General features: G+C 38.8%; 1 long non-coding RNA gene and 1 pseudogene across 1 annotated transcript, besides 4 other annotated features; one reads left to right on the plus strand and one right to left on the minus strand.

Annotated features, from left to right (window-relative positions):
• Positions 7867-8154, plus strand: B3GNTL1P2 (B3GNTL1 pseudogene 2; annotated as a pseudogene).
• LOC105375082 (uncharacterized) lies at positions 16235-36322 on the minus strand. The gene is made up of 3 exons (XR_926865.4): positions 35973-36322; positions 34350-34416; positions 16235-16502 (listed from the first exon to the last, which is right to left on the minus strand). It is a non-coding gene; the product is annotated as an uncharacterized LOC105375082 (long non-coding RNA).
• Positions 52954-53003: an enhancer, noted in NCBI's record as "active region_24660". NCBI's record gives its function as "activates an Ori minimal core promoter by ATAC-STARR-seq in GM12878 lymphoblastoid cells {active_cell/tissue: GM12878}" and the evidence as "EXISTENCE:reporter gene assay evidence [ECO:0000049][PMID:35858748]".
• Positions 53014-53073: an enhancer, noted in NCBI's record as "active region_24661". NCBI's record gives its function as "activates an Ori minimal core promoter by ATAC-STARR-seq in GM12878 lymphoblastoid cells {active_cell/tissue: GM12878}" and the evidence as "EXISTENCE:reporter gene assay evidence [ECO:0000049][PMID:35858748]".
• Positions 53576-53625: an enhancer, noted in NCBI's record as "active region_24662". NCBI's record gives its function as "activates an Ori minimal core promoter by ATAC-STARR-seq in GM12878 lymphoblastoid cells {active_cell/tissue: GM12878}" and the evidence as "EXISTENCE:reporter gene assay evidence [ECO:0000049][PMID:35858748]".
• Positions 59325-59838: a transcriptional cis regulatory region, noted in NCBI's record as "candidate enhancer chr6.3292 targeted for multiplex CRISPR interference". NCBI's record gives its function as "positively regulates CD2AP gene expression with high confidence in K562 cells {active_cell/tissue: K562}" and the evidence as "EXISTENCE:mutant phenotype evidence [ECO:0000015][PMID:30612741]".

Consider the following 60948-nt stretch of genomic DNA (forward strand, 5'->3'; position numbering starts at 1 on the left):
TCTGCCCACCTGCCTTGAGTGATTGGCCTTTGAGAAATAAGAAAATCAAGCTTCAGAAAGACTAGTTACAATGTTCAGTGCCACCCAACAGGGCTGGGTAAGGAGATTTCACTACATAGGATCCTGGTTTCCATCTCAGGAGCTCTAGACAACTCTCCAAGACACTGTCACAAGCCATGAGGATCTAAATATGCATGACTGAGGGAGATGCTGACAATGGGGTTACTTTAGGAAATGCTGATAAAATACTATCTCCCAGAAAATTCACATTAAAAGAGTTGATAAAAACACATTGGGGGATATTTTTCTCTTTGAGTATCCACTCTCTCAGACCCAACTTCCCCTTTTATAATAGATATTTTATAATATCCCTTTCACTACCCTGAAATGAAATTCACAGATAATATAACCTCCTGTTTGTTTGTAAAATGCAGATATGCTGTAGACCCAGATCATTATAAACAGGTTTTTCACCTACGTGAATGTCCTCAGGAACATATGACAAGTTGGGGACAACTTGGGAAAGTTGCAGAGGACATGGGACAATTCTTCAAGCTGGAGTGTCTCACATATCCCAAGGCAAGGAACAACCCAGATCCTTGCCCACTCTGCCGGTAGTGCTCCCCTTCACTGTAACCCCACAAAGTCCCAAAACTCTCCCGAGGTGGCATTACATTTCACATCAAAGTTCTTTCCTTTTGAACATTAGCATATCTAATCTATAGCAGAAAGTTGGGCCACTTGCCTTTAACCATGTGTTGTGGGTGGAATGGCTGTCCTTGAAAGGCTGTCTACATCTCAACTCCTAGAAGTTGTGTATGTGAGCTTATTTGAAAATGTCTTTGCAGGAACACAGCATGCCACATAGTGTGTGATGAGCCAAATAAAAACTTGAATACACTGTGACCCCTTTACAAAATCACCCAGACAATGTAAGACAGCTTCCCCCTCTTTGATTCAGCTTTCAAAGTCTGAGTGTCTCCTTTACTGAAGCCAGAACCACGCAGGAGGCTGGAAAAGTAATGATGATGATGATGATGACAATGATGATAATGACCATGATTATACCGATAATGTTAAGAATCTCATTTGAAAAAACCTTTCACAGTTAGTTGGTACACAAGTCTCTGGCTTTTGGAATTGGCAGCTACAAAATTAAGTTACAAGAAATTAATCCAGAATTAGTCCCACTGAATGTATTCATCAATTTGACCACCAAAAGGTACTTGTCTAAATTTAAAAAAGAATTATTAAAAAAAAATTCACAATGTGAGAGGTAATTTTTTGTCTATATTTTTAAAAATATGATGAAACATATTAAGAACAATGCTATGTTTTAAATCATCTCTATAAAAATGAAAATTCCTATGTTTCTACTTTAAAAATTGATATTATGAAGAATTAAAAAGCATAATTTAGTTTGTATTGTCTGTCTTTCTGAGAACAATCTATTTTTAAGTCTGTGTGCTACTTGCTGAACAACTAACTGGGACATTTCACTTTTTTCACATTGGGGAAAAAAAGCTGGCTTTTATATTTTTAATATTTAATCTATGTTTTGATGCAGTTCACTTTGCTTTTATATACTATACTGCTAGGCACATTATTACTATTTTGTTCTCCTATTATATATTAGAAATGCTGCCTTCTTGAAACTCTTAGGAAATGTTAATGGCTAAAATAATGCAAATTTTTTTTAAAACATTCTAGCAGAGGTCTTTAAAAATGCATCATATTATTTCCTGCTCTCTTATACAAATATTCTGTATCTGTTTAATCCACTCTTATGAATGACTGTAATACAATGATACTCTCAAGGGTTGGTGGAGGAGGTATTGAAGTTTATTGATCACGAAGAGGATAAATATGATGACATTAATTTGTTCTCCAACATACCAGGCATAGTTCTATATCGCGACCTTTACACTGGCTCTCCTCTCTATTTGCGAACCTCTATTTGCGAGGCTCTTACATCAGCTGTCCACGTGACTCACTCCCTGATGTCCTTCAAACCTTTGCAGCCTGCCTCCTCCCCACTACCACACACACACACACAAACACACGTATGCACATACACACACACGTCCACTCACTAACACTCCAACTCCTCTTATTCTGCTCTACTCGACATTTTATTTTTATATCATATATCAAGTAAATTAGCATACTAATTTACTTACGCATTATTGTATATTGTGTGTTTACCTTACTTTCTGCCATAAGCTTCATGAGGGGAGGACATCTAGGTTGGCTGTGTCCACCAATGTATTCCCAGCACTTAGATCAGAGCCTGAAAAATAGGAAGAGCTTAAAAAATACTTGTTGGATTGAATGAATGAATGACAGCTTCCCTACAACATACAAGAGTAAGCTTTTCTGGTTAAATAGCAGGTATAAACTTTTACTTTAGGATCATAGAATTGGGTCTATATCATGTAAGTAATGAAGAACTAAAGAAGGTCATTAAACTTGATGAGGGCTATGAATTGTAAGGATTAATCTATAATCTATGGGCAGTATAGGGAATAAATTTGAAGGGGTCACAGAGGGGCCATTAGCTTTGATATTACCTGCAAATACCCCCAGATTAATCTTCCTTAAGCACAGATATAAGAAAGTGGTATTGATTTAAAATGTGAAGGAAAAGATGAGAGTAGAGAGTAGGAGAGATAAGAACCTTGGAAAATGCCTGCCTTTAAGGGGCTGGAGGACTAGGAGTTAGCAGAACAGTATTGAGAAAGAACTAAAATGTGGGATAAAAAACAAGTTCATGGATTCTAAGGGTGGAAAGTGTTTTCAAGAAAGAAGGGGTGGCCAACACATGGAATTCAAACTCTTCAGGAATGTGGAGGAGTGTTATTTACAGGTTGGTAGGAGACAGTGACAAAGCTGGAAAGAAGGTGATCTAACATCCTGGACTTTAAGGAAAGAATGATGATAGAATAACAAGATAGATGTCAGTGCAGCAATAATCTGGAAATAGCACTGAAGAATAACAAAAATAAGAACTTATTTTCTAGATTCAGAGGTTTAGGGAAAAAGAATAAAGAAGCAATCACTACTTGAGAGCATCGTAAGATAGAAGAAATCAGGTTTTAAATGATACAAAGAAATAGAAGGAAGAGGAGCAATAGAGACAGATCGGGTCAAAGTGTAAAGAAATTTCTTGACAATAGTATGACAGTGGCAGAGATTACAGTGCAAATGGGTGGTATTCCCTCAGTGAATTATCTTTTAGTCAAATCAACCTAACTTAACCTTACTGTATGACATTAGTTAATATATGCCAGCAGAGAACATTTAGTACACAAATTAATAGCATCTGTTTATCTTTCTATTATCAGGTTAACTAAATGTTACAAATCAACTTTGACCATTGCATTGTTTCCCAAATTTGAGTCATCTGCATGCCACCATCACAATTTTTATTGTAGTTAATGTTTTTGAATGGTTTCCCCAATAAGCGGACCCTGGAAAAGGATTTAGGTACAAGTAGTTTATTTGGGAAGTGATCCAAGGAAAGTCCAGAGAAAAGTGAGGCAATAAGATAGGGAAAAGAAGGAAGCAAACTCAGGACAGTTCAATGAACAAGTTATTGATGTGGGCAACTGGAGTTCATTCCTACTAGAAACTTTTGGGAAATAGAGTAGGCCACGCCTCAGGATCATCCCACCTGAGGAGAAAAAGAGTTGAGATATTTATCTGCCAACTTGATCTGTTATTAGTTGTGGGCTTTACCAACTATCTCCAGTCAAAAAGGCCTGCCACTCATGGCACTGATGAAAAACAATCTTTAAAGTACGCCAAGAAAAAAAGACCCCGTGAGTCTAGAATTCTATACTCAACCAAAAAGATCTTCTAAAAATTAAGAAGAAATAAAGACTTTCCCACATACAAAAGCTGAAAAAACTTATCACTAAAAAGAAAATACAAAAAATATTAATAGAATTGCTTCACACAAAAGAAAAATGACTCCAGATGAAAATCTGCATTGAAACAATGAAATGAGGAGCATCAGAAATGGTAAATATGTGAATAAATATACATTTTTTTCTCATTCTTAATCTCTTATAGACTGCTTAAAACAAAGTAATAATAATACACAGCTTATACTACATGTAGAAGTTAATTGTATATAACAATTATCTTATAAATGTATAATAATAATGCATAGTCTATAACCTATGTAGATAATATTTACTGTATATATTACAAATTATATAATAAGAATGTATATTATAAATTTTATAATCAAAATGTATAGCTTAAAATATATGTAGAGGTAAGTTATATGACAAAAATAGCACCAAAAGCATGACAGGGAAATGGAAGTATACTCTTACAAGATTCTTATGCTACACTTGAATAGTGTAATATTGTTTGAAGGTATACTGCCATTATCTAAAAATATTTATTGTCAATCTTAAACCATTAAGTAAAACAAGTAGACTTAATAAGCCAAAAGTGGAAATAAAATGGAATACTTAAAAAAGGATATTAAATTAATCCAACATAAAGTTAAAAAAAAGAGATAACTAAATGGAACAAAAAACAGATAGGACAAATAAAAAATTAATAGCCCTCTGATGAATATAAACCCCTCGGTATCAATAATCATATTAAATAAAATGGTCCAACTCAAAATAAGAAACAGAGAAAGTCAAGTTTAATTTTAAAAATCAAGATATAACTACACGCTGTCTACAAGGAGCATTAAATATAAAGACACAGGTGCCCAGCATGGTAGCTCATGCCTGTAATCTCAGCACTTTGGGAGGCTGAGGTGGGCAGATGACTTGAGTTCAGAGTTTGAGCCCAGCCTGGGCAACATGGTGAAACCCCATCTCTACAAAAAATACAAAAATTAGCCAGGCACGGTGGCAGGTGCCTGTAGTCCCAGCTACGGAGGAGGCTAAGGCAGGAGAATCACTTGAGCCTGGGAGGCAGAAGTTACGGTGAGCTGAGATCCCTCCATTGCACTCCAGCCTAGGCGACAGGAGTGAAACCCTGTCTCAAAAAAATAGAAATAAAAATAAAGACACAGGTTACAAGAAAATGGAAAAAGATATTTCATGTACACATTAATCAAAAGAAATCTAAATAAAGAAACTATATTAATATCGAAAAAAGGTTTCAGTGCAAAAAATATCACTAAGTATAAAGTTCATTTCATAAAAATGAAGTCTTCAGTTTATTGAGAAGACATAACAATCTTAAATATGTATGCACCTAGTAACACATAAAACAATAGAAGAAACAGTAAGGAGAAATAAATAAATTGATGATTATTGTTGGAGATTTCAGGATAGAAAGGATACCAGTAAAGATATGAAGACTTAAATAACACTATCAGCAAGATTGACCAACTGACTTTACATCCAAGAATGCAGAATACATATTCTTTCCACAAACACATGGAATGTTTACCAAGAGAGACTATATATGAGTCATAAAATAAATCTCCACAAATTTAAAAGGATTGAAATTATACAAAGTATGTTTGTATTCATCCATTCCTGCACTGCTATGAAGAAATGCCTGAGACTGGGTAATTTATAAAGAAAAGAGGTTTAATTGGCTCGCTGTTCCGCAGGCTGTACAGGAAGTATGGCAGCATCTGCTCAGCTTCAGTCAGTCATGGTGGAAGGCAAAGGGGAAGCCAGCACTTCACACAGCTGGAGCAGAAGAAAGGGTCACAGGGAGGAGATGCTACACACTTTTAAACAACCAGATCTCATGATCACTAACTCTTGCCAACACCAAAGAGGATGGTGTGAAACCATGAGAAACTGCCCCCATGATTCAGTCACCTCCCACCAGGCCCTACCTCCAACCCTGGGGATTACAATTCAACATGAAATTTGGGTGGGGACACAGATCCAAACCACATTATTGTTCTTTAACCATTATAAAATTAAGTTAGAAATTAATGACAGAATAATACCTTCAAATTTCTCAAATATTTCAAAATTAAACAACACACTTCTAAATAATCAAATAATGGACCAAAGAATAATTCACAGTGGATATTAGCATACATTTTTAAATGAATCTAAAAGAAAACACAACATATCAACAATTGTGAGATATACCTAAACTAATATCTAGAGAAAAAAATTTAGCATTAAAGGCCTATATTAGAAAAGAAGATCTCGAATTAATTATCCAAGCTTCCACTTAAGAGACAAGATAAAAAACAGCAAATAACCTCCCCTCAAAAAAGCAAAAAAAAGAAAATTATGAAGATAAGACTAAAATCAATTAAATAACAAACAGAACAATACAGAAAATCAATGAGACAAAAAGATAGCTCTTTGGGAACTTTAATAAAATTGATAAATTTTAAGTCTGAGTGATCAGGAATAAAACAGAAGACATAAATTATTAATATTAAGAAAGTGAGAGGGGGCCACGCACAGTGGCTCACGCCTGTAATCCCAGCACTTTGGGAGGCTGAGACGGGCAGATTGCTTGAGCTCAGGACTTTGGGACAAGCCTGGGCAACATGGTGAAACCTCATCTCTAAAAAAAAGGAAAACAACAACAACAACAACAAAAATTAGCCAGGGCATGGTGGCATGTGTCAGTAGTTCCAGCTCTTAAGGAGGCTAAGGTGGGAAGATCATTTGAGCCAGGGAGGCAAAGATGGCAGTGAGCACTCTAGCCTGGGCAACTGAGTGAGACCCTATCTCAAAAAAAGAGAAAGTGAGAGGGAACACAACTATAGATCCTATAGACTTTAAAAGGATAACAAAGGGAATCTTACATGCAACTTTTATGGCAATGAATTTCACAGCTTTGATTAAATGGGCAGATTCCTTGGAAGATACAAACTACCAAAGCTCGCTCAAGAGGAAATAGATAACCTAAATAGCTCTTTATTAAAGAAACTATAAATGTTTTCACCACAACGATGATGAGTATTTGAGGTAATGAATATGTTAATAGCTTGATTTAATTATTTCACATTATATTATTAAACCATAACATCACTTTGTACATCATAAATACATACAACTATGATTTGTCAATTTACAGAAAAAGAAATTGTATTTGCACTTAAAAACTTTTCTAAAAGAAATCTTCAGGTCTAAATGGCTTTATTTGTGAACTCTACCAAGTATTTAAGGAAGAAATTATACTAATTCTACACAAACTCTTTCAATAAATAAAAGGCAGGAAATGGCTGGGCACGGTGGCTCACGCCTGTAATCCCAGCACTTCAGGAGGTCAAGGTGGGCGGATCACAGGGTCAGGAGTTCAAGACCATCCTGGCTAACACGATGAAACCCCGTCTCTACTAAAAATACAAAAAATTAGCTGGGCGTGGTGGTGGGTGCCTGTAGTCCCAGCTACTCGGGAGGCTGAGGCAAGAGAACGGTGTGAACCCGGGAGGCAGAGCTTGCAGTGAGCCAAGATGGCGCCACTGCACTCCAGCCTGGGTGAGAGTGTGAGACTCCATCTCAAACAAACAAACAAAAAAAGGCAGGAAACACTTCTGAACTTATTCTATGTGGCCAGCAATTTTCTGATAACAAAATAAGATATAGATATTTTATATATACATACTGATATAAAATACAGATGTTTTTTATATATATATATATATATATATATATATATATATAAACTATGGACCAACATTTCTCATAAACAAGATGCAAAAATCCTTAACAAGTTTTACCATATCAAATCCAACAATACAAAAAAAGAATAATAATATCACCAAATGGAATTTATTCCAAGAATGTAAGGTTAGCTTAATATTGAAAAGCAATGAATGTGATTTATCACATTAACAGACTAATAAAGAAAAACTAGGTGGGGTGGCCAGAGGCCATGGGCTTGTAGGCCATGCCCAGACCACAGTTCCACATGTATAATATTCTTCCAGTCCACAATGCTGAACCATGATTGGATGAGTGTTTGAGGTCTGTTTTTCAACAGGACTTTGAAGGCACTATGGAGCTCTCTATTTTTGATGATGCCAGTAAGAACAAGTCTGGGACAACCACTGAAAAATGGAGAGTCAAGTTAGGTTCCAATATCCTTGTGATCACTGGAAGGTATGATTCTCCTTCTCCCTGAGGAATTCAGTATTCTAAAAAGGAAGCAATTGCACAGAGCTTGGGGTCTTAACTTGGCTTTTTGGATCTGGTCCTTTAAGTTACTGCAAAATTTTATTTTATTTTTTCCTTTTATTTATTTATCTTTATTTTATTTATTTAAGATAGAGTCTGGCTCTGTTGCCCAGTCTAGAGTGCAGTGGCATGATCTCAGCTCATTGCAACCTCCACTTCCCAGGATCAAGCCATCCTTCCACCTCAGCCTCTTAGGTAGCTGGAACTACAGGTGCACACCACTGCCCCTGGCTATTTTTTTTTTTAAGTTTTTGTAGAGACGAGCTTATGCCATGTTGCCCAGACTGGTCTCGAACTCCTAAGTGCAAGCAATCCACCCATCTTGGCCTCCCAAGGTGTTGGGATTACAGGCATGAGCCACTGCCTGTCCATTGGCAAAATTTTAGAATCAACTTATCAAGCCTGCTTGGATTTTTATTGGGACTGCATTGAATCTATAAATCCATTTGAGAATCTTAATATTTAAACTTCTAAACAATAAACATGGTATATCTCTCTGTGTATTTAGATCTTAAATTCCTCCCTGGAATGGTCTGCAGTTTTTAGGGAATAGGTCTTCAACATAAATTCAAACAAAATTCATTCATAAGTATTTCATAGATTTTGGTGTTATTGAAAAGTGGTATTAAAAATTAACTTCCCAATTTTAGTGTTACTTAAAAAAAGAAAAACTGCATAATCATGCCAAGAGATGCAGAAAAACATTTAATAAATTCAACACCATGACAAAAACTGTTGGCAAACTAGAAATAGAGCCTACCGCCAATATTTTACATAATGGTGAAAGTTTGAATGCTTCCCACCAAAGATCAAGAATAAGATAAGGATGTCCACTCTCACCACCTTTACTCAACATTATACTGAAGGTTCTAGACAGTGCTATCGAGCTAGAAAAGGCAATAAAAGTTATGAGATGAATCATAATGGAAAAGTTACTAATCTTTCTGAGCCTTAGTTTCCTCAGTATAAAATAGGATAACAACAGTACCTACCTCATAAAATTGTTGTGAGGATTAAGAGATGATAGTTGTGACAACAAGCCCATATTAACAACTGATAAATGTTACCTATTAGTGTTATTAATAACTCATGCTGATATATGCTACTTTGTATTAATTATTTCCAATAACATTAACTGAATTCTTACTACATTCCAGGCCTTGAACTAGATGCTGAAGGTGCAGGCATGAGCAAAATAGATGTGGTTACAGCATTTATTAAGATTGTAAGCTATCAAGCAAAAAGTACACAATTCAAAAATTAATTGCAAGGCAAAAATAGACACATGAGATTACATCTAACTAAAAACAAGAATTGTTTTCTTGCACAGGCAATGAAATATTCAACAGAGTGAAGAGACAATCTGCAGATTAAGAGGAAATATTTGCAACCCTAAATCTGATAAAGGGTTACTATCCAAAATATATAATGACTCAAACAAATCAATAATAAGAAAAGAAATAACCTGACTAAAAGAAGATATACAAATGGATCTTGGTCCCACTCTTGCCATGTGACACATCTGCTCCCCCTTTACATGACCTTCTGCTCCCCCTTTACATGACTTTCTCCCCCCTTTACATGGCACCTTCTCCCCATTTACATGGCCTTCTCCCCCTTTAAAGGGGCCTATTCCCCCTTTACATGGCCTTCTGCCATGAGTAAAAGCTGCATGGGTCTCACCAAAAGTTGAGCAGATGCTGGTCCCATGCTTGTACAGCCTGTGGAACCATAAGCCAAATAAACCTCTTTTCTTTATAAATTACCCAGCCTCAGGTATTTTCTTTATAGCAACACATAAAATTGGTACTAAGCAGTAGAGTATTGCTATAAAGATATCTGAAAATGTGGGAGTAGCTTTGGAACTGGGTAATGGGCATAGGTTGAAAGAGTTTGGAGGGTTCAGAAGAAAACGGGAAAGTTTGGAACTTCTCAGAGACTTGTTAAATAGTTGTGACCAAAATGCTGATAGAAATATGGACAGTGAAGCCCAGGCTGAGGACATCTCAGATGGAAATTAGGAACTTATTGGAGACTAAAGCGAAAGTCACCCTTGTTACGCCTTAGCGAAGAATTTGGCTGCATTGTAAATCCCTAGGGGTCTGTGGAAGGCTGAGCTTAAGAGTGATGACCTAAAGTATCTGGTGAAAGAAATTTCTAAACAGCAAAGTGTTCAAGAGTTGGCATGGCTGCATCTATGAGCAGATGTGGGAGTAAAAGAATGACTTAAAGTTGGAACTTATTATTAAAAAGGAAGCTTAGCGTAGAAGTTTGGAAAAATTGCAACCTGGCCATGTGGTAGAAAAGGAAAGATTTTCAGGAGAGGAATTCAAGAGCACTGTACGGCAACCACTCACTAGAGAGATTTGCATGACTAAACAGAAGCCAAATGCTAATAGTCAAGACAATGGGAAAAAGACATTTTAGAAATCTTCAAGGTAGCCCTTCCCAACACAGGCCCAGAGGCCTGAGGAAAGAATGGTTACAGAGTCCAGGCCTCAGGCTTGCTGCCCTGCTCAGCCTCAGAACATTGCTCCCTATATTCCAGCTGTTCCAGCTACAACAGTTCAAAGAGCCCAAGGTAAATCACGGGCTGCTGCTTAGGATCCTAAGGGCACAAGCTCTTAGTCTTGGCAGTCCATGTGGTATTAATCCTGCAGGTACACAGAATAAAACAGTGAAGGAGGCATGACAGCTTCTATCTAGATTTCAGATGATGTATGAGAAAGTCTGGGTGCTCTCTGTGGTGGGCAGAGAATCCTACCACAAGGAAGAATCCCCACAGAGAGACTGTACTAGGACAGTACTGGGGGAAACTGTAGAGTTGGAGCCCACACACAGAGTGCTCACTGGGGTGCTGCTTAGTGGAGTTGAGGGAATTGGGCCACAACCCCCTAGACCCCAGAATGGTAGAGCCACTGGCAGCATTCACCCTGAGGCTGGAAAAGTTGAAGGCATTGAACTTCAACAGTGAGAGCAGTCATGAGGGCTGCATCCTGCAAAGCCACAAGGCCTTGAGAGCCCCCTCCTTGCACCAGTGTGCCCAGGATATGGGATATGGAGTCAAGGATTATTCTAGAGCTTTAAGATTTAATGTCTGCTCTGCTGGGTTTCAGACTTGTGTGGGATCTGTTGCCCCTTTCTTTTGGCCAATTTCTTCCTTTTGGAATGGGAATATTTACTCATTGCCTGTGCCACCATTGTATCTTGAATGTAAATAACTTATATTGATTTTACAGGCTCATAGGTCAAAGAAACTTGCCTTGAGTCTCAGATGAAACTTTAGAATTTGGACTTTGGACTTTGGATGCTGGAATGAGTTAAGAATTTTGGAGACTATTGGGAAGGGAGAACTGTGTTTTGCAATGTGAAAAGGACATACGATTTTGGGGGGGCAGGGGCAAATGGTATAGTCTGGATGTTTGTTCCCTCCAAGTTTCATGTGAAATGTGATTTCCAGTGTTGGATGTGGGGCCTAGTGGGAGGTGTTTAGGTCATGGAAGCAGATCCCACTTGAATGCCTTGGTGCTGTGAGTGCAGTAATGAGTTCACACAAGATCTGGTTATTTAAAGGAGCCTGGCACCTCCTCTTCTCTGTCTTGCTCTTGCTCTCGCCATGTGACACGCCTGCTCCCTCTTCATCTCCTGCCATGAGTAAAATCTTCCTGGGCCTCACCAGAAGCCAAGTAGTTGCTGGTGCCATGAACCAACAGCCTGTAGAACCACAAACCAAATACACCCCTTTTCTTTATAAATTAAATAAAAAATAAGACATACTGATGGCCAACAGGTATATGGAAAACATGCTCAAAATTACTAATCATTAGGGAAATGAACATTAAAACCACAATGAGATATCACTTCATACCTGTTAGAATGACAATTATCAAAAAGGCAAAAGAAGCTGGGCATGGTGGCTCAGGCCTGTAATCATAGCACTTTGGGAGGCAGAGGTGGACAGATTACTTGAGCCCAGGAGTTCAAGACCAGCCTAGGTAACATGGTGAAACCCCATCTGTATGAAAAATAAAAAAATTATCCAAGCATGGTGGTGCACATCTGCAGTTCCAGCTACTCAGAAGGCTGATGTGGGAGGATTGATTGAGCTAGGGAGGTTAAGGCTGAAGCGAGCCATGATCATGCCACTACACTTCAGCCTGGGCAACAGAGGAAGACACTGTCTTTAAAAAAGAGACAGAAGATAATAAATGGTGTCAAGGATATGGAGAAAAGAGAATACTTGCACACTGTTGGTGGGAATGAAAATTGGTATAGGCATTATGGAAAACAGTATAGAGGTTCATCAAAAAATTAAAAATAGAACTACCATGTGATCCAGCAATCCCACTACTGGTTATATATAACAGGAAATGAAATCAGTATATCATGGAGATATCTGCATTTCCAAGTTCATTGCAGCAGTATTTTCAATAGCCAAGACAAGATATGGGATAAATTTAAATGCCATCAACGAATGAATGAAGAAAACGTGGTATACATATATATTAATACACACACACACACACACACACACACACACACGCACAGGAATGCTGGAGGACATTATGCTGAGTGAAATAAGCCAGCACAGAAACATAAATACTATACAATCTCACTTATAAGCGGAATCTAAAAAAGTTGAACTCATAAAAATAGGGAGTAGAATAGAGATTAAAAGGGATTGGGGCAGGGGATGGTGAAGGCTGGGGAGATGTTGGTCAGAGGGTACAAAATTTCAGTTACACAAGAGGAGTAAGTTCAAGAGATCTATTGTACAATGTGGTGACTATAGTTACTAACAATTTGTTGTATTCTCAACTGTTGCCAAGAGAGTACATTTTAAGTGTTCTCACCACAAAGACAAGATATGTGAGGTAATGTGTATGTAAATTAGCTTGAGTTTGCCATTCCATAATGTACACGTATATTTTCAAAAGTATACAACTAATACATATGATTTTAATTTGTCAATTTAAATAAAGTTTTTTAAGGAATTGATTACAACCAACTTTTATACAAATAATAAAATGAGAAATAAAAATAAGCAGAGATGGAAAAACCAGCAGTTTTTTAAGTCTGTTCCTGTACTGCTGAGATTTTCTGCATGTGTGAGAAATTCTGAGAGAGGGCCTTAAAGCTAACATTCCATGAACATTATGTGTATATACACAAAGTGTTGATATGTTACCATAAAGCTTCATAGACATTGCTACCCTCTAATATCCATTGTCTGATACCCATTGTCTCATTCTGTTCAGCTGCTATTATAAATAATCATGGACTGGGTGACTTATAAACAACAGAAATTTATTTCTTTTCTTTTTTTTTTTTTCAGACTGAGTCTCGCTGTCGCCCACGCTGGAGTGCAGTATTGGGATCTCGGCTCGCTGCAAGCTCCGCCTCCCAGGTTCACACCATTCTCCTGCCTCAGCCTCCCGAGTAGCTGGGATCACGGGTGCCTGCCACCACGCCCGGCTAATTTTTTATATTTTTAGTAGAGACGGGGTTTCACCGTGTTAGCCAGGATGGTCTTGACCTCCTGACCTCGTGATCCACCCGTCTCAGCCTCCCAAAGTGCTGAGATTACAGGCGTGAGCCACCGTGCCCGGACAGAAGTTTATTTCTTACAATACCATTCTACTCTCTATTTTTATAACAGGCCAGAATGTCCAAGATCAGTTTGCCAGCACAGGTGGGTTCTGGTGAGGGCCTGCTTCCTTCATAGACAGAAATGTTTCACTGAAACCTCACACTGCAGAAGGAACTATTACATAGCTAGCTCTCCAGGGTCTCTTTTATAAGAGCACTAATCCCATCCATGAGTGCTCCATCCTTATAACCTAACCACCTTCCAAATGCCCCACCTCCTATACAACCACTTGGGGGTTAGAATTCCAACACATGAATATAGACGGGAACAAACATTCAGACCATAACATCTGTTCCCCTGGCATTTTTGTTTGTTTGTTTGTTTTTTAGTAACAGAACGCTCATATTATTTGGAGCTAACTCTCTTTTGACTTATGTAGAAGAGTAACTAGTTTTTAACTTTTTAAAATTACAGCTATTTGAGGTCTCATTTGTGTACAGATAAACTGATACATACTGCAGTGCATGCTGTGATGATGCACACTCCAACATACCCCTTTAGGACTGATGAACTTACTTACTCCACCAGCTGCTGAGAGCATGGCCCACAGAGAGCCCTCAGCTTGCAGCTCTCTTACATACCTGCCTTCTGCTGAACAGAGTTGCCTCATGCCAGCTCATGCCCTATTTCTAAGATAGTCTACACCCAATCACTGATTGACAGGGAACAGTAACATCTGGTCCCCTTGTTCCAGCTTGGTACAACTCTGAAGGGCCACCTCCATTTCAGAGCTATTTTTGGGCTTAGTTCAGGCTTTTGTTGAAACTGCATTATAGTCCAACTTCTTCCGCTTAATCTTACTTCCTTTTTTTTTCCTTCCACTAGTGTTGATCCCCAAAAGCACTCCATAATAAACTTCCTGCACACTAATATCCTCCTCAGATCTCAGGGAAAGCAACCTGTAACATAGACAAAAAGACCTTTTCACCCACAAAAATTAATAGGTGGAACTAGGATTGAAAGGATGTCAAATGAACCAATTTCTTAAGCATTTTTGTTTAAAAAAAGTAATAAATTTCAGGCAGAAATTTTCCTACTGCAACTAACAAAACAACCATGTGTGCTGAACAAATATATACTTACTATATATTGGACACTGTAGTGGTTTTCAACCAAAGGTTGTACCACCCTGATGAAGACCTTTGGAAATTTGTAAGGGTATTTGAGGGGTGGGAACTGGTCACCATGACTGGCAGGTATTACTGGTGTTTAGTGTTGTGGTCCAGAGATGCTAAATATCCAGGAATGGCCAATAGAGTCCCAACAGTGAAGGACGTTTCTTCACTGAAGAGGATACAAAGAGGTGTAAGACATAGTCTCCTCTTTCTGCTCTTAGCTTATTTTCTAATCATGGGAAAAGAAAAAAATACTAAATATGATAAATATATCAAGCTCATGTAACAGCATCTACTGATAGCCAAATGGTTTGTGTAGACAGTAAATGCAAAAATGCTTCACAGAGTGAAATGATTGCAGTGAATAGGGCTTCAGGGGAAGAGCTGCAAGATTCTAAAAATTAACAGAAGAATGAATTTTTAGGACTTTTATTCTGAGAATTTTGTGTCTCCTTTTATCAAATTATATATAACTCTGCTAGTAATTGGTGAAGGCAAGATTTAAGCTCAGGGCTATCTAATTCCAAAGCCCATCCATGCCCTTTCTACTCCTCTCTGCTGCCTTTATTTATGATATTTTACTATCTAAAACTCCCACATTCACTTACCAGTAAACCTGCCTGCCTCCCCTTGCTAAATTGAAAAGTAATTGATCACTGGAGCAGACCCTATTCATTTATGTTGGCCATGCAGGGGATGGCAGAGGCTAGTTCTCCCTAGAACACATTGGCAGGAAATGTCCAGCAGTCAACCTGGACACTGACACTCGCCAAAAGCTGTCTCTGTAATCTCTGGAGCCCTTGATCTCATAGATATCATGGTGCTGGGAGGATGGTCACTTGGGAAGCAGGCATGTTCTTCCTCACAGCTAGAGATCAAAGTTACTGTGGTTCCTCTAGATTCCAGCTTCCCGCATTGTTATCCCCTTAAATTTAAGATAAATGGGTCAGACACAGTGGCTCATGTCTGTAATTCCTTTGCAACCAGACAGGTCCCTGATTCCCCTCACAGGATGTGCAACAGAAGTGTGGCTTGCCTGTTCAGTAGCCCTGCTGCTCAAACCTCTTGAAAGACGGGGAGCGTGCAGATTAGCAGGTATACAGGCCGGAAGAGCGCTTTGGGCTCCAGCCCGGCGGTACAGTCTAGAGGTGGTTTCCTGCAACCCCAGTGTTACAGAGCTCTTTCAGCTTTGCTCTCCACAGATGGCTTTAGTGTTAATCAGCTCAATGGACCCTCTGCCTTTTTGCAAGGGCAGAGGGCCAGCGTGACAGCTTTCCGTATCCCGGGCTTTTGTCCAGCCTCCCGGAAAAATCGGGTCACGCACGAACTCGAAGGATGAATGCGAAGTTTTATTGAGTGGTGGAGGTGGAGGTGGAGGTGACTTTCAGCAGGATAAATGGGGAGTCAGAAGCAGGGGATGGAGTGGGAAAATGATCCTCCCCTGGGGTCGGGCCGCCCAGCAAACAGAATCCTTTCGGACTGCCCCCAGCCTTATTCCTCTTGGCGTTCAGATGTTCCTCCTCTTCTCCCTTTCTCTGCCCCGTCATTCCTCCATCCATCTGCTGGTCTGCAGGCTTGCTGGTCAGTTTCTGGAGCCTGAGGTATATATGGATGCAGGTTAGGGGGCATGGTGGGTGAAAAGGCAACTTTTTGGGCACGAAACAGGAATGTCTGTTCTCATTTAGAACCGTGTGTATCCAAGCTTGAGGGTGGGGCCTTTGCCAGGGAACCACCCTCTTCTACCCAGTATTTCCCTGTCTCCTATCTGTATCACCATCACTTTGGGAGGTGGAAGCAGGAGGATTGCTTGAGGCTAAGAGTTCAAGACCAGCCAGGGCTATAAAGCGAGACCCCATCTCTACAAAAAAAAAATTTTTTTAATTAACTGGGCATGATGGCATGAGCCTGTAGTCCCAGCTACACTGCAGGCTTAGGCAGGAGGGTCGCTGAAGTCCAGGAATTCAACTCTACAGTGAGCCGTGATCACACCACTGTACTCCAGCCTGGGTAACAGTATGACACTGAGACCCTGTCTTTAAAAAAAAAAAAAAAAAAAAAAAAGAGTTGTTAGAAAAACCAGAAAAGACCAAAGATGTCTGCGAGTGGGAGTATAGCACCATCACTGCCGCATTTTTAGGTTGCTAATTTAATGCCAGAAAGGTTATTTCCTCTTAAGCTATGTTGCTTAAACTGAAGGTCCCATGACACCAGGAAAACAGTCATGATTTGGTCAAGCTCCTGGAGAAACAGGCATCTTTTGCCATGGATGTGGTTTGCTTGAATTGGAAGTTTTGGAGTAAATAAAATAAAGACAGACCTGCATATAAAAATAGCTATTAAGTATTACTAAACTGTACTAAATCTTTCAACCAAGATTTAAGGATAGAAACCAAAATTTGGCCTTTTCTTCATTCATTCTCACTAAATTTTTATGATCCCAAATTTTTTTGCCCCAGTTCTCTTTTCTCCTTACATTCCAAAGAGAAGCATTTAACCCTTTGTTCTCACTCACTTGACTCAATTCCTAGGGTTTTGTCTGTTCATCATTCAGCATTGTGGATTTTTTATTTGTTTGTTTTGTAGAGTAAAGACCTAGATTTTCTAGAGCAGTGGAGATTACCTGGACCTCAGTCTTTCCCCTCTTAGTCGGCAGTAGCTGTACTGAGATAAAGTGCCCCTTTTCATGAGCCTCTACCTTATCCCTTTCTTGTTTTTCCTTCACATGACAGTAGCTTAAGAGCCAGCAGACATCCGGTGCCCACCTATCCAGCAGCCTGAAACATATGAGCTTATCTTTCCTCTTAGTGAATTTCCCGGCAGTGTGCCACTTTGGAGAGAATCAAATGGCTTCTCTTGCCTTAGGTTTGCAGATGCCATTAAGGGTTTATTCATCATATAAATACTATGGTTTTCTTTTTTTTTTTTTTTTTTTTGAGACGGAGTCTCGCTCTGTCGCCCAGGCTGGAGTGCAGTGGCGGGATCTCGGCTCACTGCAAGCTCCGCCTCCCGGGTTCACGCCATTCTCCTGCCTCAGCCTCCCAAGTAGCTGGGACTACAGGCGCCCGCCACTACGCCCGGCTAATTTTTTGTATTTTTAGTAGAGACGGGGTTTCACCATTTTAGCCGGGATGGTCTCGATCTCCTGACCTCGTGATCCGCCCGCCTCGGCCTCCCAAAGTGCTGGGATTACAGGCGTGAGCCACCGCGCCCGGCCAATACTATGGTTTTCTTTGCTGATGAGATTAGTCCTAACAGCCTGCTTTCACATAGCAACAGAAATAGTTACTGTTTTAGAGAACTTGCCCCAGGAACAAATTCAAACTAACACCAAGACACAGCCTTTTGCAAGATTGTTGAAGTAAAATTTAACAAGATATATTTTTTAAGTAAGCTGTCAGGGGTTTCTCACCCTTTGCTGGCAGTAGAGAGAATGAACTCAGGGAATCTGCAGAAATATTGGGTAATACTTGTTTTGAATCTTAAATCTGCATACATACACAAGTATTACCCAATATTTCTGCAGATTCCCTGAGTTCATTCTCTCTACTGCCATCCACCCACATATGCTTCCAGATTACAGAATGTCTAGCCCTTTTAGTAGTTTCCACACAAATGTCATTCGTACACAAGCATTTCGTGAGTCCAATAACTGCAGCAGAGGCCCCATAGTGAACTGAAAAATTTTCTATTATTTCATAGGACATTCCTTAACAACCCCACCAACCATTCTCCCTACCTCTTCTGCCTGAGAACAATAGACATACTTTCTCCCTGTTATCTGCCCGTACTCCTTTATCCAGATCCTGAAAGCTCATCTTCTCAACAATTACGTATTCCTCCCTAGAAGGAAACTTGTACCAGCTGCCATTATCTTAGCCCCCTGCCAACCGATCACCAACTTTGAAAAGAGGGGAGTAGAGCCTGAGAAAGGGCAGCAGAAGAGACAGGACCAACCATGGAAGGGCTGGAAGAGAGCGATATAGAATCATCTGAAAATGGGAATCTGCAGAGAGGACAGGCAATGATGGGGCAGCTCAGTAGGAGATGGCTGTATTAACCAGGGCTCTTAGGTCACAAGAGACAGGCACCTAATCCAAACCAGTTTAAGGGTGGAAAGGAAATGTATTGGCTCTGTTATCTGGGAAGGATATTGGGGAAACTCGCAGGACTGAAAGGTAAGCTGTAGGAACCACGCCTCAGGGCCTACAGAGAGGGACTTCTTGACACTAGGATTTGTTCTGTCTCCCTCCATCACCCATTTCTGTTTGTTTCTTCTTGGTTTCATTCCACACATGGGCTGTTTCATATGGTGGAGAACATGGCTTAGGGATGTCCTAGCCATGAGCCCATACACAAAAAGGACTTCTTTTACATGTGGCCATACACAAATTTCAAGTAAGACTGATTGCTCTGCTTATGTCATATCACCATTGCTGCATATGAAGAGAGGGAAGTCCCACCGGAATACCAAGAGAAAGGGAACAATTACACAGAAATAACGAGTGATATTACCCGAAGAAGAAGGATGAGAAAGTATGATAGGCAAACCAAACAAGCGATAGCTATTGCCAACCTCCTGAAAGACCACAGGCTGCCTGAGAGCTAAGGAGAGTATGCTAAAAAACGGTGATGAGGAGGAGGCATATGCCAAAAATTCTGTAGATGCCACAACTCTCCTTGGCCAGATGTGTGACAATGGCAGAAAATTTGAAGGGTTGATTGGCTATTTTTGTGTTGCCCATGCAGAAGCGGTCATGGAATTATTAGCTGGTAATATCGTGAGCAGCCAAAGCTTGGGTGAGGATTTAAGAGTGGGAAACAAATAATCCACAGAGGCTGGACTCAACCCGGAAACCACTCTTTTCCAGTCCAAAAGACCCAGGGACCCCTAGGTATGGTGGCACATGCCTGTAGTTCCAGCTACTAAGGAGGCTGAAGCGGGAGGATCACTTGAGCCCAGGAGTTCAAGGCTGCAGTGAGCTAGGATCACACTGCTGCACTCCAGTCTGGACGACAGGGCAAGACTCCAGCTCAAACAAAAAAAAAAAAAAAAGAAAGAAAGAAGAAAAAGAAAAAGATCCAGGGACTTTTACAACTCCCTCCACTGGAAGAAATTGCTATGTGCCCAGGGACAAGCTTAGAGTTCAGAGTAAGGAAGAGAGATGCAGGGAAAAGCACATAAATGACACCCTTTCCCAGATAGGTGGCTGTCTCCTGCATTCAGCAGACCAAAGGGAAAAGGCAGAAACATCTAACGTATTAGCAATTCACAAATCTCTGCAGTAGCCATAGTCTAGGACTGAGTACAGTTAATAGACTCTGTTTTAATTTTGCCCAGTCCAGATGGAGAGATTTAGGTTTAGCTGCAAATAATATTGAAAATTTCTGACAGCAAAACAGGACCATTAAAAGGAAAAAGGTATGGGTCAAAGGACAACGTAAGACTCCAAAGAGGTAGATAAGCAAATTATTTAATCTGAAAGAAAGAAGTCATGCAGGTTAGAAAGACAAGGTGGGTTGATTCATCTTAGCATATTTCAACTGCCTTAATAAATAAAGGCACTCAATAAGTAATTTTTTTTTTTTTTTTGAGATAGAGTCTCACTCTGTCACCCAGGCTGGAGTGCAGTGGTGTGATCTCGGCTCAATGCAACTTCTGCCTCCCAGGTTCAAGCGATTCTTCTGCCTCAGCCTCCTGAGTAGCTGGGCTTACAAGCGTGCGTCATCACACTCGGCTAACTTTTGTATTTTTGGTAGAGATAGTGTTTCATCATGTTGGTCAGGCTGGTCTTGAATTCCTGACTTCATGATCCACCCACCTCAGCCTCCCAAAGGGCTGGGATTACAGGCGTGAGTCACCACGCCTGGCCTCAATAAGTAATTTTTTTAAATGAATGAGTACTGTCTCTTTTTATACCTGGCTTCTCGTTTCCATATCCCTTTTCTTTTTTACTCTTTTTTCATTTTCTAATTTTCTATGAATTTGTGAGGTATTTGTACTTTTCAGATGCATTTCCTTTTTGCTTTTAAAAGTGTAATTACACAAATGAAACATAATACAATTCCATTTTAAATGATTTTTAAAATTCAGAAATATAGTAAAATGTTCAAGTCTTCTTTTAACACACACGTACGTCAAAATCTTGCTTCTATCCTCAGAAGCTAGTAACTATTTGAGAAATATCCTTTCAAAATGTTCTGTGCATTTATGTGTATGCTTTGTAACACACATATATGTATATGTATATATATATTTATATATAGAGAGATGATAAGCTACATATAAAGTTTCATATGCTTAAATTCTGTTTTATGGATTTGTTTTTCTCTTGAAATTATGACTTGCAGATCATTTTATATCAATACATATGAGAATGCGATATTATTTTTTATGTCAATAATAGTCTATCATTTATTTAATCAGCCCTCTATTGATGGACAATTCCCATTTTTTGCTAGTAAGATTTGCACTCTTCCATCTCACTGTGCCAGTCTGGTAAAGTGGTTTGTAGGTAACTGACTTAATACTTAACCTTGAAAGTTGAGTAAAAGTTGGGCTGACTGGACTAAGAGAAGAATTAGGGGCTGAAATGCAAACTGGTAATAGAATATATTCACCTGACTCATCTCTTGAACATGTTTTCTTCCAGAACTAAGCAATAGAGGTGGTAATCATAGGATGCTACTGGTTTGGGTATTAGGGGCTGAAATGCAAACTGGTAATAGAATATATTCACCTGACTCATCTCTTGAACATGTTTTCTTCCAGAACTAAGCAACAGAGGTGGTAATCATAGGATGCTACTGGTTTGGGTATTGGGGTTTTGAAATTTTAATGAAAACTAGGACTTTCTTGCTTATTTAGCATTATTTATTTTGATATTTATTTGCTTTTCCCTTGATTATAAAAACCATTTTCTAAGAAAATGTAGAAAACACAGTAATGGAAAATGAAAAAAAAAAAGTAAGAACAACTGTTATCATTCTTATCACTGTTATTGTTCCTTTTACTCTTTATTGGACGTATATACATGAACAAAACTGAGACATAGTATAAAACAGATTTGTGTTCTGCTCCTTTTATTTTTTAATTTTTAATTTTATGGGTATATAGTAGGTATATATATTTATGGGATATATGTGATATTTTGATACAGGCATGCAGTGTGTAATAATCTTCAGGGTAAATGGGCTGTCCATCACCTCAAGCATTTGTCCTTTCTTTGTGTTACAAAATTCCAATTATAGCCTTTTATTTACTTTTAAATGTAGAATAAATTATTGTTGACTGTAGTCACCCTGTTGTGCTATCAAATACTAGATCTTACTTATTCTATCTAACTATGTTTTTATACTTATTAACTATCCTCATTTCCACCTCCTCTGTACTACTCTTCTCAGCCTCTGGTAGCCATCATTCTACTCTCTATTTCCATGAGTTTGTTTTAATTTTTAACAACAAATAAGTGAGAACAGGTGAAGTTTGTCTTTCTGTAACTCACTTATTTCACTTAACATAATGTCCTCCAGTTCCAGCTATGTTGTTGCAAATGACAGACTCCCATTCTTTTTTATGGGTGAATAGTACTCCACTGTGTATATGTACCACATTTTCTGCAGCCATTCATCTGTTAATGGGCACTTGGGTTGTTTCCAAATTTTGGCTATTGTGAATAGTGCTACAATAAATATGGTAGTGCAGATATCTCTTCGATATACAGATTTCCTTTCTTTGGGGTATATACTCAGCAACAGGATTGCTGGATCATATGGTAGTTCCATAGTTCTACTTTTAGTTTTTTGAGGAACCTCTAAAACTGTTCTCCATAATGGTTGTACTAATTTACATCCCCAACTACAGTGTACAAAGATTCCCTTTTCTCTACATCCTCACCACCATATGTTATTGCCTGTCTTTTGGGTAAAAGCCATTTTAACTGGAGTGAGATGATATTTCATTACAGTTTTGATTTGCATTTATCTGATGAATAATGACGTTTAGCATCTTTTCATATACCTGTTTACCATTTGCATGTCTCTTTTTGAGAAAAATTCATTCAGATCATTTGCCTTTTTTTTTTTTTTTTTTTTTTTTGAGGCAGGGTCTCACTCTGTCACCCAGGCTACAGTGCTGTGGCACGTTCGCAGCTCACTGAAACCTCTGCCTCCTGGGTTCAAGCAATTCTTGTGCCTCAGCCTCCTGAGTAGCTGGGATTACAGGTGTGCACCACAATGCCCGGCTAACTTTTGTGTTTTTTGGTAGAAACAGGTTTTCACCATGTTGGCCAGGCTGGTCTCAAACTCCTGACCTCAAGTGATAGTCCTGCCTTGGCCTCTCGAGTGCTGGGATTACAGGCATGGACCACTGCACCTGGTCTGATTTGCCCATTTTAAAATCCGATTATTAGGTTTTTTTCTTATTGAGTTGTTTGAGTTCGTTATATATCCTGGTTATTATTTCTTATCAGGTGAATAGTTTGCAAATATTTTCACCCATTTTAATGGGTTGTCTCTTCAGTTTGTTGATTGTTTCCTTTGCTGTAAAGTAGCTTTTTAACTTGATGTGATCCCATTTGTCCATTTTTGCTTTTGTTTCTCCTGCTTGCGGGTTATTACTCAAGAAATCTTTGCCCAGAACAATGTCCTGGAGTTTCCCCAATGTTTTCTTTTAGTAGTTTCATAGTTTGAGGCCTTAGATTTAAGTCCTTAATCCATTTTAATTTGTGTTACGGGAAGTCAGGGACCCCAAACGGAGGGACCCACTGAAGCCATGGCAGAAGAATGTGGATTGTGAAGATTTCATGGACATTTATTACTTCCACAAATTAATACTTTTATAATTTCTTATGCCTGTCTTTACTGCAGTCTCCAAACATAAATTGTGAAGGTTTCATGGACACTTATTACTTCCCCAATCAATACCCTTGTGATTTCCTATGCCTGTCTTTACTTTAATCTCTTAATCCTGTCATCTCCTAAGCCGAGGAGGATGTATGTCACCTCAGGACCCTGTGATAATTGCATTAACTGCACAAATTGTAGAGCATGTGTGTTTGAACAATATGAAATCTGGGCACCTTGAACAGAGAACAGGATAACAGCAATGTTTAGGAAACAAGAGAGATAACCTTAAACTCTGACCACTGGTGAGCTGGGCGGAACAGAGCCATATTTCTCTTCTTTCAAAAGCAAATGGGAGAAATATCGCTGAATTATTTTTCTCAGCAAGGAACGTCCCTGGGAAAGAGAATACGTGCCTGGGGGTAGGTCTAAAGATGGCCCCACTGGGCGTTGCTATCTTCTATGGTTGAGGCTGTAGGAGTGAAATAGACCCCAGTCTCCCATAGTGCTCCCAGGCTTATTAGGAAGAGGAAATTCCCACCTAATAAATTTTGGTCAGACAAGTTGTACTCAAAACCCTGTCTCCTGATAAGATGTTATCAATGACAATGGTGCCCAAAACTTCATTAGCAATTTTAATTTCGCCCCAGTCCTGTGGTCCTGTGATCTCGCCCTGCCTCCATTTGCCTTGTGATATTCTATTACCTCATGAAGTACTTGTTGTCTGTGACCCACACCTATTCGCACACTCCCTCCCCTTTTGAAAGTCCCTAATAAAAACTTGCTGGTTTTGCGGCTTATGGGGCATTACAGAACCTACCGACATGTGATGTCTCCCCAGGACATCCAGCTTTAAAATTTCTCTCTTTTGTACTCTGTCTCTTTATTTCTCAGACCAGCTGATGCTTAGGGAAAATAGAAAAGAACCTATGTGACTATTGGGGCAGGTTCCCCAATAAATTTGATTTTTGTATACGGCAAGAGATGGGAGTTAGCGTCATTCTTCTGCATCTGGATATCTAGTCTTCCCAGCAACATTTATTGAAGAGACTGTCCTGTACACAATGTATGGCCTTGGAAAGTTTGTTGAAAATGAATTTACTGTATATATATATAAATTTATTTCTGGGTTATCTATGCTGTTCCATTGGTCTGTATGTCTGTTTTTATGCCAGCACCATGTTGTTTTGGTTACTACAGCTCTGTAGTATTATCTGAAGTCAGGTAATGTGATTCTCAGTTTTTTCCTTTTGCTCAGGATGGCTTTGGTTATTCTGGGCCTTTTGTGGTTCCATATAAATTTTGGGATTTTTTAAAATTTCTGTGAAGAATGTCATTGATATTTTGACAGGGATTACATTGACTCTGTAGATTGCTTTGGGTAGTATGGACATTTTAACAATATCGATTCTTCCAATCCATGAACATGGAATTTCTTTCCATTTTTTACTGTCATCTTCAATTTCTTCCACCAATGATTTATATCATTATAGAGATCATTCACTTGTACATTATAGAGAGTTTCCACTTCTTTAATTAAGTTTATTTCTAAGTATTTTATTTGCAGCTACTGTATATGGGATTACCTTCTTCATTTATTTTTCAGATTATTTGCTGTTGACGTATAGAAATGTTACTGATTTTTCTGTTTTGTATTCTGTGACTTTACTAGATTTGTTTAACAGTTCTAATAGTTTTTTGGCGGAGTCTTAGGTTTTTCCAAATGTAAGTTTATATATCTGCAAACAAAGATGATTTGACTTCTTCCTTTACAATTTGGATGCCCTTTCTCTTGTCTGATTGCTCTAACTAGAACTTCTAGTACTATGTTGAATAACAATGGTGAAAGTGGGCATCCTTTTCCTGTTTCAGATCTTAGAGGAAAGACTTTCAGTTTCCCCTCATTTATTATGATACTAGCTGTGGGTCTATTGTATATGGCTTTTATTGTGGTAAAGTATGTCCCTTCTATACCTAGTTTTTTTAGGTTTTCATCATGAAGAGATGTGGAATTTTATCAAGTGGTTTTTGAGCATCAATTGAAATGATCATATGGTTTTTGTCCTTCATTCTGTTGATATAATGTATCACATTGATTGATTTATGCATGTTGAGCCATCCTTGCATACCTGGGATAAATTCCACTTGCTCATGATGAGTAATCTTTTTAATGTGTTGTTGAAACCAGTTTGCTAGAATTTAATTGAGGATTTTTGCATCAACGTTCATCAGAGATATTGGCCTGTAATTTTCTTTTCTTAATGTGTCTTTGGTTTTGGTATCAGGGTAATACTGGCTTCATACAATGAGTTTGAAAGTATTCTGTCCTCCTTTATTTTTCAGAACAGTTTGAGTAGGATTGGTACTAGTTCTTCCTTAAATGTTTGGTAAAATTCAGCAGTGAAGCCATCAGGTTTCAGGCTTTTCTTACCTAGGTGAGTTTTTATTATGGCCTTGATCTTGTTACTTATTATTGGTCTATTCAGGTTTTGAATTTCTTCATGGTTCACTCTTGGTAGGTTGTGGGTGTCTAGGAATTTATCCATTTCTTCTAGGTTTTCCAATTTATTGACATATAGTTACTCATAGTAGTCTCTAGTGATCCTTTTAATTTCTGTGGTATAACTTATAATGTCTACTTTTTCTTTTTTGTTTTCTTCCCGAGGCAGGGTCTCACTTTGTTGCTCAGGTTGGAGTTTAGTGGCATGAACACGGCTCACTGCAGCCTTGTCCTCCCTGGCTCAAGTGATCCTCTTGCCTCAGTCCCCCAAGTAGCTGGGACTACAGGCATGCATCACTGCACCCAGCTATTTTTTGAATTTTTAGTAGAGACAAGGTTTCACCATGTTGCCTGGGCTGGTCCAGAATTTCTGAGCTCAAGTGATCTGCCTTCCTTGGCCTCCCAAAGTGCTGGGATTACGAGCATGAGTCACGGTGTCCTGAATAATGTCTCCTTTTTAGTCTCTGATCTTGTTTATTTGGGTCTTTTTTTCTTAATTAGGCTGCCTAAAAGTTTGTCAATTTTATCTTTAAAAAAAACCTTTTGTTCCTCTGATATTTTGCATTGTTTTTTCATTTCACTTTCATTAATTTCTTCTCTGATTTTTTTTTTTTTGAGACGAATTCTCACTCTGTTCCCCAAGCTGGAGTGCAGTGGCGTGATCTCGGCTCACCGCAACCTCCACCTCCCGGGTTCAAGTGATTCTTCTGCCTCACCCTCCCGAGTAGCTGGGATTACAGGTGCCTGCCACCACGCCCAGCTAATTTTTGTATTTTTAGTAGAGACGAGGTTTCACTATGTTGGCCAGGCTGGGTTTGAACTCCTGACCTCATGATCCACCTGCCTCGGCCTCCCAAAGTGCTGGAATTACAAGCATGAGCCACCCGACCCGGCCCTCTGATCTTTATTATTTCTTTTCTTCTGCTAATTTTGGATTTGTTTGCTCTTGCTTTTCTAGTTCACTAAGATGCCTCATTAGATTGCTTATTTGAAGTTTTTCTCCTTGTTTTTATTTAGGCACTTATTGTTATAAATTTTCCTCTTAGTACTGCTTTCGCTATATCCAATAGGTTTTGGTATGTTGTGTTTCCATTTTCATTTGTTTCAAAAAAGTTTTTAATTTCCTTCTTAATTTCTTTATTGACCTGTGAGTCATTTAGGAGCATGTTGTTTAATTTTCATGTGTTTGAATAGTTTCTAAAGTTCCTCTTGTTATTGATTTCTAGTTTTACTCCATTATGGTCAGAGAGGAAATGATATAATTTCAATTTTTTGAACTTCCAAAGACTTATTTTGTGGCCTAATATATGATCTATTTTTGATGATGTCCTATGTGCTGAGGAGAAGATTATGTATTCTGCAGCCGTTGGATGAAATGTTCTGTAAATATCTATTAGGCCCATTTGATCTACAGTGCAAATTAAGACTAGTGTTTGTCGATTTTCTGTCCAGATCATTTGTCCAATGCTGAAAGTGAGATGTTGAAATCTCTAGCTATTATTGTATTAGGGTCTATCTCTCTTTAGCTCTAATAATATTCACTTTATATATCTGGGTGCTCCAGTGTGGGATGCATATATATTTGTATTTGTTATAGCCTCCTGTTGAATTGACCCCTTTATCATTATATAATGACCTTCTTTGTCTCTTTTTATGATTTTTGTCTGGAAATCTATTTTGTCTGATATAAATATAGCTACTCCTGCTCTTTTTTTTATTTCTGTTTGCATGGAATGTCCTTTCCCATACCTTTATTTTCGGTTTATTTGTGTCTTTATAGGTGTAGTGTGTTTTTTGTAGGCAGAAAATAATTGGGTCTCTTTTTTTATCTATTCAGTTACTCTGTCTTTTGATTAGGGAGTTTAGTCCATTTACAGTCAATGTTATTATTGATAAGTAAGGACTTACTCCTGCCATTTTGTTGCTTTATGGTTGTTTTTTTGCTCCTTTCTCCCTTCATTCCTTTATTCTTGTCCTTCTTGTTGCAAAGATGATTTTCTCTGGTGGTATGTTTTAATTTCTTGCTTTTTATTTTTTTGTGTATCTGTTGTAGGTTTTTAAATTTGAGGTTACCATGAGGCTTGCAAATAACATCTTATACCCCATTATTTTAAATTGATGGCAGCTTAACATATTGCATAAACAGACAAACTAGCAAACAAGCAAATAGAAAACTAATAAAAGTCTACATTTTAACAACATCCTTCCATTTTTAACTTTTTTGTTTTATGCTATGTCTTGAAAAGTTGTTGTAGTTATTATTTTTGATAGGTTCATCTTTTAGTCTTCTTACTCAAGATATGAGTCCTTTACAAACCACAATTACAGTGTTATCATATTCTGGATTTGTCTGTGTACTTACTATTGCCAGTGAGCTTTGTACCTTTAGATGATTTCTTACTGCTCATTAACATCCTTTCATTTCAGATTGAAGAACTCCTTTTAGCACTTCTTGTAGGACAGGTCTGATGGTGATGAAAATCCTAAGCTTTTGTTTGTCTGGGAAAGTCTTTATTTCTCCTCCATGTTTGAAGAATATTTTCACTGGATAAAAGCTCTAGGATCCTATAATAAAAGTTGTTTTCTTTCAGCACTTTAGTAAACATTGTTTTCTTTCAGCGTGTTAGTGTCATGCCACTCTCTCTCTTGGCCTGTAAGGTTTCCACTGAGAACTCTGCTGCCAGACATATTGGAGCTCCTTTGTATGTTATTTTCTTTTCTCTTGATGCTTTTAGGATCCTTTCTTTATTCTTGACCTTTGGGAATTTGATTATTAAATGTCTTGAAGTTGTCTTATTTGGATTAAATCTGCTTGGTGTTCTGCATTATTCTTGTACTTGAATACGGGTATCTTTTCCTTGGTTTCAAAATTTCTCTGTTATTATCCCTTTGAATTAACTTTGTACCCTGATATCTCTCTCTCTCTGTGTGTGTGTGTGTGTGTGTGTGTGTGTGTGCATGTGTGTGTGTGTGTGTCTGTCCTAAGGCCAATAACCGTTAGATTTGCCCTTTTGAGGCTATATTCTAAATCTTATAGGCATACTTCCTCCTTTTTCTTTTTCTTTTTTCTTTTCTTTTTTTTGAGATGGAGTTTCGCTCTTGTTGCCCAGGCTGGAGTGCAGTGGCACAAACTCAGCTCACTGAAACCTCTGCCTCCCTGGTTCAAGTGATTCTCCTGCCTCATGCTCCCAAGTAGCTGGGATTATGCCACCACACCCAGCTAATTTTTGGTATTTTTTTAGTAGAGAAGGGGTTTCTCCATGTTGGCCAGGCTGGTCTCAAACTCCTGACCTCGATGATCCACCCACCTCGGCCTCCCAAAGTGCTAGGATTACAGGTGTGAGCCACTGCACCTGGCCCACTTCTTTTTTACTCTGTTTATTCTTTTGCCTTTTCTCACTGTGTATTTTCAAATAGTCTGTCTTCAAGCTCACTAATTTTTTTTTCTGCTTGATTAATTCTGCTATTGAGAGACTCTGATGCATTCTTCAGTATATCAGTTGAATTTTTCAGCTCCAGAATTTCTGCTTGAGTTTTAAAAATTATTTCAATCTCTTTTTAAAATTTATCTGGAAAGGATTCTAAATTTCTTCTCTGTGTTGTCTTGATCTTTCATCGATCTGTTATTTCATTGACCTTCCTCAAAGTAGCTATTTTGAATTCTCTGTCTGAAACGCCAAAGATCTCTGCCTCTGCAGGATTGGTCTCTACTGCCATTTTTACTTTGTTTGGTGAGGTCATGCTTTCCTGGATGGTCTTGATGCTTGTGGATGTTCATCTGTATCTAGACATTGAAGAGGTAGATATTTATTGTAGTCTTCATGGTGTGGGCTTGTTTATACCCATCCTTCTTGAGAAGGCTTTCCAAGTATTGAAAGTGAATTGAGTATTGTGTTGTAAATCTTTGGTCACTGCAGCTTTATCTGCTTTAGGGGGCACCTCAAGCCCCTTAATGCAGACTCTTACAGACTCATATAGATATCACCTTATTGGTCTTGAGAAAGACCCAGGTGAATTCCCTGTATTATCAGGCAGTGTCTCTGTTCTCTTTCCTTATTCTCCCCCAAACAAAAGGAGTCTCTCCTCTATGCTATGCTGCCTGGAGTTGGGGAAGGTGTGACACAAGCACCCCTATAGCCACCACCACTGAGACTGTGCTTGGTCAGACCTGAAGCCAGAACAGTACTAGCAGTTGGCAAAGGCCTGTGGTAACCATTGCCTGGCTACTGCTGATGGTTGTTCAAGGCCCAAAAGTTCTTTAGTCAGCAGGTGGTAAATCCAACTAAGCTTGTGTCTTTCCCTTCAAAATAGCAGGTTCCCTTGTGACCCAGGGTGGGTCTAGAAATACTGTCCAGGAGCCAGAGCCTAGAGTCAGGAATGTTAGGAATCTACTAGGTGCTCTACTTTACTGTGGCTTAGCTGACATATATGTTGCAAGACAAAGTTCTTTTTAATCTTTTTTCTCCTTTCCTCAAGCAGAAGTCTCTCCCTGTAGCCACTGTAGCTCCACACTCATGGCAAGTATTGACTGGCTACCACAGCTGTTTATTCAAGGCCCAAGGGCTCTTCAGTTAGCAAGTGATAAATCTTGCCAGTCCTAGGACTCTCCCTTCAGGGCAATGGGTTCCCTTCTGGCCCAGGGCAGGTTTAGAAATGCCATCCAGGAGCTAAGGCCTGGGATCAGGGACTTTAGGGATCTGCTTGGTCCTTCATTTTACTGTGGCTGATCTGGTACTCAAGTTGCAAGACAATGTCCTTTTTACTCTTCCTTCTCCTTTCTTCAAGGGGGAAGAGTCTCTCCCAAAGCTGTGAGCTGTGCTGCCTGGAACTGGGGGAACTATGGCACAAGCACTCCCTTGGCTGGCCAGCTGATATCTCACTGGGTTGTGTGCACCCCAAGTCCACTGGCTCCAAACCCAGCACAGCATCAGGACTTGTCCAAGAATTACAGTCCTTGTGGCCTAGATTGCCTTTCCAGTTTATTTATAACCCCAGAGTGTGTCAGTTCATGGTGGTGGAATTAGCTAGAACTCAGGTTCTAACCACCGATAGGGACAATTCCCCTCTGGCCAGGGCTGGTTTAATTGCTCCCTCCATGGGTGCCAGCTTAACTCTGTCCTGTGTTGCATTCCACTGTGAGTTCAGGGCAGCACTGAGTTCCAATGCAAAGTCCCACAGTCACTGTTGTCTCCCTCCCCCAAGCACATAGAATCTCTCTCAGCACCACAGAGCTGCTTCTGGTGAATGGGGAGAGATAATGTAGGCAATTCAAGACTGCCTTTTCTACCCTCTTCAGTGCCTCTTTTCTTGCTATGATAGTCAAACCAGGTACTGTGATTGCTCACCTGATTTTTTGTTTTTCCAAAAGGTGCTTTATTGTGTGGATAGTTGCTAAATTTAGTGTTCCTACGGGGACAGTGATTACTGGAGAGTTCTATTCCATCTTTCTCTGCCTCCTCCCTCTTCAGTGCCCAGCTCCTTTTAAATTAAACATTATATTGTGAACATTTTCCATGTCTATTAAAAGTATATATATATTTTTTGAGACAGGCTGGAGAGCAGCAGTGTGTTCATGGCTCACTGCAGCCTCAACCTAAGCTCAAACAATCTTCCCACCTCAGCTTCTAAGTAGCTGGGACCGTAGGTACATGCTACCACTCTTGGCTAATTTTTTGTTGTTATTTTTTATAGAGATGGGGTCTCACTATGTTGCCCAGGCTGGCCTCAAATTTCTAGGCTCCAGCAAGCCTCTTGCCTCAGCCTCCAAAAGTACTAGGATTACAGTTATGAGCCATGGCACCTGGCCCAAAAGTCTAATTTTATTGATCACATAGTTCTTAGCCTTATGTGGTAAAACCTGGATGCTTCTTGGATAAACTTAAGAAGCCTCACTTTCCACCTTCAGAAAGGCTGAAGATTTCAAGCCCAGTGCTACATGAATAAGTGTCTCCAGAAAGCCTAACATAAATATTATAGTTTTCTTATGAGTTGTCAGGGACTGAGTATAAGAATGTAAAGTACAAACAATTTGGAGACCAATTGGAAATATCTGCTGAAACTAAATATGTTCATTCCCTAATCCAGCAGTGCCACTTTTAGGTACATATGCTTAAGGAAACTCTTCCATAAGTACACAGGGATACAAATTTAAGGATGCTCATTCCAGCCCTGCTAAAATAGTAAAAAAAAAAAAAAAAAAAAAAAAAAAGAAAGAAATTTAAAAAATTGAAAATAACCAAAGTACCTATCAACAGGAGAATGGATAATAAACTGTAGTATATTTATGTGATGGAATACTATAGAACCATTAAAAAGAATGAGATGAAGCTATTTAGATCATCATAGATAGACATCAAAAGCAAAGGGCTGGGCCAGGTATGGAGGCTCATGCCTGTAATCCCACACTTTGGGAGGCTGAGGCAAGAGGATCACTTGAGCTCAGGAGTTCAAGACCAGCCTGGGCAACATGGTGAAATCCCGCCTCTATAAAAAATACAAAAAAATTAGCTAGGCATGATGGCGCATCCCTGTAGTCCCAGATACTTGGGGAGCTGAGGCAAAAGGATCAATTGAACCTGGAGATCTAGTCTGCAGTGAGCCAAGACAGCGTCACTGCACTCCAGTCTGAGTGACAGCGTGAGACTGTCTCCAAAAAAAAAGCAAAGGGCAATGCCTTAGTTTATTTGTAAGCATGCCTGCTTCATGGATATGTAAGTATATTGAAGTATGAAAAAAGATGAAAAACAAATTCATAGCAGTTGTCTCTGAGGAAGAGCATAATGGAGCAAGGGGAATTTTTACTTTACATGCTTTGTGTGTCATGTTTTAATTCTTTTCTTTTCTTTTCTTTTCTTTTTTTTTTTTTTTTTTTTGAGATGGAGTCTCACTCTGTAAACCCAAGTTGAAGTGCAGTGGTGCGATCTCGGCTCACTGCAACCTCCGTCTCTGGGGCTCAAGTGATTCTTGTGCCTCAGCCTCCAGAGTAGCTGGGACTACAGACATGTGCCCCCACACCCAGCTAATTTTGTGTATTTTAATAGAGACGGGGTTTCATCATGTTGCCCAGGGTGGTCTCAAACTCTTGAACTCAGGCAATCTGCCCTCCTTGGCCACCCAAAGTACTGGGATTACAGGCTCGAGCCACCCCACCTGGCCGATGTGTCATGTTTTTTTAAAAAAAGATTAAACAAATAAAACAAAATGTTGTTGTTCATTGATAATGTTATGTAGTACTTACATGGCCTTTTTTGTATTATTCTCAGTATTTCTAACTTCTCTTTAATTTTCTCTCAAAAAGGGTAAATAAATAATGAAAATAATAAATCTTTCAAGCCAATTAATTTATTATAAACATTATGTTATGCTGTAGATTCTCTCTACTTGCAGTAGTTATATTCTATAAAGTTTCAGTGAATACCAAATTAGCAAATACTGATCAATTGCTCAAAGGGAAAATACAGAGTTGGATTCCTGTGAGTCTCAGGTCACAATATTTTCATCAATTGATCACACATAACCTTGTATTATGTGTATTCCTGTTTTAAGGCACCTTATTTAATTAACACTGGACTCATGGTCATCAGCACTATAATTCTTACCTGAATAAAGCTTATCTAATGCAACCTATTTTCTCTGTAAGGCGTATCATAACCCTTGTGTGCTTAGGACCATTTTCCTTTTTTCTTTATTTGAGACAGACTCTCGCTCTGTCACCCAGGCTGGAGTGCAATGGTACGATCTCTGCTCACTGCAACTTCCGTCTCCCCAGTTCAAGCGATTCTCCTACCTCAGCCTCCAGAGTAGCTGGGAATTACAGGTGCGCGCCACCATGCCCGGCTAATTTTGCATTTTTAATAGAGACTGGTTTGACCATGTTGGCCAGGCTGGTCTCGAACTTCTGACCTCAAGTGATCCACCCACCTCAGCCTCCCAAAGTGCTGGGATCACAGGCATGAGTCACCACCATGCCCAGCCAGGAACATTTTCAAAAGCAAAATTACCACCAAAAAGCACAAAAACGTGAAAAAACATAGCACTAAATAGACCTCAAAGAGAATACTTGCTTACAGTATGAGGGCCAGAACAAGAAAGCAGAGGATTACCTCATTCAACCTCAGCCGAGAAATGTGAACATCAAGCAACTCAAATTTTTCACCATTCTATGCATGTCTGCAAATAACCAAGAAAGTGCCATGAATATTGATTTGGAAGTTACAAATAAATTTTAACAAGTAAGCAAATTCATACATAAATATCTATGAATAATAAGAGTTGGCTCCATGTACTTATGCAGATCAGTGACGCAAATTATAAACTGCAACAATATCTAAACAAGACTCTATTATTAAAACCTAATAATTTGCAGGTAACCATTCAAGTGACAGATATCAACTGCCTTCATCTCTGCTGAGACTTGTTGTCTTGTAGCATCTAGCTGAGGATGGTCACTCAAAGATCCCATGCACTTGGCAGATAGAAATTTTGCACCTTCTATCTGGAAAATCCCAGGCCTCGTGGGTCTCCCTTTTATCTTTCAACGTAAAATTTAGTCAAGGCATTTTTGTTTTCAATAAATTTTCTCTATTTAAAGAAACCAGCACCATGTAGATGAGCTACACAGGCTGGGGTCTTTGAATAGATTATTAAAATTCCACTTCACTTATTTTTTGATGTGAATAATCTCGGAATTCTAGTTTTGGAAAGGGCCATGTATATACATTTAATTGGTTTAATTCATCCCTGTGTAAGGGAGAGTAAATTTTAGAAAAGCCATTTTTAAAATGTGACATTGAAGAAAGGAGTTAGCAAATTGAAATCAAGCCTACCACTTTAAAGCTTTAAGAACTGATATTTAATATTTTCTCAGGTTTAGTCCTCAAAGATGGATTACCCCAACCATTTCTGCCAGGAATGTGAACTAAGAGATTTGGAAAAGCCAGCAATCATCTCATAGCATATTTACACCTTCTATATACCTATCAAACAAACAACAAAACTTTAAGTACCATGTTTACTGAAGCTTTTTTAAATTACAGAAATTGTATGTATGGACATGATCTTTTAAAGCCTATTTATTTTTAATTATCTCATTCATGCTATATATCTCATTCACACTCTTTCTTTTTGGGTTTTTTTTTCTTATGATTATTCTCAAGTCCTAAATCATTTCAAGATAAAATTGTAAGAAAATGCACTAGCTCCAAGGACCTTGTGGAAAGTCTCCTAGAAACTCATTGGTATGGAAAGGATGAATATTGAATGAGATGAAAACAGTTGCTTTGGCGGAGTCCCAGAAGATTTAAATGCATAAACATAAGCCTTGTGATGTTTGAGAGCCACAATAGCCAATATAAATAAATCATATGTAAAACAGTAACTTGAAAAAAAATGGAAAAAGAGATGGAAAAATGAAATAAATTACTTTTATCAAAATGTTTCTCAAATAATGGTAGGGGAGATAAGGTGATAAATAATAGATTGGCTATTTTTAAGAGGCCTTAGTAACAGTCTAAGTACATAGTGTTAAATTTCTGAATTTTTAACCACAGAAAGTCTATCCTTAGATAATCCATGTTGATTGTTTGCCTGCCATTTGAATTAACACACACACGCATTGTTCAATCCAAGTATTTTAAGTTTCCTTTTAAGAAGGCTTGCTAAATGGAAAACAACATTGATTGTTGGATTAGTTTACCCAAACAATGGGGACCAGGCAAAATGCTTACCTTTTTGATGCAGCCATATTTATGGGCTCTTGCTTTCACCTTTGTATTCAATGGCATTGACAAAATCTCAAATGCAGCATAGTAGATAGAGTCAAATGAGCTGACTGCCCTTGGCAGCAACATCCAAAACTGAAAAACATGATATGATATGTCTTAAAAGCAAGATCATTACTGTGTTTTTGAGTTTGGGAAAGAAGGAAGGTAGAAATCCCAGTGTAGGAAAATGAGTATCCAAAGAAACGGAGAGGACTAGAACTAACTTTGGGTTCTAAAGGAGTACAGGTCAAATAAGGATTCCTTCTTCCCTTCCTTTTTTCCTCCCTCCCTCTCTCCTTCACTTCCTTTCTTCCACTTCACAAATTTCCTGTTTTAAACATAAGCTTTTAAATTTTTTCAACTGAAGTACCAGGAGGTTCCTCCTCTTTGAAACCTAGAGTAATTAATCAATTAGAGGAAAGAAGATAATTCAGCTCATTCCAAATCAGTCTGGAAAATTTGCATTGTCCTACATGGCTATACATATTACTTTGTGAGAAAAATGAGATGGGGTAACCTAATTGCCTTTTATTTAAAAATGAGTTGGCCCATTTTCAAAATATTATTCAAATGTCTCAAGAAACCATTGAGAATAAGAAATAAGCCTCCTTCAAATCACATGTCAGGAATAGGAAGGTCAATGCATCCTTCACCTCTGAGACTGACACAAATGGCACATACAAGGGCACTTTTCTTTTCTTCTCTTTAAGTGATGCATAGTTTCCAAGTCAGAACTGATTTGTAAACAATGTAATCCTGAAGAATCAACACAGAAGAAAAAGAAGATGGAGGGCAGATAGATGGGTGGAAGGGTCAGACATTATCAAATTGCTTTCCTGTCCCTGTGATTCCCTGAGCTCCAAAAGTCTGTTTTTATTAACCCAGTTTCAGTCCAATTATCTTTTTAATTGTTCAAATTTACCCTTGGCTAGGGTATCCAAAAGCTTTAATTTCTTTCTAAAATTACCTCATTTTTTGTGTCTTTAGAAGCACATGTAACATGTGACTATGTTAGGAGCAGAGAGAAAGGCAAGATGTGAGTAAGTAGCCTTTAAAAGATCTGCGGGAACATCAAAATATCTGTCTTCAAATGGCCCTACTCTTTTAAACATCACTGAGGCCAGCACAAGCAAAGTACAAGTGCCTGACCAGGTGCTCCTAACTACATGAAAGGCCAGAGCACAAAAAGTCAGGCTGTACCTTATATATGGTCAGACTTCGCATTTGGAAAAAATACTTAATACCTTTAGTGCCCACTTTTATTGACTAGATTTTTACTTACAGACTTATGCTCATTTTAACTGGTAAAATTATACTAAAATATATAGCAAAAAGATTAGTAATCTCTCTCTTCATTGCCTCCACTCTCACTCCCAGCCAACACTCCCCAACCCTTCCATTTTCACATCAACACCTTGATCGCCAATTAAGCCAAATGTACTAGCTCAAGAGTACCTGCTAGTGTCATGTGGTGCAGGCTGGAATTTAGGGCAGACAGGAAGCAGTTGCAGGGGCCCCTTCTCTGTGGATGGACAAGCCTAGGCTAAGTACAACTGGACGCATGGGACACACTGTGGGGCTATGCTCCAGAAAAGGGACCCTATCTCCCTATGACTCTTCCTTTTTATGGGGCAAGTAATGGAATGCTCTTGCAAATGGGGCAAGATAATCCAAGCTTGGGTATCAAAAAGGTGAGCATGGGTGCTAGCTGTTTATAGGATTCTAGGACAATGATTTGGATTCTAGCACCTGGTAGCCTTGTCAGAAATTGAGATGGAATGCAGATCCACTCTTCCCCATGCAGAGGAGAAGTCCCTGGCCAAGCTAGCTTATCTCCAAAAACACAAAGTGAGACTTGGGGGCCAAAGATCCAAGAATTCTGCCTGTCTCTCCAGAGTAACTTATGTTAAAATCTTTCTTTGTGTTTATCTAGATATGTGTATCAATAGTCTATGTATTTGTAGATATATATGTGTATATCTCTGTGTGTATATATCCTCCATATATATCTGTATGGTATACTTATGTGACACACACAACACAAATGAAAGGTTTTTTAATATTATTAAAACAAGAAAATGGGATCATACTAAACCCATTATTATGCAGCCTCTTTTTTCATTTAGTGTATCTTGACTTTCCCTGGTTAAAGTTGAAAAACTAAGGGCCATGAAGAGAAAATGAGTCATCTATCACTAGGAACTAGTTAGTGACTGGGCAGAATCAAAATCTTTATGCCTTCATCCGCTAAACTGCCTGCCTTTGACTCTACCCTCACATGCTTGAGGTGGGTTTCGTAGATTCAAAATCCTTTGCTGGTACAAAGCTTTCCAATTCCTGCTCCTCTGCAGAAGTGCATTACTATTCCAGATCCTGCAGGGCCAAAGCATTGGACAAGGAGTCTTCCTTTATGTTCCTAACTATTCAAAGGAAGACAAGCCTCAGGAAGCTCCCTGGACCCATAAGTGTCAGATGCCCCAGAGGGAGAGTAAATAAGTGATGGAAAGAGGCTGACTCTCTGAAAATTCTGTACTCTCTAATCCTTGTCACAAAGTTTGTATATATCTAATATCTATCTGTTTATCTTAGTGGAAGATAGCATGAACCTCAAAGATCACTACAGAAGATTCATCTATTCTTGGCACAATGCTATGTCTCAGTTTAGGGGAGTGTTTTCTCCATGTCTATTTTATTAGTCAATATAATTTAAACCAAAATATCAGGGGGAAATTGTCAGACATTACATTGTAATTTTTAGGATCATTTAAGAATGGAGACTATGTAAACCCATAACAAACTCCCGGTGCATATCAAGATTAACATGTATATAAGCTCTTCCAAAGAAACTGTCAAATATATTGCGACTATTGAGAAACAATGTTCTACAAACAACTGGTCTCCCTGCTTCTTCCCTTACCTCCCCTCAGTATGTTCTCAGCACAGCAGCTAGATTGATTGTTGTTAAAATAGAACACACATCATGTCATTCTACTCAACTCCAATCTTCCCAAGTGATTCCAATCTATACTATAACAATCATAAAGCTAAGTACTTTGAAGAAAAATAAAACAGGATCAGAGACTGGAGAGTGATGGGAGGTGCCATTTCAGACAGTCATAAGAGAAGGCCTCTCTGAATAGGTGACATTGGAGTCTAAATCCAGTGAGGGACTAAGACTTGCAGCTATGTTAGGAGCCAAGGGAAAGGCAAGATTTGAGTAAGTAGTCAGTAAATACGGCTACCTCAACAGCCCATTATCATTATAGAAATGTACTCCTGTACATTATATAAGTGAATAGATATGAAGGACACAGAGCTATGGCTAAGTGTCTAGGAAATGAAAATAACTTAGACACTTAGCCATAGTACTGAATCCTTCATATCTATTCACCAAAAATTCCATTAAATGAAAACTTTCTATGTAGCAGATGCTGTTGACCCTCATCTCCCTTAGAGTAAATGCTCAAGTATTTTCAATGGCCTAACAGTCCTACCCACTCTTCCCTGCCTCCAACCTGCTCTCTCCCCTCCCCAGCTTCATCTCTGACCCTGTTTCCTATCATTCTCTCCCTCTGTCATTCAACTCAGACATACTGGCCTCCTTGGTGTTCTTAGAATACTCCAGTCATACTCCAACTTGAGAACTGGCATACTTGCATTTTCATTTGCCCAGTGTGCCCATCACCCACATGTCTTTTGTGACTCACTCTTTTGACTTTTCATTGTCTTCACTCAATGTTGTTTTTGCCTAAGTCCTTTTCTGGCTAGCCTTTCTAAAATTGCAGCCCTACCCATCGCACCCTTCGTAAATTCCTTACCCACTTTCCCTGCCTTTTTTTCACCTTAGAAGTTAACACCATCAGCATGCTATACTCGTATCTAATTTTCTTGTCTCCCCATGAGGGCTGAGAATTTTGTCTGTTTTGCTCCTGCTGCATTGCCAGCCACTAGGACAGTGCCAGGCAACATGATATGCACTCTAGAACCACTTGTTGAATGAATAAATAAATGTTTGACAAATTTACTCAATAAAATGATCAGTTTTTCAACAGTACTTAGCATTCCAGTGGGTCACCAGAACCAAAGAAACTGAAAGCAAATTTTTTCCAGAAAAAAGTATTCCAAGTGACATGAGAGTTAACCCTAGGCTTAGTCTAGGACAGAGCAAATGCACTGTGCATTTCCTATATCAGAGATAGCCAGGATCCAGGGAGGTTTCAGGGTTCAGACATTAAGCCAGCCAAATATTCTAAGGGGGACCAAGATAAGAACAAAGTCTTTGTACTGAGTGGTGCCCAGGTGAAGGGCTGTGTAAGTCTTACTAGGAAGAAATTGCCTCTATGAGACTTCTTAGAGGATAGACATTGTTATTGTGTTGGCCCCCAATAGAGTCATTTAAAAACTTCCATCGTCGGGGGTTCATACCTGCTCTTTTCTCTTCTTCCTCATGCTTTACAATTAGCATTCTCTCAACTCTGCCTTCTCAGGAAACTTGCTGCCCTTCTTGTAGAAGGGTGGACGGGACCTGTTCATATTTACTGGAATGTGAATGGAGTAGACCCTGGTAACCCCATTGCTTCACCACAACCAGATGGGAAATTGGTCTCACCCACCCACTGGGGGAATCCTTCGAGAATCTTCATTCTTTTGTTACCATCCTGCGGCACATCTGACACTCCGTGGTGTTCAATAAATGCTGGCTCAAGAGCTAATGATCTATTATTAATGACTTGGGTCAACATAGAGCCTTTACTCCAGAGTTCTTTGCAAGACTGTGGGCATTGTACCTTGTTGGTAATTAGATTATGCCCTAGGGATCTCTGTTTGAAAGGAGGCCTGTCTCAAATGTCATGTTTCAGAATCCTAATTATAAAAATCCATAATTGACTGCCTCCTTAAGAACAACGAGAATGATGGCTTGTGTGCCCCAAGAAGGATGTGCAAGAGGAACACAAACAAGGAAGTGTTGCTGTAGAGAAATGAGATTTTTAAATGTCCTGGGAAAACTTGGTGCTATGGTGCACTGGAGTAAACCCTGCAAATATAAAAACCAAACTGGGAACAAGGCTCATCAATGCTTATGCAAATACTCTCAGGGAAAGCACTCTAAATCTAATACTGGGTCCCCCGAGATGTCGGGGAAGTTTGAAGATAATCACTTGCGACACTCAGGCTTTTCTTGAGACCCAGTTTTAAACAACTGACCTTAGTTCTGAGCTGGATGGATGCCAAAATTGAGTGTCTGCTCAGTTGGAGCCAAATCCTCTCCTAGCTGTCTCTCAAGTCAGTTGGCAATATTTGCTTTGAGTTCTTTTTCCCACTTATGCAGAATTAATTTTGAAGTCTTTCCTCCTTTGGGCTGGAAGTGTTGAGGAAAGCAATGTGTGGTGTTTAGGTCCCAGGTGACACCTTTTTGTTCATGTGTCCGCTTTGTTTTCCGCTTCCTTTGAAGGCCTGTCCACTTTATATAGTGAAGAAGTTTACATTAGGGTGCGCCTCAATTCCACAAGCATCTGTAGACTAATCGCCATCGGTTGAGTCCTCTGTTAAATGTTGAGGTTGTTGAGGCTAGGGGAGAAAGTGTAGAGCTTACAGAGGGAGTGTGTGATGGAGGAAAGAATACAGGCTCTGGAGTGAAACTCTGGCTTCTAATCCTGGCCTCACTACAGATCAGCAGTGAGAACTTGGGCAAGTTATATATGCACAGTAAGCCTCTGTTTCCCCAATTAGAAAACTGGGGTAATAGTTCCAAATCTGAGAGAATTATACTTGTAAACAGATTCAAAATCATACATATTTCTATGATTGCATAAAATAGTAAACAGCCTCAAATGCAACACGTAAGAATAAAGTAAGTTATCATTTTTTTCAATGTATTGTTAGTCCTTAATCTCTAGAAGCCTGACAGTTGAGACAGGAAAATAAACCTCATATGCATGAAAAAAGTAGAGAATAGCAGAGGAAAAATGACTGGATTCAATAATAGAAGGAAAGAAGGCACAAGTTTCAGCATACATGTGTAAGGTAATAAGTGCTGTGAGCAATAAGAAATCACATCACAATTTCTGCCTAGAGAGTTTTTTCCCATCATCTATCATCCAAGCCTCAGTGCTTATATAATTAGAAAATGCAGGGTGTTTTGTTCTCTCTTCCATGAGCATGTCTAATTTAAATTCCGTTGCATTCCAGATCACATGAAATCAACATATAAATGAAAAGCCGTCTGCATTTCTGAAATGAGATGGAACTTTTGACTTTTCTACTTGAAGAAACAGTATCACTGTCACTCTGCTAAAAACTATTTTTTTCTCCTCTCACTAACTATAAAATCAAAAAGGCAGGGAAAATCATGTCCCAAGTTTGATTGAGGGATAGCTCTGATTTGTTACTAAAATTGCTATCAGTAGTTAAAATAATGTACATGTATGTATATATGAGTAATATGTATAGGTAATAATGTACATGTATCTATACATAGGTAACATACATATATAACAGTAATATGTGTTTGTAATGGTAACGTATATAAGTAATAATGTATATGTAATAGTAATATGTATATGTGTGCATATGTAATAGTATGATTATGCAGCAACCATCATCAATGACCAATCTATTTAAACTCCACACTATAACTTTCTGCACGTGTGATGTCTCTTAAGGTCAATGACCCTCTAAATGTAAAAATAGCATGTGTGAGGCCCCACCTATGGTTGTTCAGAGCTCCAGGAAACAGGTGGCATGTGAGTGAAATCAAGATATTTAAGGTACCAGTTGTCCTCCATAAAGTGAACATTTTTAGTTTTCTGACTTGAAGATGTGGATATTTTCAACCTTTTAATTCTAGGCTGCCTTACTCTCGTCTCCATGGTGCAGCACACACCCCGTGAATAAGCCCTGTTTCATCCAAGAAAAACAACCTTTGACCATCCACCTCCTCATATCTCACCTGGGGAAAACCAGTTGGCCTATCTTTGACTGACTTCAACACATCAAAATGTGCACAATGGTCATTTTACTGAAAGTCCTAAAATGTTCATTAAAAAACCAATTCAAACTTAATAATACTACCCTAACTGAGGTAGACTCTTAAAACCAGTTTCTGGTCAATGAGATACCTGTGTCAAATGGTTGTGTAATCAAATTCTTTCCATATCCTGCAAACATAGCTTGATGAGTTTAATTAACGATCATTTTGAATTCTTTTATGCAGACAGGTTTTTTTTCCTAAAGCATTTATGATGCCAGGATTTTTATTTTATTTTATTTTATTTTAGACAGGGTCTTGCTCTATTGTGCAAACAGTGGCGTGATCACAGCTCCTTGAGGCCTCAACCTTCCAGGCTCGAGTGATCCTCCTGCCTCAGCCTCCCAAGTAGCTGGGCCTACAGGCATGCACCACCATGCCTGGCTAATTTTTTCTATTTTTTTTGCAGAGACTGGGTTTTGTCGTGTTGCCTAGGCTGATCTCAAACTCCTGGGCTCAAGCTATCCACCCACTTCGGCCTCCAAAGGTGCTGGGCTTACAGTCATGAGCCACCGCACCTGGCCCAATGCCAGGATTTTAAACAGAAATTTTCCCTTCCAGGCAGCTTTGACAAATCATACATTTTTTTTTCCTTCTAAGATGAGCTTATGTTGGCTGTGATCTCAATCGCACTGATACAGTGCTCCTTTTTAAGGACACAGATTAATTGGAGGTGGGGAAAAGTGTTGGTGTTTAAAGGAAAAACATTTTCTTTTTATATAATTATTGAGTAATTTGGAAGGCATTGTAGAAATCATCCATGTCTTTGTAAAATCCGGGGGCTAGATTGAATTTCCTTTCTGTTTCCTCCAGCTTTAGTGTTCTATGAATCTATCATCCACTCAACTTTGAACTCCTGCTGAACAGTCACCAGGTCTTACTCGTCTTCATACTTCCAAAGGCCCTTACAAGGCCTGGCACGCAGTAGGGCCTCATTACTTGTTTGTTAATGAATGTATAAATCATCCCATATGCTTTGTATGCTTCATTTCAATTCTTTCTGAGTATAGCAAGAATCATATGTTGCCATTCATGGCTCACAATTCTGTTCTTCAGCATCACAAAATCATACTGGTAAAATTTTCCTATTTCATGTTTTATGCTGTAGCTATAGGGTACAAACGCATACTATTTATCATGCTGATGATTTTGTTGAGGTGGATCCGTTTAGTCATTCATTTAATAAATATTTACAGAACACCTACTGGGTAGTTGTATTGCAATGCTGAACTGGACAAAGTTCCCTATAACAAGGAACTTGTCTAATAAAGAAGACAGACAAGTAAACATAAAATAGTATGAGTGTTATAAAGGATAAGTACGACAAGCTGTGGGAACAGAAGAGTAGCTCACCTGGTCTGAGGAATTCAGGAAATGTTTCCCAAAGGAAGTAGTAGATTCAAACCTTAAGGTTAAGAGTGAGGTGGGTGAAACTGGGCAGAGGGCCAGACAGCGTAAAGGGCAGTGAGAATTTCAGATCCCAGAGTGGATGTTTATTTAGAAGGCAATAAAGGACCTGTGGGAGAGGCCAAGCGGGGGACGAAATTTGTGTTTTAGAAAGACCTTTCTAACTGCAGTTAGAAAGTAGAAAGGGGCAGGACCAGAGGCCAGGAGAAGTCTAAGAAGACGTTTAGAGTGGCAGTGAAGATAAAGGCACTGGCAGCAGACATGAAAAGAATTAGATGAATTCTGGATATATTGAGGAAGAAAGTGAATGGATGTATATGGTGGTGAAATGATGCAGGAAAGAAGATGTAAATTCTGATATCTGCTTTGAGAAATTGAGTGGATGGTTGTGTCATCTAGTAGGATAAGAAACACCTTCTAAAGCATTAGCACTTTGGGAAGGAAGGAAAGCAATGATAAATTCTGTAGGGTTGCTACATGATATCCAAGATGAGCTGTCTAACAATGCTAGGGTCTGAATGTTTGTGTTCCTCAAAATTCATATGTTGAAGCCTAATTCCCTATTTGAAGGTGAGGCCTTTCAAAGATAATTAGGTCATGAAGGGAGAGCCCTCATTAATGAGACTGGTGTCCCTATAAGAAGAAACAGATGCCAGCCATGGTGGCTCACATTGTAATCCCAGCACTTTGGAAGGCTAAGATGCAAGGATCATATAAGGCCGGGAGTTTGTGATCAGCCTGGCAATATAGGGAGACCTCATCTCTACAAATAACAATTTCAAAAAATTAGCCAGGTGTGGTGGCACATGGCCATGTCCCAGCCACTTGGGAAGCTGAAGCAAGAGGATCATCCGAGCCTGAGAGATCAAGGCTGCCGTGAGCCATGATTACACCACTGTACTCTAACCTGGGCAACAGAGCAAGACCCTGTCTCAAAAAAAAAAAAAAAAAAAAAAAAAAAAAGAGACAAGACAGATGATCTCTGTCTCATGTGAGGATACACCAGGAAGGTGATCATCTGCAAGCCAGGAGACAGGTCCTAACAGCACCAAATAGACTGTCACAGTGATCTTGGACTTCTCAGTATCCAGGACTGTGAGAAATAAATTTAAATTGTTTAAGCCACCTATTCTATGGCATTTTTATTATAGTAACCCAAACTAACTAAGACGAATAGTTATTTGATTATATAAATCTGTATCTCAGGAAAGAGTTTTGCATTGAAATTATATAATTGACAGTCATCAACATATAGATAGATACTGAAACTATTAAAATGAATGTGCTGAGGGAAAGAAGGTGGCAGGAAAATACTAAGAAATGCCAATCTTTAAGAGACATTCAAATACTTTGCTTACTAATTAATATCACCTGCTCAGTCTCCATTCCTAAGGACCATATACACTCTAGGTCATAGGGATTGACTATGGTTCGAATGTGACCCCCAAGTTCACCTGTTGGTAACTTGATCCCCAGTGTAGAGATGTTGAGAGGGGAGATCTTTAAGAGGTGATTAGGTCATGAGGCTCTACCCTCATGAATTTTTTAATGCCATTATCATGAGAGTGGGTTTGTTATCACAGCAGTGGCTTCCTTATGAAATGAGTTTGACCCCTTTCTCTATCTCTTGCCATCGCTTTGCCCTCTGCCATGAAATGACATAGCAAGAAGACCCTTGCCAAATTCTGGCCCCTAAGTCTTGGACTTCATAGCCTCCAGAACTGGGAGCCAATAAATTTTTGTTCATTATAAATTGTCCAGTCTGTGGTATTTGGTTACAGCAGGAAAAAACAGATGAGGATGGAATCTAACAAGGCGCTTTCTATGGTGATCCTACCTAGGAGCTCTGTGGAGAGACAGAGCAAGGCCTATGTCACTTAAGAATGTCTTACATACATTCTCAATTACTCAGTTAAAATGATTTACAAATTTTGCTTTGTCATATGGGTGTAGAGAAGAGGAAGAGAGTTAATTATTAAACATGTGAATGCCTAAGACATGTTCCTAAGCTTCCTCAAGAATACTTTTTTAGATTACATTGAGCACAACAGACAGGAGGTCCATGAAACTCCATCTAGGATAAAGATGCCTTGTATTTGTTACTAAGCTGTTATTAAGGGGACCCAGCACAATGCTTTGCTTTCACCATCTCCTCAAATCATACACACACACAACTTAATCAAGAGGGAGGAGCAGGTGGAAGAGATGGCAGCCATGATGGTATCAGCAAGAGCAATAGCTGCCAAGAAAAAATTTTTAAAAAGCACTTAAATTCCTGATAACAAACTGAAATCAAGAGCCTTTGGCATAATACTTGAGTCATATTTGTATGATGTCTCAGCAGGTCATAAATGCTGCTTTCAGAATTATTTCTGTAAATAGGGTTAGTCAGAAATATATAACTAAGCAAATAAAAGCTCCTTTTATAATTTTATAACACCCTGGGGACATTGTAGTTATTTTTTATCTTGTTTTGTTTTGCTTCACATAATCTGGAGTGTCCCAGAGCTATTTAAGATCTCATGTGTTGAAACCCTCCAAGTTTGTTGTCAACCTAAGAACAAATATTTTGATTTACTAAGGAACTTAAATCAGATAAGAGATTCTGGGGGATGTAGAATCATCTGAAAATTGTTATCTTAAGAGATTTAGTTATTTCCTTAGTCATGCATCTTCCACAAGCTGCATGTTTTAAAAAGCTAACTTTCTACTAGCACTTCAGTTCTGAGGTCATAATAAATCCCTAAGATTTGACATCTTGGTAAAAATAGACATGTGGATTAATGGCAGATAACAGAGTCCCCAAAATAGAATAACACATCCTGCTTTAAAATTTCGCAAAGTTTTGAGCTCTTTGAATTCTAGCAGGAATCCAGATATTATACATTGGCCCAAGATAATTTTGTAAATAATTTTTAACATAAACAAAAATTTAGCTCACAGCAGCCTTGAACTCCTGGGCTCCAAGTGATCCTCCCACTTCTGCCTCCAGAATTGCTGGAAATACAGGCAAGCAACCCACACTCAGCTAATTTTTTTTTTTTTTTTTTTTTTGGTAGAGACAGGGTCTTGTTGTGTTGCCTGGTCTAGTTTCAAACTTCAAGCTGGCCTCAAGCAATCCTTTCACCTTGGCCTCCCAAAGCTCTAGGATTGCAGGTGTGATCTCCTATATCCCACTCCACTTTTTTCATAGCAGCTTTATTGATAAGGAATTCATATACTATACAACTTACTCAATTTAATGTTTTTTAATGTAAAGTTGTGCAACCCTCACCACAACAAATTTAGGAACTTAGGAATTTAGGAATTTCTAAAATGTTTTAAATTTTAGAAATTACTTTTTTCTTTTTCTTTTAGAATTCGTAAAACATTTACATGATTCCAAATTCACTACCATATGACATGCAAACATTCATCAGCTGATGAATGGATAAACATAATGTGGTATATTCTTTCAGTGAAATACTATTTGGCAATGTAAAACAATTAAAATTATATAGAGTGTGTTCTCCACAATAGAATCAAACTAGAAATCAATAACAGAATAATAGCAGAAAGATCGCCAAACATCTAAATGCTAAACAACACACTTCTAAATAATACTTGTATGAAGAAGAATTCTAAAGAGAATTTTTTTTAATTCAACCGAATAAAAATGAAAATACAACATATCAAAATGTGTAAGATACAGTTAAAGCAATGCCGAGAGGGAAATTTATAGACTAAATCCACACATCAGCAAAGAGGAAAATCTCAAAACATACATTAGGAAAGAAAAATCTCTAAGCTACCTCCTCAATTAGAAAAATCTCTAAGCTAACTCTGGGAATGGGAACCTGCAAAATGAGGAATGTTTGGAGAAAGATACATTCCTTATCAGGCTGATTTGAAGTGAGGCAGAAAAAAAGAAACCCACAGATTTACTTGTGCAGCTAATTATAATTCAACATTATTTAAGCCCTTAATGGCCAAAACTTAATATATTAAAATTTTTCCCCAAAATTCAAAAGACCTAGGGAAAAATAAAAAACAAAATAAAGCCAAAGCAACGACTGGGCTTGGTGGCTTACGCCTGTAATCTCAGTACTTTGGGAGGCCGAGGCAGGCGGATCCCTTGAAGTCAGGAGTTTGAGACCAGCCTGGCCAACAGGGTGAAACCCCATCTCTACTAAAAATACAAAAACTAGCTGGGGTATTGTGGCACGCACCTGTAATCCCAGCTACTCGGGAGGCTGAGGCAAGAGAATCACTTGAACCCGGGAGGCAAAGGTTACAGTGAGCCGAGATCATGCCACTGCACTCCAGCCTGGGTGACAGATCAAGACTTCATCTCAAAAAAAATAAAAATTAAGGCCCGGCGTGGTGACTCACGCCTGTAATCCCAGCACTTCGGGAGGCCCAGGCGGGCGGATCACAAGGTCAAGAGATCAAGACCATCCTGGCTAACACAGTGAAACTCCATCTCTACTTAAAATACAAAAAATTAGCCGGGCATGGTGGCGGGCGCCTGTAGTCCCAGCTACTCGGGAGGCTGAGACAGGAGAATGGCGTGAATCCGGGAGGCGGAGCTTGTAGTGAGCCGAGATCGCGGCACTGCACTCCAGCCTGGGTGACAGAGCGAGACGCCATCTCACAAAAAAAAAAAAGTTACACTAAAAAATAAATAAATAAAAATTAAAATAAATAAACTCAAAGCAAGCAGAAAGGAGATAATAAAGATAAGAACAGAAATCCATGAAATTAAAAACAAAAAATAATACAGAAAATCAATGAAAAAAAGAGCTTGTTCTTTGAAGAGATCAATAAAATTGACAATCCTCTAGCAAGACAGGCAAAGAAACAAAGAGAAAGGATACAAATTACCAACATCAGGAATGAAACAAGGGTATGAATTACAGACCCTTCAGACATCAAAAGGATAACCAGGGAATACTACAGACCACTCTACACATATAAATTTGACAATTTAGATGAAATGGACCATTAAATAACACAAACTACCCTAACTACCCCAATACAAAATAGAGAACTTAAATAGCCCTGTAACTATTAAGAAAATTAAATCTTAATTATCTCCCCCCAAAAAAACTCTATTTTCACTGAAAAATTCTACCAAACATTTAAAGACTTGACACGAATTCTATACAATCTCATTCAGAACTAAAAGAGGAAACACTTCCCAATTTATTTTATGAAATGAGTATTACCTGATAGCAACATAAGACAAAAACAGTATTAAACAGAACACTACAAACAAATATCCCTTATTAATACAGACACAAAACTCTTTATGAAAACATTAGCAAATAGAACATAGCAACACATGAAAAGAATTATACATCATGACCTATTGGAGTTTATTCCAGGGATGTAAGGTTGGTGCAACATTGGAAAATCCATTAATATAATATCATATTAACAGGTTAAGCAAGAAAAATAACATGATCATATCAATTGATTCAAAAAATACACTTCACAATAATTTAACACCCTCAGAAAAATAAGAGTGGAGGGAAACCTTTTCAACTTGATAAAGAGCATCTACAAAAACTATACTTGGTTGGGTGCGGTGGTTCACGCCTCTAATCCCAGCACTTTGGGAGGCCGAGGCAGGCGGATCACTTTCTGAGGCTGGGAGTTCAAGACCAGCCTTGCCAACATGGCGAAACCCCGTTTCTACTAAAAATACAAAAAAAATTACCCAGATGTGGTGGCAGGCATCTGTAATCCCAGCTACTCAGGAGGCTGAGGCAGGAGAAGTGCTTGAATCTGGGAAGTGGAGGCTGCAGTGAGCCAAGATTTCGCCATTGCACTCCAACCTGGGCAACAAGAGTGAAACTCCATGTCAAAAAAAAAAAGAAAAAAAAAAACTACACTTAACATTATACTTAATGAATGGCTTAATGCTTTCTGCCTATGACAGGGAACAAAGCAAGAATATCTGTTCTCACCTCACTTATTTGATATAGCTCTAGCCAAAGCAAAAGGTAATAAAAGGCATACAGATTAGAAAGGAAGAAATAAAACAGCTCATATTTGCAGATGACATGATGCTCTACGTAGAAAAATCCCAAGGAATCTACACACACAAAAAAGTCCTCCTTAAACTAATACATGAGTTCAGCAACATCATAGGATACAAAATAAAGATACAAAAATCAATTATACACATGGATACCAATTTTTAAAATACAGTACCATTGACAATTGCTCTTCCAAAATAAGATGCTTAAGTATAAATCTAACAGACAAGACAGGACTTGTATGCTGAAAACTACAAAATGCTAATGAAAGAAATCAAAGAATATCTAAATAAATGGAGAGACATATCATGTTCATGTATTAAAAGACTCAATATAATAGAGATGTTGCTTCTCCCCATTTGAACAGGTAGAAAAATTGATACACAAATAGCAAATCCTATCAATAGCCTAACCAGATTTTTTAAATAGATTTAGACAAAACTGTTTTAAAATTTATGGAAAGGCAAAGAAATTAGACTAGCTAAAACAATTTTGAAAAAGGAGAATAAAGTGGGAAATATCAGTCTACCCAGTTTCAAGACATTATATAAAAACGGTAAGCAAACCTGTGTGGTAATGGCAGAGGTATAGACACATATATCAATGGGCCAGAAAAAGGCACTCAGAAAAAGACCTAAATAAATATGCCTGGTTGATTTTTGACAAAAATAAAAAAGCAATTCAATGGAGGAAAGATAGGCTTTTAAAATAAACTTTTGATTTCAGAATACTTTTTGAGTCATAGAAAACTTGTGAAGATAGGACAGAGAGTTTCTATATATCTCATTTACTAATTTCCTCTGTTATTAACATCTTGCATTCGTATGGTATATTTCTTACAATTAATAGGCCGATATTAAAACATTATTATTGGCTGGGCACAGTGACTTATGCCTGTAATCCCTGCACTTTGAGAGGCTGAGGTGGGAGAACTGATTGAGGCCAGGAGTTCAAGACCAGCCTGGGCAATATTGCAAGGTTCCATCTCTACAAAAAACATTATTTTATAAAAGTTAGCCAGGTGTGGTAACACACATTTGTGGTCCCAGATGCTCAGGAGGCTGAGGTGGGAGGATCACTTGAGCCCAGGAGTTTGAGGCATGGGGTGGGAATGGGAAGTGACTGTAAGTGAGGGCAAAGTTTCTTTTTGGGCTGAAGAAAATGTTCTAAAATTAGATTGTAGTGATGGTCATATAACTTTATAAGTCTGCTAAAAAGTCACTGAATTGGCCACACATGGTAGCTCACACCTGTAATCCCAATGCTTTGAGAAGCCAAGGCAAGAGGATGGCTTAAGGCTAGGAATTCAAGACCAGCCTGGGCAACATAGTGAGCCCTCATCTCTACAAAAATAAAAATAAAAATTAGCCTGGTGTGGTGGTGCATGCCTGTAGTTCCAGCTACTCTGGAGGCTGTGGCAGGAGGATCACTTGATCCCAGAAGTTTGAGGCTTCAGTGAGCTATGATCACTTCACTGTACTCCACTGGGCAACAGAGGGGACGCTGTCTCTAAAAAATAAATAAATAAAAATAAAAATCACTGAGTTGTAAGCTTTAAACGAGTGAATTTTATTCACCAAAAAAGCTATCTTTAAAAACAAACTATAAACAGAGAAGTCTCTCTTCTATTCCTGTCCTAGACCCCGTTCTCTCCCATCCCCACAGAAAATCATTTTTATTAGTTTTTGGCTTGCCCTACCAGTTTTACTTTGGCAAATGTAAGCAAGTACAAATACATTAAGTGATTTTAAAATTTTGCCTTAAATACTGGCAATTGACAAAAGCAGCTCTATCTAATTGAGAGGTAAGAAGGAACTCCCTGTAAACCTTTTAGAGATTCTAAAAGGACACTTCTGGGGCTCCACAAAAGTTTTAAAGTTTACAACATTAGTTTCAGCGTGTCCAATTACTTCGGAAAACATATGGCTTTTGGCCAGATGTGGTAGCTCATGCCTGTAATCCCAGCACTTTGGGAGGCCAAGGCGGGCAGATCACCTGAGGTCGGGAGTTCAAGACCAGCCTGGCCAACATGGTGAAACCGTGTCTCTACTAAAAACACAAAAATTAGCTGGGCATGGTGGTGCATGCCTCTAATCTCAGCTACTCAGGAGGCTGAGGCAGGAGAATCACTTGAACCCAGGAGGTGGAGGTTGCTGTGAGCTGAGATTGTGCCACTGCACTCCAGCCTGGGTGACAAAGAGAGACTCTGCCTCACAAAAAATAAAAAATAAAAAAAATACGGCTTTTATTAATTTGAGTGAAGGGGTTCACAAATTAACAACAACAAGAAGGAGAGAGAATGCAGATGACAAAATTGCCTTGTGGGAGACCCAGACAGATACAATTAGCAACAGTTGGGAGGGAAGGTTGTAAGTGAAAGGGGCTTGAAAGAGAGAGAGAGAGTTTGTGTGTGTGTGTTGTCTGTGTGTGTGTGTTGTCTGTGTGTGTGTTGTGTCTATCCATCTGTGTAAGAAAGACATTATCTTTAGAGGCTTTTGCTAAGCTGTTCATGATGAGTATCTGAAAGAAGGTCGGGTGTATACCAAGTTCTTCACGCTAATGAGAGAGGAAGAAAGAAGGAAAAGGAAGAAGTCATGCATTTGCCAGTTTCCCATATTGGCCACTAGATGGCAACACCAACCCAAGACAGTCCTCTTCTGAGATGAGAGAAAAGGGTTGTATAGGATTAAGTACACAATTAGTTTGAATAACTTATTCCTATATACCACAGTTTTCAGTCAAGTATTCTTACCTCAGGAAGGGCATGTATAAGTTTATACATGTTTAAATGTATACGTGCATCTAAGAATACAAGCCAGGCAGGCAGACAGAATGCAAAATCTCCACAATGGTTGCTGACATTCTTTGCACTCACTAAATCTTACATATACGGAATTTCTTGACATAAAAATGGATTAGGTCTCAAAAGCGAGAAATGGTAAGGCATTTACTATTTACCGTCTTCAGACCATAAAACCTCTTTAAACTGCAACTTTACTGTCAGCACCTTAGAATCTAAACATAACGTTTCAAAACGTTTCCATGGAGAAGGTTTTGATTTCAACTTAGCATGCCAACAGACCATTTTCTTGTCTTCCCATTGTCTACGTGGTGGAAATTTCTTCAGCTGTAAGCCAGACTGGAAACTTGTAGCCCAATGGGTGTCAAGGATAAAAGGTGTGGTAAGCTCCTTATTCCCTTGTTATTGAGGTGGGACCATCGGCTTCCATTTTCAGTGGTGTTTCCATAAAGATTTTCATCTTCTCCAGCGCCCGAGGCATCAGAAGAATTTATGTGACCCCAAGATCACCTTGAAACCATATTACCGGTTTATGGTTTCCTAAAAGCTTTTTGTGTGATTAGGTTTCGTTTTACTGTTAATCACAACAAGAAACAGGAAGTGGGTAAAAACACCAAAGAGAAAGTTGCAAAGTTTCAAACAATTCCACCATAAATAGTCGCACAATGAGAGTTGTCCCTAGATTTCACTGGAATGTAAATAAAAGCCTTGATCATTCTCACTGCTCGACAGCCACAGTTTCACTTTGTTCTTCATGGCTCTGCCAACCCTCTGAAACTCTCAGTCACGGGGACTGTGCTCTCAGCTTTCCTCCAAGAGATTTCTCCACTGCCATTGCCTCCTGTTTTTTCTTACCTCCTTTTATTTAATATTTACAGGAAAAGCTGTTGATATATGTGGAATGTTTGAGGATACAAAATGAATTAAATGATATTTAATGACATTTGGAAGAAAACCCAGATTTTCCACCCAAGTTTTTCTTCCTCAAAAAGAAAGGCCATTGTGTGCTCTTTCTTACTAGAGTGGGGGATGAAGAGTCCATTGCAAAGTGAAGACTTGGTCCAAAGCTGACCATGCTACAGGCTAGAGACACGGGCAGTCACAGGAAGGGTATGGCATGATGTCTAATATATACTGCACATTCCATATGTTCTATAGTATGCTATTCAAGATCTGCATAATCAAGAAATATTTTCCAATTTAAATTAATTAATGCTGGTCTGGTTTGAATTAGTAGAGAGAAAAAAGTCTAAATTAAATATATTATCAAAGCCTGGGCAACCCAACAAGATCTCATCTCTACAAAAAATAAAGAAATAAAATGAAATAAAAAAATTAGCCAGGCATGGTGGCACATGCCTGTTGTCCCAGCTACTAGGAAGGCTGAGGCAGGAGGATTGCTTGAATCCAGGAAGTCAAGGCTGCAGTAAGTTGTGATCATGTCACTGCACACCAGCAGAGGTGACAGAGAAAGATCCTGTCTGTAAAAAATAAATAAATAAATAAATAAAGGTAGATGCTGCCAATGTCTCAGCCTTTATGATGTCCACCTGCCAGCATCAGGGTCCCTTTGCCCAAAGATTTTCTCTGACCACTGGAGTGCACTTTGCTGCACCAGGCTTAGGGAAATGAACAGATATCTGGGAAGTATTCCTTAAAAAATGACTGATGGGAACTGGTGAGGCAAGACTTCAGCTCATTCACCCCACTGAGGAAATAGCTCTGAGGTTTGTGTTATTCTGGATCTCCAGAGTTGCCAGCTGGATTAAGTTCCAATTGTCCATTACAGTAACTGGCTTGATAACACAGACCATTTATTAGTCTTCAATTCCTTGCCTCTCTTGCCCACTCACTAACAGTATTTCTTGAGATACTGTAATCACCCAACAGGTTCTTCCTGCCAGCGGCACAGACAAAACCAATTCACTGGGACCATGGTATTGCAGTAAAGAAAGAGTTTAATTAACAAAAAGCTGGCCAGGCAGAAGAAGTGGAGCTATCACTCAAATCAGTCTCCCTTAGAACTCAGACCCTATGGTTTTTATGGATAATTTGGTGGGCAGGGGGCTAGGGAATTGATACAGCTGATTGGTTGGAAGTGAAATTATTGGGGTGTGGGAGATGGTGCTCAAGCCTTAAGTCAGCCTCTGAGAGGTGGGGGTCACAGGACCAGTTAAGTCATGAGTCACAGGTCTGGTAGGGTCAGTCAGTTGCTGCAGTGCAAAAACCTGAAAAATATCTCAAAAGACCACTCTTAGGTTTTACAATAGTCATGTTATCTTTGGGAGCAATTGGGAAAGTCACAAATTTTGTGACCTCTGGCTACATGACTCCTGAGCAGTAAATGATTATGGAAACTACGCCTACATATTAGCAGACTTCAGGGCCTTCTATAATCTTAGCCTCATGGCCTTTTGTTAGTTTTCCACCCTTGAGCAAGGAGTGGTTAGTTCCAGGGAAGGGCTACTATCATCCTTGCTTTCAAGTTAAACTATAGACTAAATTCCTCCCATAGTTAGCTTGTCCTATGCCCAGAATGATCAAAGACAGCCAGCCTGTGAAGCCAAAAGCAAGATGGAGTCAGCCATGTTAGATTTCTCTCACTGTCGTAATCTTTGCAAAACCTATTTCAATACCAAATAAACTAATTACTCTCAAATTCTTGTCTCACAGTGTCTGCTTTTAGTAAAATCCAAATTAATAATATATAAAAATGCATTTTTATTGCAGTAAAATATACATAAAATTTAGCATTTCGACCATGTTTAAGTGTTCGGTGGCATCAAGTACATTCACATTGTTGTGCAATCATCACCACCATGCATCCCCAGAAGTCTTTCATGACCCCAAAGTGAAACTCTACACCCATCAAGCAGAAACTCCCCATTTCTCCTTCTCTCAGCCCCTGGTGACCACCATTCTACTTTCCTTCCTTATGAATTTGACTATTCTAAGTACCTCATGTAAATGGAATCATACATTTCCTTTTCTATCTGGCTTATTTCACATAGCATAATATCTTCACAGTTCACCCATGATGTAGCATCTGTTATAATTTCATCCCTTTTTAAAGCTGAATAATATTTCATCGTATGTATATACTACATTTTGTTTACCCATTTAGTCATTGATGGACATTTGGGTTGCTTCCACCTTTTGGCTATTGTAAATCATGCTACTATGAACATTGGTGTACAAGTGTCTGTTCAAGTCTCTCTTTGCTATCAATTTTTTGGGGGTATATACTCAGAAATGGAATTGCTGGATTATGTGGTAATTTTATTTTTACTTTTTAAGGAACCACTACACTGTTTTCCATAGTGACCACACCATTTTACATTTTCACGAGCAATGCACAAGGATTCCAATTTCTCTCTCTCCCTGCCAAGACTTGCTACTTTTAGGGGTTTGTTTTGTTGTTGTTGTTATTTGCTTGTTTGTTTTATTGTAGTCATCTTAATGGGCATAAAGTGGTAGCTCATTGTGGTTTTAATTGGAATTTCCTTAATTATTAATGATGAGCAAACAAACGATGATTTAATTTGTTTATTGGCCAATTTATATATCTTCTTTGTAGAAATGTCAATTCAAGTTTTTGCCCATTTTTATTTTATTTTATTTTATTTATTTATTTTTTTCAAGACAGAGTCTTGCCATCTTGCCCAGGCTGGTCTCAAACTCCTGGGCTCAAGTGAACCTCCTGCCTTGGCCTCCCAACGTGCTGGGATTACAGATGTGAGCCACTGCACCCAACCTTTTGCCCATTTTAAAACTGGATTATTTGGGTTTTTGTTATTGTTATATCATAGGAGGTCTTTATAAATTCTGGATACTAACCTCTTATCAGATACAGTTTACAAATACTCTCTCCTGTTCTGTGGGTTACCTTTTCCCTGCTTTCATAATGTCCTTTTGATCCACAGTAGCTTTAATTTTGATGAAGTCTAATTTATCTACTTGCTTTTGTTGCCTGTGCTTGTGAAGTCATTCAAGAAATTATTATTAAATCCAATGTTATGAGGCTTTTCCTCTGTTTTCTGTTTTTATGTTTTGTTTTAATTGAAATGGAGTCTCTCTGTGTTGGCCAGGCTCAAACTCCTAGGCACCAGTGATCCTCCTGCCTCAGCCTCTCAAATAGCTGGGATTACAGGTACACACCACTGTGCCCAACTTCTTCTGGTTTCAGATTAAGAATTTCATAGTTCTAGGTCTTAATTTAGGTATTTGATTCATTTTGAGATAATTTTTGCATATGGCCTAAGGTAAAGGTCCAACTTCATTCTCTTTCATGTCGTAAATAAATGAATTTTAAAACTAAATAAAGCCTCAATTATATTATGCATAGTTTTGCCAAGGACAAGGGGGAATAGTTTATCTTTAATAGTGATCTTAAATTTGTATTCACATTGTACATTTCTAGTCAATTACCCATGCCATGATAAAAAGACTAATACAATGGCAAGTAGAGAGTGATAATTCGGAAGTCTGTGGTGACTAAACAATGAGGTCTGACTACTGCACAAATGAGTGGTTTTAACTCCAGCATCACCTTCCTGACTTTTGAGGGGCAAATTGATTATAATATTTAAGAGATAAGGATATCCTTCATAAAGGATATGAGAAAGCCATAAATTAGAGTATGTTCATTCTCAGATAAAAGCTAACTTTTAAGTAGTTTGAGATCAATTAAGAAGCATAGATATCCATAGACATTCCATTTCATCCTATTACATACCTAATTTGGTCCCCAGTACAGCTATTTCTAGCTACCCACAAAATCATTTTTAAATACCTAAATGTCATTTGGTTATTATGCCAGAAAGCAAAATATGATTCAGAAATGTAAGTTTTTTCCTTCTATGTTAGAAGGGGAAAAAAAGCACATAGGCTAAAATCTTGATTTAAGCTCTAATTAGCAATAAATCTCAAACCACTTTTAACCTCAGGTCATTCCTGGGTTTTGTAAGAAACCAATAAAAACACATTAAAAGTTTTAGAACTTTGGAGAAAAAAGCTTTAGAAAATGAGTTTGACTTTTAAAATTCTAAAGAAGAAGAAAATAAAAAGAGCTTAGAAATCTCTACCTTTCAGCTTCAAATGCTGGAAGGGGGTTTTTAAGCCTAAAGATGTCTTATGAAAAATTACTGTTACAATCAGTCACTAGGAGGAGGATAACCATTTTTTTAAATAAGAAGGCCAGGCATGAACATTTCAGAATTCCACATTTCTAGTTTAACCAAAGAAAGTTGTCTCCACATTGGCTTTTCTTTTCACTCTGTTTAAAAACAATGAGGTTTCCTGCAAAGGAAATAAATAAAGGGATAGGTACATAGAGCAATTCACTTTTCAAATGCTTTTCCTACATCATGTATAATTATGCCTTACATCTGATTAAAGAAGAGGAATTTCCCCTAATCATCAGGCTCCTTGGCTTTGGCTATGACTGCTTCTTGTCCAGAAATACCTTGGGTATGAATAAACCTGGCAAAGCCTCCTTTTTCATGGATAATCATTAACCAGCAAATCAAATCTCATTTACAATTAGATCATGTTGACTCTCCCTTCCCAGAACTACAGCAAGAATAAAAAGAGGAAGAAGACAATTAAATACAAATTAATTTCTGTTTGATTCTCAAGAACTGGATAATTCTGGCTTTCTTTCCTCATTTTTCTCCAAAAATATCCCAAATGATTATTCAGTTAGCTATTACATTATTTTTAAACAATATAGTAATAAGTTTTCCTTAGAGATACTATCCCCCAAATGAATAACAAATGGATGAAAGGCAGGAAAACGAAACAGAAAGGCAGTAATAAGCCAACACATATTGATTAAATATACTATTTATTGTATGCTTAGCAATGTTGCCAAAACCTTGTATTTTGTTAGCTGAATTTGGCTTGAAGTTTCCCATGGTAGAACTCAACTTCAATATCTTCTGCTTTTCATCTTGGCAAATACTTAATCAACTTATTAAGAAAAAAAAAGAGCATCCCTGCCTCCGGCATTCAGTTTTCTCCTTTGCATTCTGTACGTTGTTGTCTGTCCTGTAGAAGAGTGAGCAGCTGGGATTCTTGACTCCTCTATCTCTTCCCCACCACCAGCTCAATGGCTAGTGGGCTATTAGGAAGCAGTATGGCTTCCAGGTGTTGTATCAGATGCTCAACTAATCATAGCATCAGAATTAAAATATTTAGTTGCAAGGAAAACAGCTGTGGGTGGCTGAAGGACCAACCTTCTAAACTCTGAGTCATCCCCTGGAATGGACTGCTGTGTAAATATATTCACACCCACCCAATTTATCTCGACCTCCAGAAATTATCTTGAACAAAGCAGGCATTTCACTGCATTGGCTCTCAGACTTGCCTTCCTGGAAACAACCTTTTCTGGAAGGGAGGCTCAAGACATATTTACTAAGAACTCTGAACCACCAGGAAGCCTTAAAGCAAGACCTGTGCTTCTATAGTTCACATATTCTATCCTATGAAAGATGTAGATAAGTATTAATTTAGAATCTTCTTCAACCTGTTCAGCTGTGTTGCAAAATAGTAGATACGTTTCCCAGTAAAGAATTGAAATACCAGCAACTGGCACTGATAGCTAATGCTCCATTATTTCTGTGCATAAATCCACGCTGAACTTCCCTTTTTTTTCTTGTTTTTTGTTTTTTTGAGGCAGTATTTCACTCTGTCACCCAGGCTCACTGCAACCTCCATTCCCAGGTTCAAACAGTCCCCCCACCTCAGCCTCCCAGAGTAGCTGGGACTACAGGTGTGTGCCACCACACCCAGCTAATTTTTGTATTTTTTTTGGTAGAGACAGTCTTTCACCATGTTGGCCAGACTGGTCTTGAACTCCTCATTTCAAGTGATCTGCCCGCCTCAGCCTCCCAAAATGCTGGGATCACAGGCATGAGCCACCATACCCAGCCTATGAACATTCCATAACCATTTTGCCCTTGTGATGTCATCACTCTACCATTTTGTTTCTGGACTATCTCCCTGCAACGTAAGTTAACATGTGCTCAGGTAATAAAATTTATTATAATGTTAATATGGGTGAGTAAAATAAGTAGTAAAAATTATATTAAGACAAAGTATTTCCTTATTTCTCATTATTCTAAAATTTTTTCCTCCATTGCCTGTCAATTTAAATATTTATATACTCAGCAACCATTTTTATTAGTTATTACCTTAAGTTTAATATTCTGCTCTCAATTCTAAAAGGTATTTGGGGAAAAAAAGGGGAGTAGCGGGACAGATCAATGAAATTATGTAGATAATCAGTAATAAAACCAAGACTGGGCCATACACAGTGGCTCACGCTTGCAATCCCAGCACTTTGGAAGGCCGAGACATGCAGATTACCTGAGGTCAGGAATTCGAGACCTGCCTGGCCAACATGGTGAAACCCTGTATCTACTAAAAAATATAAATATAAGTTGGGCGTGGTGGCGCGCGCCTGTAGTCCCAGCTACTCGGAAGGCTGAGGCAGGAGAATTGCTTGAACCCCGGAGACGGAGGTGGCAGTGAGCCGAGATCGCGCCACTGCACTCCAGCCTGGGCGACAGGATGGGATTTTGAGACTCCGTCTCTAAAACAAAACAAGACTGGCTTATATTTTATTCCCTCAACGTGCTTCTCTGTTTTTGAGACAAGACAGGGTCTGTCCGGTCTGTCAGC

The sequence above is a fragment of the Homo sapiens genome, chromosome 6 (assembly GCF_000001405.40).
Source record: "Homo sapiens chromosome 6, GRCh38.p14 Primary Assembly".
Taxonomy (NCBI): domain Eukaryota; kingdom Metazoa; phylum Chordata; class Mammalia; order Primates; family Hominidae; genus Homo; species Homo sapiens.